Genomic DNA, 72089 nt, shown 5'->3' with positions numbered 1-72089 from the left:
TTGCAGCACATTCCATGCAGCCAGCTTTGACCAGAGTAAATCGCGGGGAACAGAGTCAACAACGTAAATGTATAGCCTTTGGCATTTGTGCATTGTCCTTTCCGAAAGAAGTGTAAGGGACAGTAAATTTGTAAATATTGACTGTCCTCTTCGGAATCCAGATTGATAAATTAGTATTATGTTTGATGATGTGGCCCACTCTTCAAGATCTTTAAGTAGGCATGCTGCAAAAACTTTCACTTCCACATCGCTCAGGGCTATTAGCCGATAGTTGGCCCGGTTATCTAATGGGTCACTCGTATATGTATTATGCTCCGTTGCAGGAATCTGGAACCAATTTGGTTGCTACCATGTCTTTACATAATGGAGTTAGAATTCTTGCCCACAGATCTGTATTAAAACGATTCATAAAGGGGGTGGTGATGGACAGAGTATCTGAATTAAGCAGAACACTCCTACCCAGTCAAAAGATCAGGGCTTGATCCATCACCGTTTTTTAGCTCACTGCACCATCCCAGCTCAGAACCTGGCTACATGCAAATTAGTCTGACCCTGGCCCAGTGCATTGTGGGAACAGGGCAGACCAAACTACCAAGCCAATTCTTTACTGGAAAGGAAACAAGCTTCCGGGGACCGGTTTCTGGCATTACAGCCGTCTTCGGCCCGGCTTGCTTGAATCCTGATGGTGCAGTGAGCAAGGGACTCATGTCTGAGCATACCCTTCCACTGCTATAGTGGCCAAAATGATTCATAAAGGGGGTGGTGATGGACAGAGTATCTGAATTAAGCAGAACACTCCTACCCAGTCAAAAGATCAGGGCTTGATCCATCACCGTTTTTTAGCTCACTGCACCATCCCAGCTCAGAACCTGGCTACATGCAAATTAGTCTGACCCTGGCCCAGTGCATCGTGGGAACAGGGCAGACCAAACTACCAAGCCAATTCTTTACTGGAAAGGAAACAAGCTTCCGGGGACCGGTTTCTGGCATTACAGCCGTCTTCGGCCCGGCTTGCTTGAATCCTGATGGTGCAGTGAGTAAGGGACTCATGTCTGAGCATACCCTTCCACTGCTATAGTGGCCAAAACGATTCATAAAGGGGGTGGTGATGGACAAAGTATCTGAATTAAGCAGAACACTCCTACCCAGTCAAAAGATCAGGGCTTGATCCATCACCGTTTTTTAGCTCACTGCACCATCCCAGCTCAGAACCTGGCTACATGCAAATTAGTCTGACCCTGGCCCAGTGCATCGTGGGAACAGGGCAGACCAAACTACCAAGCCAATTCTTTACTGGAAAGGAAACAAGCTTCCGGGGACCGGTTTCTGGCATTACAGCCGTCTTCGGCCCGGCTTGCTTGAATCCTGATGGTGCAGTGAGCAAGGGACTCATGTCTGAGCATACCCTTCCACTGCTATAGTGGCCAAAACGATTCATAAAGGGGGTGGTGATGGACAGAGTATCTGAATTAAGCAGAACACTCCTACCCAGTCAAAAGATCAGGGCTTGATCCATCACCGTTTTTTAGCTCACTGCACCATCCCAGCTCAGAACCTGGCTACATGCAAATTAGTCTGACCCTGGCCCAGTACATCGTGGGAACAGGGCAGACCAAACTACCAAGCCAATTCTTTACTGGAAAGGAAACAAGCTTCCGGGGACCGGTTTCTGGCATTACAGCCGTCTTCGGCCCGGCTTGCTTGAATCCTGATGGTGCACTGAGCAAGGGACTCATGTCTGAGCATACCCTTCCACTGCTATAGTGGCCAAAACGATTCATAAAGGGGGTGGTGATGGACAGAGTATCTGAATTAAGCAGAACACTCCTACCCAGTCATGCACTGGGACAGGAACAGACTAATTTGCATATAGCCAAGTTCTGAGCTGGGATGGTGCAGTGAGCTAAAAAACGGTGATGGATCAAGCCCTTATCTTTGGACTGGGTAAGAGTGGTCTGCTTAATTCAGGCACTCTGTTCATCACCACCCCCTTTTCTGAATCATTTTGTCCACCATAAGCGTGGAAGGGTATACTCAGATGTGAGTCCCTTGCTCATTGCACCATCAGGATTCAAGCAAGCCGGGCCGACGACGCCTGAAATGGCAGAAACCAGTCCCCGGAAGCTTGTTTCCTTCCCAGTATAAGAATTGACTTGGTAGTTTGGTTTGCCCTGTTCCCATCATGCACTGGGACAGGAACAGACTAATTTGCATATAGCCAAGTTCTGAGCTGGGATGGTGCAGTGAGCTAAAAAACGGTGATGGATCAAGCCCTGATCCTTGGACTGGGTAAGAGTGGTCTGCTTAATTCAGGCACTCTGTTCATCACCACCCCCTTTTCTGAATCATTTTGTCCACCATAAGCGTGGAAGGGTATACTCAGATGTGAGTCCCTTGCTCATTGCACCATCAGGATTCAAGCAAGCCGGGCCGACGACGCCTGAAATGGCAGAAACCGTTCCCCGGTAGCTTGTTTCCTTCCCAGTATAAGAATTGGCTTGGTAGTTTGGTTTGCCCTGTTCCCATCATGCACTGGGACAGGAACAGACTAATTTGCATATAGCCAAGTTCTGAGCTGGGATGGTGCAGTGAGCTAAAAAACGGTGATGGATCAAGCCCTGATCTTTGGACTGGGTAAGAGTGGTCTGCTTAATTCAGGCACTCTGTTCATCACCACCCCCTTTTCTGAATCATTTTGTCCACCATAAGCGTGGAAGGGTATACTCAGATGTGAGTCCCTTGCTCATTGCACCATCAGGATTCAAGCAAGCCGGGCCGACGACGCCTGAAATGGCAGAAACCGGTCCCCGGAAGCTTGTTTCCTTCCCAGTATAAGAATTGGCTTGGTAGTTTGGTTTGCCCTGTTCCCATCATGCACTGGGACAGGAACAGACTAATTTGCATATAGCCAAGTTCTGAGCTGGGATGGTGCAGTGAGCTAAAAAACGGTGATGGATCAAGCCCTGATCTTTGGACTGGGTAAGAGTGGTCTGCTTAATTCAGGCACTCTGTTCATCACCACCCCCTTTTCTGAATCACAGATCTGTATTAGCTTGAAAAGTAGCAGTGGAAATACCATTGGGCCCAGGTGCACCATTGGATTTGATCCCACCTATAGTTGTTATCATCATTTCCTCATTAATAGACTAAATTAATGATAGCTTTTCTTTGTCAGGGTTTGCATTCCCCTTAAAACAATAGTTTGTGCCAGTTAATGTGTCATGTAAGGTGGCGGAATGACCCGTTGGATGTTTTCTCCTATTTGAATTTCAGGAGGAGCCCCATACAACTTAGAGATAAAGGTGTCCCAGCCAGATTTGGAAATGTTGGTACTATTCCCACTCCTGCAACAATATTCCAAATTGTTGATCGTTCCCCAAATGGCTTTAATATTATTAGTTTACAAGCGTAATGTAGCTTTTTCCATATTCCTCATGATGTGCCCTTTTTGCTTTCCAAATCTCTTGGTATATATACTCTTCTCAAACATTTCAATGAACATATTTTGGAAAATTTTAAAACACAATTTGATTGCTGATATATTGCGCTTGTTGCTTTGTCGAGAGCCTTCTTTTGAAGATATAACGTGTGCGAATACCACCTGTTGTAAGTTGGCTTGATGAGGTATCCCCTGGCTGTTGTTTTAACTGAAATAAATACTATTAAGGAAAAACATAAACAAGACCAAATTTGAACCATAGATTTTCGGTTTAAAAATTTGATTTTTGATATTTGATTCTCTGCGAACGTCATTATTTCAGGTTGCTCAGTTGACTGCCATATCAGCCTTTTTAAATTAAAAGCGGTTGGCATTTGTTGTAGGTTTCTTGATTTCGACAGATTGTGAGCTACTAGAGCCAATGTTATTATTTGGGGATTATGGTCACTTTCTACTCGAGGAGCAACGTGATACCCACTAATTCCAGATGGTAAGTCCTTTGAGATAGTAATATAATCAATTATAGAATTTTGCCTTGAGGTTTTATATGGCGGCACACTTATTGTATTGTACTGAGGATCTTCTCGCAACATCATTATATCAATTTTTTGTGGTTGGGCACAGCATGCCTCGAATATGTCTGTACTTAATTTATCTGAAAAGTTCCTAGAGACCCTATGCATGTTTAAGTTGCCTGAAATAATTAGACTAGGTGCCGAATATTGATGTATCAAAGTTTTAATTATTTCCCAGAAGATGGTAAACTTGGTTATTTTAATCGATCTATTTGCGCCCAAGTAAAAGTTCAATAAAATAATTGGGGTTTGTAGGTGCATTTTAATACCTTGTAACCATATTATTTGAAAATCAATTTTCTGAGGCTTGGTATCTAGTTCCAATGAGACATAAATTGAAAGCCCACCTTTCGCTTGTCCATATGAAGATGAGTGAGTTGCAAAAATAGAGTGTTCTTGATAGCCAATGATGGCAGTATTTTCCACTTTCCAAGTTTCCTGGAATATTAAAATTTCTAAATTCTGTAAAAAGACTATTGTATCTCTTTCTTACAGCAGTCTGGAAAGACCATGGACATTCCAGGAGAAAATGTTGATATGCTATTGCGGTCTAACAGGACGGTTCAACCATCAGTCATTCCCCAAAGATCTACCCTTAATAAGGATTGTGGGTAACCAAGCCCAATCCTCGATTAGACCCGGCCTTTTTTAATTTGTTCACAAATATGTGTGCCTGAAATATAGCTTGTAATCATAATACCTGAGGTTAACATTGGATTTAATATTGGAACAATTGCTCCTTTTAGGACATTAGTGTTCACTACATGATTTCCAATGGTCGTAAAGCTTGACTGGTCACTCACCTTCGCAACTGGCCTAGGGAACAATAGGGTTGGATAGTTTATGTTGTTGCATTTCCTGATCTCTATCTCTCATTCTGAGAAGTATATGCCATTTTCCTTGATTTTATTGACAATATCTTCACTATGCCATGTACTACAGGTGATTTCTTGCGGTGAGATGGTGAGATCGTGTTTAAATTGAACAGAATCTAAAGAATCATGTGTTATATGAGCAAGCACCGGAATTGAGGCTATTAATTTTACCACAGTTAAGTAGATAATGTGGGTCCCTTAAATAGTACTGGGGGATGAAAAAGAGCTTTGCAGAAGAGGAAGGACACTTATCCAGATTTTAATTGTCATATTGTTATCGTACTTTGTGTCAACAAACGCCTAGAAGAATCTCCAGCTGAAGAAGATGCATTAAGAATGCAGTGATTTTCTAGGCTGTCTTTTTGCGATTATTTTAGACTTTTTGCTGATGGGAGAATGGAAGGCATTGTGGATTAGATATTTTATTTTGTTGATTAACCCCTTTCATGCTGATGATGGTCCCCGGCTGTCATGCGTCACGGTGGGCGTGTGCTGAGGACGGCTGGGGGCCATCATGATCCCGCCCACTCTCTAAATCGCCAGCACAGCGTGAAACTTCGCCACGCACGCAAGGGGTTAAATATTTTGCTTAACTTCTTTCCTTCCCAACAAGAGAGTCAACATATCTCAGCTAACTTGAAGGTGCCCTTGCTTATTATCTGAGCCGGGAGAATAGTTTGTTGATGCTCCACCACTGTGATCTCTAGAGGACTTTTCTATCTGATTTTCTAAAGTAATTGGCTCGACATGACTGCTTGATACGTCAATTGGATCTTTCTCCATAGCTTTTGCTTGTCGCATAACTGATAAGGTAGATATTAAGGTCGAGAGATTGGGTAGCTTTCCTTCTGTTTATCGGCCATACCTGATATAGCTAGTTTTTTTCTTTTGTTACGCACTTTTCTTTGCCATTTGCTTGCTCTTTTGGTAGCCTGGTTATTTTCGAAGTAGAGCATACATTTGTGATATTTACTGCTTGATTATCTTCACCATCTTGGGCTGATAATAGTTACATGGTTTCAATTCAATTTGTTTTCTCATGTACCGGAAGGTCCTGTATAATGCATGGTGATCCTGGTCCTACAATCGAGGTTTTGTTACTTGGAGCTTGCGGGATAAGTGGCATTTTTATTTGCTGCTGATCTTTATAGGGTTGATTCACGATGTGGTTAGGCCCCTCTTTTCCTGAACCAGCCGTAATTACGTTCTTCACTCTAAAACTTGTTGGAATATTCAGGCTGTTGATTATTTAGTGTCACAACATGTACATTGTCTATGGTCTGTTGTAATTGCAGGCTCTGTCTTTTGCTGCAAGGACATAAGTCTAACTTAGTCTCCTGGAGCCCTAACTATGCACTGGAGACTTTACATTTTATCAATTATGTGGGCACAGGTACCGGAAATCATTTGATAATCTCTGTCTGATTGGGCGTTCACAACTAAGTTAATCAATTTAATTACCTTAGAATCTATCCCGGTTACATAAAGAGCAAGTATATCGAGCTGCTCCACTTGAATGTTCAATTTATCAGAATGGTAATTTGGAGTCGTAGTTATCACATCCATGGTGTTAAGAAAGTTGCCCCATATTCCTGTCTTGGCCTGTATAGGGTCATTAGGGGAGTTGTCCTCCACAGAGGCATTTTCATACTATTTAGCCAAAAGAGAAAGATCTGCCGACTTGAGAGAATTATTCATAAAGTCTGCATTCTCTTCCTCACAGTGGCCTTGTGCCAGTGGTACACTCTCTATGACTATTTTCGAGTCGGTCGGTTTTAAGTCAACCTGGTCTCTTCCTGTTACTAGTATTCTGCTAAAAAGATCTCTTTCCTTACTACACTTTGGATGATTAAGGCTTGATTTGTCTTGAGCATTTTAGCCTATGATGTTTCCAATTGGATTACTTATGACCAGCTCTAATTCTGACTCAACAGTATCTGTTTAGGTGAGGATAGGAGTACCTCTTGGCTTATATTCAAAGCAATGCCAGATGATAGCTTGTTGTTCGGTTTTAAACTAAAATCAAGATCTATTACATCCGGGATAATAGGAGTGTTCTCATCTGTCAATGGTCCTTTCGGAGGTCCACCCAGGTTATATACAGCAGTTGGCTGGATTGTTGTTGGTAAAGTTCAGGAAGAATGCACTTGTGCTTTTACAGTCATTAAGTGGGAGCCCACCTTTGGGGTAGAGATTACACTGTTGTCTTCCTGTAATTTTCAAAAACATAGGGCCTTATTACGTTGTAGGCCGCTCGTGTGCTACTCAAAGGTGGACAACCTTGGAGCAACAATTTATACGCGGCCGTCTAGCCGCGGAGTATGCACCACCCCGTCATCCTTGGGGGTCACGGAAGCGAAACAGCAGCCGTACATGGGATCGAGGACGGGCCCACTTGCGGAGTCCATACAGGACTTGATTATGTGCTTTCCGCACCACACTTCCCAGAATGCACAGTCTCATTTGAACCTCCCATTGGTGGGTGTGTTATATGGAAAATGGAGAAGTGGGTTAGCAGTTGCGCACACCACTTCCGTTAAAGCCCCTGAAGAGAAGCATATGGAGCTTCGAAACGCGTCGGGCAGATCCATTACGGAGATGCATCTACAAGTGGATCCCCGTCCTTACCCATACATAAATCAAGCTGCTGCTCGTGTGCTACTCAAAGGTGGACAACCTTGGAGCGACAATTTATACGCGGCCGTCCAGCCGAGGAGTATGCACCACCCCGTCATCCTTGGGGGTCACGGAAGTGAAACAGCCGCCATACATAGGATCAAGGACGGGCCCACTTGCGGAGTCCATACAGGACTTGATTATGTGCTTTCCGCACCACACTTCCCAGAATGCACAGTCTCATTTGAGCCTCCCATTGGTGGGTGTGTTATATGGAAAATGGAGAAGTGGGTTAGCAGTTGCGCACACCACTTCCGTTAAAGCCCCTGAAGAGAAGCATATGGAGCTTCGAAACGCGTCGGGCAGATCCATTACGGAGATGCATCTACAAGTGGATCCCCGTCCTTACCCATACATAAATCAAGCTGCTGCTTGTGTGCTACTCAAAGGTGGACAACCTTGGAGCGACAATTTATACGCGGCCGTCCAGCCGCGGAGTATGCACCACCCCGTCATCCTTGGGGGTCACGGAAGTGAAACAGCAGCCATACATGGGATCGAGGACGGGCCCACTTGCGGAGTCCATACAGGACTTGATTATGTGCTTTCCGCACCACACTTCCCAGAATGCACAGTCTCATTTGAGCCTCCCATTGGTGGGTGTGTTATATGGAAAATGGAGAAGTGGGTTAGCGGTTGCGCACACCGCTTCCGTTAATGCCCCTGAAGAGAAGCATATGGAGCTTCGAAACGCGTCGGGCATATCTATTACGGAGCGGCATCTACAAGTGGATCCCCGTCCTTACCCATACATAAATCAAGCTGCTGCTCGTGTGCTACTCAAAGGTGGACAACCTTGGAGCGACAATTTATACGCGTCCGTCCAGCCGCGGAGTATGCACCACCCCGTCATCCTTCGGGGGTCACGGAAGTGAAACAGCAGCCGTACATGGGATCGAGGACGGGCCCACTTGCGGAGTCCATAGAGGACTTGATTATGTGCTTTCCGCACCATACTTCCCAGAATGCACAGTCTCATTTGAGCCTCCCATTGGTGGGTGTGTTATATGGAAAATGGAGAAGTGGGTTAGCGGTTGCGCACACCGCTTCCGTTAAAGCCCCTGAAGAGAAGCATATGGAGCTTCGAAATGCGTCAGGCAGATCCATTACGGAGCAGCATCTACAAGTGGATCCCCGTCCTTACCCATACATAAATGAAGCTGCTGCTCGTGTGCTACTCAAAGGTGGACAACCTTGGAGCGACAATTTATAGGCGGCCGTCCAGCTGCGGAGTATGCACCACCCCGTCATCCTTGGGGGTCATGGAAGTGAAACAGCAGCCGTACATGGGATCGAGGACGGGCCCACTTGCGGAGTCCATACAGGACTTGATTATGTGCTTTCCGCACCACACTTCCCAGAATGCACAGTCTCATTTGAACCTCCCATTGGTGGGTGTGTTATATGGAAAATGGAGATGTGGGTTAGCAGTTGCGCATACCGCTTCCGTTAAAGCCCCTGAAGAGAAGCATATGGAGCTTCGAAATGCGTCGGGCAGATCCATTATGGAGCGGCATCTACAAGTGGATCCCCGTCCTTACCCATACATAAATCAAGCTGCTGCTCGTGTGCTACTCAAAGGTGGACAACCTTGGAGCGACAATTTATACGCGGCCGTCCAGCCGCGGAGTATGCACCACCCCGTCATCCTTGGGGGTCACGGAAGTGAAACAGCAGCCATACATGGGATCGAGGACGGGCCCACTTGCGGAGTCCATACAGGACTTGATTATGTGCTTTCCGCACCACACTTCCCAGAATGCACAGTCTCATTTGAGCCTCCCATTGGTGGGTGTGTTATATGGAAAATGGAGAAGTGGGTTAGCGGTTGCGCACACCGCTTCCGTTAAAGCCCCTGAAGAGAAGCATATGGAGCTTCGAAACGCGTCGGGCATATCCATTACGGAGCGGCATCTACAAGTGGATCCCCGTCCTTACCCATACATAAATCAAGCTGCTGCTCGTGTGCTACTCAAAGGTGGACAACCTTGGAGCGACAATTTATACGCGTCCGTCCAGCCGCGGAGTATGCACCACCCCGTCATCCTTCGGGGGTCACGGAAGTGAAACAGCAGCCGTACATGGGATCGAGGACGGGCCCACTTGCGGAGTCCATAGAGGACTTGATTATGTGCTTTCCGCACCATACTTCCCAGAATGCACAGTCTCATTTGAGCCTCCCATTGGTGGGTGTGTTATATGGAAAATGGAGAAGTGGGTTAGCGGTTGCGCACACCGCTTCCGTTAAAGCCCCTGAAGAGAAGCATATGGAGCTTCGAAATGCGTCAGGCAGATCCATTACGGAGCAGCATCTACAAGTGGATCCCCGTCCTTACCCATACATAAATGAAGCTGCTGCTCGTGTGCTACTCAAAGGTGGACAACCTTGGAGCGACAATTTATACGCGGCCGTCCAGCCGAGGAGTATGCACCACCCCGTCATCCTTGGGGGTCACGGAAGTGAAACAGCCGCCATACATAGGATCAAGGACGGGCCCACTTGCGGAGTCCATACAGGACTTGATTATGTGCTTTCCGCACCACACTTCCCAGAATGCACAGTCTCATTTGAGCCTCCCATTGGTGGGTGTGTTATATGGAAAATGGAGAAGTGGGTTAGCAGTTGCGCACACCACTTCCGTTAAAGCCCCTGAAGAGAAGCATATGGAGCTTCGAAACGCGTCGGGCAGATCCATTACGGAGATGCATCTACAAGTGGATCCCCGTCCTTACCCATACATAAATCAAGCTGCTGCTTGTGTGCTACTCAAAGGTGGACAACCTTGGAGCGACAATTTATACGCGGCCGTCCAGCCGCGGAGTATGCACCACCCCGTCATCCTTGGGGGTCACGGAAGTGAAACAGCAGCCATACATGGGATCGAGGACGGGCCCACTTGCGGAGTCCATACAGGACTTGATTATGTGCTTTCCGCACCACACTTCCCAGAATGCACAGTCTCATTTGAGCCTCCCATTGGTGGGTGTGTTATATGGAAAATGGAGAAGTGGGTTAGCGGTTGCGCACACCGCTTCCGTTAATGCCCCTGAAGAGAAGCATATGGAGCTTCGAAACGCGTCGGGCATATCTATTACGGAGCGGCATCTACAAGTGGATCCCCGTCCTTACCCATACATAAATCAAGCTGCTGCTCGTGTGCTACTCAAAGGTGGACAACCTTGGAGCGACAATTTATACGCGTCCGTCCAGCCGCGGAGTATGCACCACCCCGTCATCCTTCGGGGGTCACGGAAGTGAAACAGCAGCCGTACATGGGATCGAGGACGGGCCCACTTGCGGAGTCCATAGAGGACTTGATTATGTGCTTTCCGCACCATACTTCCCAGAATGCACAGTCTCATTTGAGCCTCCCATTGGTGGGTGTGTTATATGGAAAATGGAGAAGTGGGTTAGCGGTTGCGCACACCGCTTCCGTTAAAGCCCCTGAAGAGAAGCATATGGAGCTTCGAAATGCGTCAGGCAGATCCATTACGGAGCAGCATCTACAAGTGGATCCCCGTCCTTACCCATACATAAATGAAGCTGCTGCTCGTGTGCTACTCAAAGGTGGACAACCTTGGAGCGACAATTTATAGGCGGCCGTCCAGCTGCGGAGTATGCACCACCCCGTCATCCTTGGGGGTCATGGAAGTGAAACAGCAGCCGTACATGGGATCGAGGACGGGCCCACTTGCGGAGTCCATACAGGACTTGATTATGTGCTTTCCGCACCACACTTCCCAGAATGCACAGTCTCATTTGAACCTCCCATTGGTGGGTGTGTTATATGGAAAATGGAGATGTGGGTTAGCAGTTGCGCATACCGCTTCCGTTAAAGCCCCTGAAGAGAAGCATATGGAGCTTCGAAATGCGTCGGGCAGATCCATTATGGAGCGGCATCTACAAGTGGATCCCCGTCCTTACCCATACATAAATCAAGCTGCTGCTCGTGTGCTACTCAAAGGTGGACAACCTTGGAGCGACAATTTATACGCGGCCGTCCAGCCGCGGAGTATGCACCACCCCGTCATCCTTGGGGGTCACGGAAGTGAAACAGCAGCCATACATGGGATCGAGGACGGGCCCACTTGCGGAGTCCATACAGGACTTGATTATGTGCTTTCCGCACCACACTTCCCAGAATGCACAGTCTCATTTGAGCCTCCCATTGGTGGGTGTGTTATATGGAAAATGGAGAAGTGGGTTAGCGGTTGCGCACACCGCTTCCGTTAAAGCCCCTGAAGAGAAGCATATGGAGCTTCGAAACGCGTCGGGCATATCCATTACGGAGCGGCATCTACAAGTGGATCCCCGTCCTTACCCATACATAAATCAAGCTGCTGCTCGTGTGCTACTCAAAGGTGGACAACCTTGGAGCGACAATTTATACGCGTCCGTCCAGCCGCGGAGTATGCACCACCCCGTCATCCTTCGGGGGTCACGGAAGTGAAACAGCAGCCGTACATGGGATCGAGGACGGGCCCACTTGCGGAGTCCATAGAGGACTTGATTATGTGCTTTCCGCACCATACTTCCCAGAATGCACAGTCTCATTTGAGCCTCCCATTGGTGGGTGTGTTATATGGAAAATGGAGAAGTGGGTTAGCGGTTGCGCACACCGCTTCCGTTAAAGCCCCTGAAGAGAAGCATATGGAGCTTCGAAATGCGTCAGGCAGATCCATTACGGAGCAGCATCTACAAGTGGATCCCCGTCCTTACCCATACATAAATGAAGCTGCTGCTCGTGTGCTACTCAAAGGTGGACAACCTTGGAGCGACAATTTATAGGCGGCCGTCCAGCTGCGGAGTATGCACCACCCCGTCATCCTTGGGGGTCATGGAAGTGAAACAGCAGCCGTACATGGGATCGAGGACGGGCCCACTTGCGGAGTCCATACAGGACTTGATTATGTGCTTTCCGCACCACACTTCCCAGAATGCACAGTCTCATTTGAACCTCCCATTGGTGGGTGTGTTATATGGAAAATGGAGATGTGGGTTAGCAGTTGCGCACACCGCTTCCGTTAAAGCCCCTGAAGAGAAGCATATGGAGCTTCGAAATGCGTCGGGCAGATCCATTATGGAGCGGCATCTACAAGTGGATCCCCGTCCTTACCCATACATAAATCAAGCTGCTGCTCGTGTGCTACTCAAAGGTGGACAACCTTGGAGCGACAATTTATACGCGGCCGTCCAGCCGAGGAGTATGCACCACCCCGTCATCCTTGGGGGTCACAGAAGTGAAACAGCCGCCATACATGGGATCGAGGACGGGCCCACTTGCGGAGTCCATACAGGACTTGATTATGTGCTTTCCGCACCACACTTCCCAGAATGCACAGTCTCATTTGAGCCTCCCATTGGTGGGTGTGTTATATGGAAAATGGAGAAGTGGGTTAGCGGTTGCGCACACCGCTTCCGTTAAAGCCCCTGAAGAGAAGCATATGGAGCTTCGAAACGCTTCGGGCAGATCCATTACGGAGCGGCATCTACAAGTGGATCCCCGTCCTTACCCATACATAAATCAAGCTGCTGCTCGTGTGCTACTCAAAGGTGGACAACCTTGGAGCGACAATTTATACGCGGCCGTCCAGCCTCGGAGTATGCACCACCCCGTCATTCTTGGGGATCACGGAAGTGAAACAGCAGCCTACATGGGATCGAGGACGGGCCCACTTGCGGAGTCCATACAGGACTTGATTATGTGCTTTCCGCACCACACTTCCCAGAATGCACAGTCTCATTTGAGCCTCCCATTGGTGGGTGTGTTATATGGAAAATGGAGAAGTGGGTTAGTGGTTGCACACACCGCTTCCGTTAAAGCCCCTGAAGAGAAACATATGGAGCTTCGAAACGCGTCGGGCAGATCCATTACGGAGCGGCATCTACAAGTAGATCCCGGTCCTTACCCATCCATAAATCAAGCTGCTGCTCGTGTGCTACTCAAAGGTGGACAACCTTGGAGCGACAATATATATATATATACATATATATATATATATATATATATATATATACATATATATATATATATACATACATATATATATATATATATATATATATATATATATATATATATATATATATATACACATATCAAAAACAGTCACCAATGCGTGTCACCTTCAATACAAGGATATAAACAACACCAGTACTACCAGTGTAATTGAGAAAAAGGAACCAATAAGGTTCATAACCAAATATAACACCCATGCATGGGAAATAAGAAAAAGTTTGAAGAAATTTTGGGAGGTGTTAAGAAATGATGACAACCTACGTGAGCATGTAGGGGAGTATCCATCCCTGACATTCCGTAAACCACGATCATAACAAGATTATATTTGCAGCAACATGATCCCTAGCCCCAAAAAAATCAATGAAATAAGGCTTTTGTTTACATGCAATCAATGTAAAGCATGTAAGTATAGTTGCAATCTCAAATCTATCGAAATTTGCAACAGTATGGCACCATTTACTATATAGAAACATGTGAATTGCAATACTGAATATGTAATTTATACCCTGAAATGCCCATGTGGTAAATACTATATAGGTAGTACCATTCATAAAGGGAAAAAGCGAGTCCTTGAACACCTTAGGGCCATCAACAAAAATGATAAAACTTATCTTGTTCCAAGACAGTTTCATGAGTTCCACAAAAGTAATCCTAATCTTGTGAGATTTGTTGTCATTGATTGTAGTCCACCGAGAGTCAGGGGTGGCAATAGAACAGCTGAGCTCAGGAGACTTGAATCCAGACTAATCTTCAGTTTTAACACAATGTCCCCAAATGGGCTTAATCTTGATGAAGAAATGTCTGTACATCTTTCAACTGTTTTATACTAATTGCTGCTATTTGCATCTCCCATGATTGAATTATGCGTATTGCTGTTTTTTAGATTTTTTTGTGTTTCATTAGATTTTATTTGTGCACCTTTTTGGGTTTTAATTACACCATCTCTATTTTCTGACTTTCTTTACAGATATCTATACAGGGAAGGGAAGCGTAGGTGTCAACAACATTACGTTTTTGAAAATACTGTCGTCTATGATGTACTTTCAGCATTATATACACCTGCCCACTGGGATGTAATACACATCTATGATAACACTACCATGATTGATAGAGAGATTGTAGGGCCCAATGGCCGAATGTTATTGGTTGCCATGTGAGCAGTAACAATGCATGTTATTTTTACCCACTTGGGTCTGTATGAGGGCTAGCTGCTAATAGAGTAATGGATTGTACTTTTTTCCACAACGTTATTATGCGATATTACTGTCGACCACTTGGTGTCTCGATGTTTAGAAATATGTAGGACCGTGTATACATCAACCCTGTTTATCAGAGCGACTGAACAGCTCAAAACGATCGTACTCGTACGTTTTTCTGTTACTGCCATTAAGAACATGATTTCGCATATCTATTGCCCGTGTGTTTAACTCTGAAACGCGTCAGACGCTAGTGTCAACTAAATAAATCGCACTTTGGATAGAGGCCACGGCTCCAGTGTTGTTTATATCCTTGGATTGAAGGTGACACGCATTGGTGACTATTTTTGAGGTTGTGGGGGTGGCTATCCCTGCTGTGAGCCCACCGTGCAAGAGGCTTGGGTTGAAGCCAATGTTGGTGTTTGGATATATATATATATATATATATATATATATGTATATATTGTTCGCTCTAAGTCCCACTGTATATGTATATATATATATATACAACACTCCGCAGGTGAGCAGAGGCAAGTCCTCGCCTCTTTCCCAGAATATACAGACATGAACCAGTTGAAATTAGAGCAATTTTTTTATTTTGTGCAGTTTTGCCGCCATAACGTTTCGGCTCACCAGAGCCTTGATCACATGACAACGTGAACCAATGAAACAACTCCTTATAAAGTACAAGTGCTAATTTTAAAACAGACCATGTGACTTCATTATGAATAGACATGAAAGAAATGTTTCGCCATGCATGTCGATGTAAACAGTATTTCAAATGAACATAACATGTATTTTAACCATTTCAATTCAAAAGGTTACTTAAAATTGCGCAAATAAACAAAAAATTTGCAAATACGCTATAGTTCAAATTTATGCTGTACACACCGTATTAGCCAAGAGGTACGATTGAATAAATGGATAAATGCCATTTCTATGTTTCGACCTCGTCAACAATCAAATAGTAAAGTGCAATAAATTCATGTATATGGATAAATCCAACAGTGCAATGAAATTTACAGATACATGCAATTATCACAAAAATTTGCAAATACGCTAAAGTGCACTCATTTGCTGTAAACATCATATTGGTTTCGAGGTACGATTAAATAAATGGATAAATGGCTTTACTATGTTATAACCGTCCTCAACAATCAATGTTAAAATGCAATAAATTCATATATATGAATAAATCCATCAGCGTAATAAAATGTACAGTGACACTATATACTACATACCATTACCCTGACAATGGTTGTTCTCCATCTAAGCCTAATTCGCAACAAATTATAATCGGATACATGTACCTACATCTGGATAGTGTCAGCATGATCACATGTGATCGCATGATGTAAAGCGCGGGCTTCTGTGCTTGTTTAAAAATTAGCTACCTGGGAGGGACAAATCCCGGGGTCTAAAATATTGCATTTGAAGCGGGGGCCGAGAAAAAAGGGGGTCCCAAAACGTGTTTTCCCCATGCAATTTTTCATAGGAACCATTCATCGCAGCTACAGTCCGAACGGCTGAACGGAATTACTCCAAATTTGGCAAAGAGGTAGTCCTCTGTTCCGACCCGTGCCTTTTGCTTAAATGGTGTAAATCCGTTCAGTAGTTCCTGAGAAAATTACAATTAAAAGAACATATATATCTATGGACTTGGTTGATCCGCGCATCTTGCGCGCACTCTAAGCGCACCGTCCCGATCATGCGCTGAATGCTAATTGGCTGTCAAGTGGTTGTCAACATTCGAAACCAGGAAGTATTGGCAGCCATTTTGTGCCTCGGTAGAAGCGAGGATCTAGAAATTAGTGGAACAAGTGTTCAAAACTTATAAAGGGGGCAGGTAAGAAATAGTTTGACCCTCTAGACCTGCTTAGGAGGTCCCACAAGGACCCTAGGGCCCCAAAAAATATATATATATATTTTAAAAACGGAGAAATGTGCGCTGGGTGCATGGATCCGCCGTTAAAAAAAAAAACGCGGGCTCCTGTGCTTGTTTAAAAATTAGCTACCTTGGAGGGACAAATCCCGGGGTGTAAAATATTACATTTGATGGGGGTTCAGAGGAGCCCTGTAGCCCTGGGATTGCCATTCCTTGGTGCTACAAAATAAATGGGTGAGGGAGCTCAAAGGTCCGTCTAAGCCCTTCGGGGCTTTTTATATTTTGGGAGGGGAGCCGCGTGGTCTCCATTCTGGAGCAGTCGAAAGTCCTGGGGAACGCCACCCTCCAGGAGCGACTCCTGCGGTGTCTTGGGGTGTCTACTCCCGGGACACTGCTGTTTGCTATGACAGGGCAGGAGTTGATGTTCCCGCTCCCTCATAGCAAACTTGAGGGCATATTAACAAGTGCCATTTCGCCGCAGTTTTTAAAAAAAGCCAAAAATGCGGTGAAGATTATATCGCCCTATTTACTAGGCGACGCTAAGATTCATTAACGCATGTTAGCAGTCGATTTGCTAATGGTTCGCTTCGTAATGAGTTGCAATGTAGGCATTCCCAGTGGCAAGGTAGGTGTTCCTATGACAACATAACATGGAAGAGGGAGGTATGACAACAGCGTTGTATTTACGAGGCGGCTATGGATTTGAGGATCAATAGCAAAACTCTTGGTAATTGCGGTTTATGTCGGATCGTAACATTTGTTCTGAAGTAAACTTGAGCATGTTTAATATGCGAGGTGGATTGATATGTTAATTCCACAGTCTTATATTAATAAGCTTTTCACTTGCAAACATGAATTTTATCGTTAAAAAAAATACACATACTACTAATTTTTATTCTTCCTCGGGATCCCATCCCATGGGCGTATTTTCAACGTTGGGGGCTGTGGGTGGAGGCCCAATGTCCCTACGGTGCTAGTCAGCTCCCTGCATCCTTCGGAAGCCGCCATTACTTTTCCACAATGGGACCTGCTGATATACAGCTCCCCGTGGGGAAAAGCATTCTGCTTTGCATTTTAAAAGAGAGAGTAGGTTTTCTTTTTCTCCCTTTCAAAATGCAAACAAGTTTCCTATGGCAGGGTGGGAGCCTCGGCTCTCACCCTGCCATAGCAAACAGCAGTGTTGAAAAAATCTTCTGGTAATACAACAAAGGATTTTGAAGTCCATTATTGCAGTTTTAGCTGTAGTTTGCTGCCGTTAAAGCGGCAATCATTTTAACGCCGTTCTTGTAAATATGCCCCTAAGTTTTGTAATGTCGACAATCCTGTCTCCCATTTAAATAGGCACAAGGTATTTAGTGAAGTGCACACTGTGAATCGTGAATGATAAAGAATTGCCCATTGTTGATTACAGAGTAGGTAAATTGTACATGGGGTTTTGTAACGTCAGTGGCTATTCCTCGAGCCCGCTCTTGAGGTTAATTCGAAGAGTTGTGTACTTCTTTTGCTCGTAATGTACATAGGGGCAGATTTGCAAGTCCTTTGCACCACTATTGCGTCACTTTTAACATGGGAAACGTGACGCGAAAGTGGCGCAAGGGGCTTGTAATTCTGCCCCACAGTGTTCTGTCATCACAGTTTGCTTTCCCCTCTGTCATGTAGAGGATCCTGGGTAAATATAACAGCTTCTGTACAGCCAGCACCTTTCAACCCTACCCCCAAGCTGCTTACTGCTTGTTACCATAGTAACAGTTCATGGAACACTTAAGTAAGCACACAGGTCACAAGTTCACCGCACATTGTTGCAGGGTGAGGACCTTCGCTGTGGCAGAGTCTTTTCTCTTTTTATTATTTATAGTCTTACGCTGGAGTTGCGTACGTTGGAGCTGCCCCCTCCACTTCTGCTTCAAGGGGGGGGACAACACAGCTACATGACCAAGATATTCCCCAATGTCTGAGATAATATGGTTGCGTCCACTGTGCAGTACCCTACACGTATCAATAGTATATCTACACACAGAAAAGTTTTTGGTGTGTATAGTGAGTTGTGTATAGCATGTCATCGGTAGTGTTAGCATTGTGTACATTATTGTTGAGGTGCGAGTTCCTTCCCTTATACATAGTTGATTGCCACATCTCTGAACATTGAGCTAGTGTGCTGTTGAGGTGATATATTATTTTGGGAAGGTATGTTGTCCTGTTTTGCGCTGCCTCTGAAGTAGTAGAGGGGGAGGGGTCAGTAGGGGTGGTTGTAGTGGTGGTGGCCCTAGGTGTTGTGATTTTGTTGGGTGTTGGAAGTGCATAATTAGTACCTCTATTACATATGTGTCTTTAGATATGGGTGCACGTTGTATGTAATTCACACAGTACATAGTCGACTTCCTTACACTAGTTAAATGTTGATATTAATTTGTTAGTGGTAAATGGAACTATCACCTGTTTTTTTAGGTAGCATTGTAGATTTGGTTTGCTGTTGAAAGTATGGGAAGTGGTGTTTGTTTTTGTTTTTTTCTACGAGAACGCCTAGTTTGTATATTAATAACGTTAGTTGTGGTTCTGGTTTGAGGCTATTTTCTTGGAGGAAGGAATACATTGAAGAGTGGTAATATTTGCAGTTTTTACTATGTTGACAACGGGATGATAGTTAAAAAAGATTTTAAAAAACAGATGTGCTTAATGAACATTATAATTAGAAATGAGCATTTAAAAAACCTTTGAAATTTACTGAAAAAAACATAGGTTTCAGGCCGTTTATAGTTAGGAATGATCATTTAAAAAACCCTAGAAATTCACAGAAAAAATGATAGGTTTCAGGCAGGTTATAGTTAGGAATTATTATTTTTAAAAAACATAGAAATTCATTGAAAAAACAGGTTTCAGGGATGTTCTAGTTAGCTGGACATTTCACTCATACAAAACCATTGAAATGCCTCCGTTATAGTTAGTTGTACTAACTGTATTTCTCGGGCCCGCAATGCACTGGTAATGATATCACATATTGCATCATTCATGACATGGTCAGTGACATCACTGATGACATCACTGATGACATCACTGATGACATCATCCAGTGAATGTGTCTGTGCAACACTAGGGAAGCGTTGGACTGAGGAGGGGTAACATTTACTATTCCCACTCCAGTTTGTGCAAAGTAGGGAAAGAGTTGGACCCAGTACGAGCAATCGTATGGAAAGCGCTAGACTCAAAAAGGGTCAAATTTACTATTACCACTCCAGTCTGTACAACTAAAGGGAAAGCGTTACTAAAGGGAAAGCGTTAAACTCAGGAGGGGTTACATTTACTATTCTCACTCCAGTCTGTGCAACACTAGAGAGAGAGAATAGTTCACTTTAATAAAACAACTTATTTTAACAAATCTATTAAATAACAGAAAATATTTAGATTGAAAAATTATGTTTACATTTCAACAAAAAAAACTAATTACGTAATTATTACATTTTATAAATAATTACTATCAATTAAAACTAATAACATTAAAAAGCATAACACAATTAGTATATTACAAAATAAATAAAAACATTTTAAATACATGAATACATAATTTGACATTTATCCCTCTACCTCTACTAACTAAACAATACACACCTAAAATATAACTTAACAAACAGGATAGTACCTCAATTTACATCATTATCAATTAAATAATGAACTACAAATTATACAATTAATTATAAAAAAATATTTCTTCATTAACTTCCCTTCAAATCCAAAAAATCCACTCCTAAATCATATATATTTTGACAATTATAATATTTACTCAATTTACATAATTAATTATCAACAATGTTTAATATTTAACTAGTAATTATATTAAACTTCCCTCCCTTACCCCTACAAACAATTTATATAAGTATCAATTAAATAATGATTATTAATTACCAATAATTAATTATAATTATTTTACTTCCCACCTTGTACCCCTACAAACCCCACAATGTGCACCTAAAACATAACTTAAAAAATAAATTAAATAATTCACATAATTAGTTATCAATTAAATAATGAATAATTAAAAAATGACCAATTATATTTAATTTACTTCCCACCCTGTAACCCTACAAACCCCACAACTTAACTTAAAAAATAAATTGATTACATAATCTACATTTTTATCAATTACATAATTAAATAATTGATTATTAATTGATTATAATTAATTTGCTTCCCACCCTGTATCATAACCAATTAAAACATATACTAAAATACATAAAAAATTATAAAAAAAACAATATTATTCGCAATATTTAGGTAACTAATAGTTAATTAATTATTTGATTTAACTTCCTTCCCTTACCCCTACAATTTATATAATTATTAATTACATCATTTTTTATTGACAATAATTAATAATTAATTATAATTATTTTACTTCCCACCCTGTACCTCTACAAACCACACAACCTGCACCTAAAACATAACTTAAAAAATAAATTAAGTAATTTACACAATTAATTATCAATTAAATAATTAAAAATTAAAATAATTAATTATATTTAATTTACTTCTCACCCTGCCCCCCTACAAACCCCACAACCTGTACCGAAAACTTAACTTAAAAAATACATTAATTACACAAGTGACATCATTATAATTAAATAATTAAATTATTGATTATTTATTAATTATAATTAATTTACTTCCCACCCTGTACGATAACCAATGAAAACATATAATAAAATACATAAAAACTATTAAAAAACGAGATTATTCGCTATGTTTTTGTAAACGATATTAACATAGATATTAACAACACAGATAGTATTGTAGTTTTGTAAATTATATTCATAACAGATAATTTTGTCATCGATATAACTTACCTTACAAAATCGATATTCTTGTCAATGATATTTCTGCATCATGATATTTGTGGGTCACAATTTTAAAAATTCAATATTTCTGCATCTCGATATTCTTCACTCGATATTTTGTGCGAAAACCTTTCCTTTATACAGGTCTGCACTATATTAAAACACACAATTATAAAATTGTACACACCTACTCACAGTTCTCATGAGACTGTCTGTTATAGTGTAAACATCCAAAACACTACAAGATGTTGATTGTCAGAGAGTAGGTGTATTGGCCACAGTCTCTAACAGCTTCAGGCATCAACTGCTGAGGTAAAATCTTTACTCATTAGTCCTTCACCCTACATTCCACATTCCTAAGCACTAGCACCCGGAATTTGGAATGCAGTATGAAGAGCACATCACCACAACATCTCCCTCCTTATAAACATAACAGAATACAAGTACATAATAAATACATAAATATGAAATTACTTTGGCATTTGTATACTATTCAAAAGTATTGATCTATCCATTTTACACATAATATCTTGCTGGTAACAGACCTTCACATCACTTAGGGTGACTTATGAATGAATGTTTTAGGACTTGCATGTCCGTCCTGCTTAGCAAAACCATCAACTGATGGGTCGGAGGATGAAACATCCACACCTTCATGCTTGCCCTCACCCAGCTTTACTACTGTGCTTTTGTTTAACCATTTACATGTTTTTGCATGGACAGCATTCGTGGAGACTGCATTTGCCTTCACTGGAGATCTAAACTTGGATTTACCTTTGACAACATGAGTAGGCTAACATCTATCTAGTCACCTACCTTAATTTCACTCCTGATCTCCTTAACCTTGTGTATAGCATCATATCCCTACTTCATTTTGTCTTGAACTGCTTATAATCTGAGCTGTATGATCTTGTTCACAGCATAAACAAAGTCAGAGATGTTACATCTGCAAGATATTGATTAGAGGCGAGGGTGCTCAGCCTAACTTGCAAAAGGGTAAAGGGCCAAGTGCAGAAAGTTCTATTTTGCAAGGATCTTACTGTAGGGTAGAAAACAATGCAATCATTGGAGATCGTTGGATACTGAATGCAAAGCTATATAAGAGTCTTGCAATAGAGTTAAAACAATGCATGCATTATAAGACATTGGGTATATGGGAAGGACAGATTGGTCAGCATGAAAGGGAATTGGAGAGGGCAGACTGCCTAGTTCAATTTCTTTAAAGTGCATGGTATGCCAGTCTTTGACATTACTAAAGTTCCCATTTAAGGCGGCAGCATAGGCAGTGTCTTATGAAGATTGGATCAAAGTACCATAGTCCGTTCAGCTGTGATGCAGTTTGCAAACTGGTTGGCCTTCCTTTTTATGGTCGTTTCGATGGTGGATAGATATTTTACCAGGCGGCAGCTTAGTTGGACAAAGTATGATGGGGGAAGGGCCATTGACAGGGAGGAAACTCATTCAGAGTAAGGGCATCAGTCTAAGGATCCTAATAGGGGTCTGCTATGTGAGAACTGGGGAGGGAGCTCAGAATGAATACAGCAGTCTGTTAAGCTCCCTTCATAGTGTGCATGTTTATAGTCTTCATCTGCTTGGGCCCTGAATGATTCCAATTAGGCATCAAATGTCAAAGTGATTAGATGATTCTTGAGCCCAAGTAGTCCTCCCTATGCAATGCATGCCTCTCTGCTCATGCCCAGTGAAAGATCTCCTCCCGCCAACTGGCTCACTGTGGGGTGTAAGCAGACTTCCAATGTCTAGAGATTTGTAGTTTGGCCAATAGAAGGGCCAAATCCATAAAATGGGATAAGGTTTATTCTGTTTAGGGCACAGGTGTAAGCCCAGTAGGCAGTGTTCTGCAGGTTTCCAGTGGCTGGTGCCTGCCAATCTTACCAAGGACTGGGGCAGGAACAGACTAATTTGCATATAGCCAGGTTCTGAACTGGGATGGTGCAGTGAGCTAAAAAACGGTGTTGGATCTAGCCCTGATCTCTTGACTGGGTGAGAGTATTCTGCTTAATTCAGAAACTCTGTCTATCACCACCCCTTGTTGTTAAATATTTTGTCCACCCTAAGCGTGGAAGGGTATACTCAGATGTGAGTCCCTTGCTCATTGCACCATCAGGATTCAAGCAAGCCGGGCCGACGACGGCTGAAATGCCAGAAACCGGTCCCCGGAAGCTTGTTTCCTTCCCAGTGCAAGAATTGGCTTGGTAGTTTGGTTTGCCCCGTTCCCATCATGCACTGGGGCAGGAACAGACTAATTTGCATATAGCCAGGTTCTGAACTGGGATGGTGCAGTGAGCTAAAAAACGGTGTTGGATCTAGCCCTGATCTCTTGACTGGGTGAGAGTATTCTGCTTAATTGAGAAACTCTGTCTATCACCACCCCTTGTTGTTAAATATTTTGTCCACCCTAAGCGTGGAAGGGTATACTCAGATGTGAGTCCCTTGCTCATTGCACCATCAGGATTCAAGCAAGCCGGGCCGACGACGGCTGAAATGCCAGAAACCGGTCCCCGGAAGCTTGTTTCCTTCCCAGTGTAAGAATTGGCTTGGTAGTTTGGTTTGCCCTGTTCCCATCATGCACTGGGGCAGGAACAGACTAATTTGCATATAGCCAGGTTCTGAACTGGGATGGTGCAGTGAGCTAAAAAACGGTGTTGGATCTAGCCCTGATCTCTTGACTGGGTGAGAGTATTCTGCTTTATTCAGAAACTCTGTCTATCACCACCCCTTGTTGTTAAATCTTACCAAGGAGGCATGCATTTCAGCCCAGTAGGCTTTGAGGGAGAGGCACACCCAGAGCATGTGCATAAAGTCTGCCTGGTCACGGTGACATCTGGACAGCTGGGGCACTGCAGGAAAAATCCTATGCAATATGTGTTGCGTGATATAAGGCCTGTGTAGTAATGAAAATTGTATAAACTTAAATCAGGAGTTTCAGGGGATCTTGGTGTGGTATGCTGTCACTCTTTATCATGTAGGTGGTAGGGAGATAGATAGGTGTGAACGCAGTCCTTTATGCAGCCATTTGACCAAGTGCCTCCCAGCCTCCATTTGGTACACTGCTTGGATCAAGGAGTGTTGTCAGGTTTGGCGCCTGAGGAGGCCATGTGTATAACGTGAAATGGAAACAGATTGAAACCGAAGCATTTGTATTCCAAATGTATCAATACCAATTTAGTGTTATTGAGGGAGCACTGTTTATGGTGTATATTATTTTCAATACCAATTTAGTACATGAGACATAAACAGGTCATGTTAGAGCGGAGTCATGCATTCATGTGGTAAATTATTCCTTTATTTTTCTCGGAAACCTTAAATCAGTCAGCCCATCCTATGTGTTTCATCCATAAGGACTTCATCGGGCTTATGGTAATATCTGTGCGCAGCCCTGAAAATCTAATCTGTCTGTTCACCCAGGTCGAAATAGTTGTCATCATTGTAGATGACAACTATTGTCGAGTATCACCATATAAATAAAGGAGTGTCCACTCAATCAGTACAGTTGAATGTGCAACATCCTGACAAAAGGATTTGTTTGATGGAATGTGGATAATTCTATCCAAGCCAATGTGCAAAATCATGAGAAGTGAAATGGTTGCATGTGTTAAGAAGAGGGAGGTGGGCAAGTCGTGGTTTTGGGTTAGTTCTTGATGGGACATTAGTACTTTATTGGCAAATAGATCTCCCAGAGTGTGGATGCAAGAAGACTCCCAAGGTTCTAGTTTAAGGTAGGTGAGTGGGCCCATAGGTGCCGGTAACATTCAAAGAGGTATATTTGGGGCATAATTCAAGGCGTTCTTTTTGTATTTTAGGGTCTGTCCCCAGTACGTTAGGGCAGTACTTAAGAGTAGTGTTAGGCACGGAGGAAGAAGCACACCAGGTAGCAGTAGGGCATGTAGTGTACCATGTCGCATCATTCGGGAAGTATAATCTCTTTCGGTGGGGTAAAAGCCTGCCAACCAGTACGTCAACCATTGCAGTTGAGCGGCATAACAGTACGCCTGAAAATCAGGGTGCCCATCCCACTCTTGTCTGGGAGTAGCTGTAATTGTGTCAGGCCCACTCTGTGCCTCCCTGTGTCCCATATGAGATCAGTGAGTGGAGTGTTAAGATGTCTAAAGTAAGTCATAGGGACCACTATAGGTAGGTTTACGAAAAAGTACAACAGTTGAGAGAAAGCATCACAATTTTAGAGAGTGCCAGTCGGTCCATTACTGCCAGAGGAAGTAAAAGACCCAGAACCAGACCTGTGATCGGAGAGAGTTGATTGGTTACCGTCTAGCTAGTCAGCTGGGGACCAGCAGATCTGCACTTCCGAGATAACAAAATGTATGGGAGGTAACTCTAATAGCAGAGGTGCCCAGTGGTAATGCATCGCCCAGGACCCCTTCTTTAACCCCTTCGGCGCTGATGACGAGCTGAGCTCGTCATGTAACGCGGCTTTTAGAAAAAAGCCGCATAGCGCGAAAATCGCCGCAGCGCGCATGCGGTTAAACGGAAGGGATAGGATCTGGTATGGTTCACTCGGAGACAGTCAAGATCTAGATCTAGATCTGAGCAGGCGGTGAGTTGTGTGAAGTTCATAGTCGAGTTACATAGATAAAGTATAATGTCATCTGCATACAGGGATATGGCATGTGTTAGAATTGGGGGACTCTAGTTGGCACAGGTTGGTACTTGTGACAAATAGGGACCCTCTCCTCTAGTCAGGGTAAGGGGGTACACTCCTTAAATAACCCCTGCTCACCCCCTTGGTAGCTTGGCACGAGCAGACAGGCTTATCTCAGAGGCAGTGTGTAAAGCATTTATGAACACATCCAGTAATCAAGTGACAACACTACAAATGAACACCACACAGGTTGTATATTTATAAAAATAAGTATCTTTTATATAGAATTACCATAAGACCATAAACGACAAAAATAATCCACAATACTATTAGAAATCCAGAGTTCTTGTTAAAAAAAAGGCTTAAATCAAAGTTCGGTGTGAGTCGGTAGCTCTGTCCGGCTACAGCGTTGCTGAAATAACACAGAGTCTAACAAATCCTGTGGACCACGTCAGTCCGGGCCCACTCAAGTGTTGACAGACTCGGCCACAGTACCTTTACTTGATGCGGCAGGCATGGGCGTGAGAGCCGGTTTCGGCGTTCGTCGCGTTTCAGAAAAGAAAGCGTTGCAGATGCGTTGTCCCTCAATGTGGAATCAGTGGGTTAAAGGAGTACGTTGCAGGGAGAGACGGTGCTTCATTGCGGTGCTTGCAGCTTGCGGTGTGGCAACAGAGCCGGAGTTCGGGAGCTGGCATTGATCAGTCCAGACAGCGGTACGAGTCGGGCGGTGCATCGCGAATCGTGCGAGCGGTGCCCAAATCCGATGTGTTCACAGGACTCGAAGTCAGCAGCTGTGACTGTGTCGGTCAGACCAGTGCGAGTTGGTGTAGCGAGGCATTGCACGTCGCGGTGTCCACAAGTCGCGGTGCAGGCAACGGCTCGGTGACGGCATCAGGATGGAGTCGGTGAGCTCAGAGCTTGCGTTGTTCGATGAGGTTGTTGTTCGATGCGGTGCCTACAGGGTACCGGGCAGGTTGTGAGAGTCAGTCACAGATCCCTGCCTCTGTAGCCACTGAAACAGCGTTTCCAGCAGCAATCCACAAAGGCTGGTGAAGTCTACTGGTCCTGAGACTTCGTCAGGGGGCAAGCTCTTTTCCAAGCCCTTGGAGATCCTTCACAAGTTGAAAATAATGTACACATAGTTCCTTTCTCCTTCCTTTGGCAGTCAGGCAACCACTGCAGGCCAATCCCTCAAGCAGCACTTCAGCTTAGGGATAGTCTCTCCTCAGTTTCTTCAGGTTCCTCTCCTCAGCAAAGGTTTCTTCTTGTAGTCCAAAAGTGATTTCATTTCTTGGGATCAGGGTCCCAATACTTATACCCCAAAATCCATTGTCCTCTGGGGACAGAGGGGCATTTGCCCAGTCCAAACCATTTCTGGAGCACTTTGTTTACATGACTCCTTCTTTCCTTTCACAGTGCAGGGCAGAGAGATCAGACGCACCACAGGGGTGGAGCCAGCACTGTGGGGGGCAGGCACAGTCCTATTCAGGTCCCTGGTGCAACTCCTCCCACCCATCTTGATGCAGGTCTCTCTATTCACCACTGGGCTGACTCATTCTGTCTCCTGGAATCCCCCAGCCCTGTCACTGAAACTCCAGACAAGGAATACACAACCTAGCAGAGGCAGGCTTTGGATAGTTAGACAAGAAAATACCTACTTTCTAAAAGTGGTATTTTCAAACTCCGAATATTAAAACCAACTTCACTAACAGATGCATTTTATCATTCTGAGTTCAGGCATACTAAACTCGAATTTCTACCATGTTCCTGAGTCAGTTACGATTATAAAATGTAATAATCTAACTGCCCATTCTGGCCTATGGACAACAGGTAGCCTTGTAATAGTGAAAAACGAAAATGCCTGTAATTCACTATTACGACATGCCACACACATCAGGGCTTGTCCTTCCTTATACTTACAATGCACCCTGCCCTTGGGCCTACCATAGGGGTGTCTGATATGAAGAAAAAAGAAGGTTTAGGGACTGGCAAGTGGGTGAACTTGCCCAGTCAGCATGACAGTACCAGACTGCACACAGGCTCTGCAATGGCAGGCCTTAGACACATTTTACAAAGCTGCTTCTGTGGGTGGCACAATCGGTGCTGCAAGCCCACCAGCAGCATTTGGATTTACATGCCCTGGGCACACTCAGTGCACTGTACTAGGGTCTGACAAGTAAACCAAACAAGCCAATCATGGAATCACTAATTCATCCATTAATTTATAATAGGGAGATCATATGCACTTTAGCACTGATCAGCAGTGGTAAAGTGCCCAGAGTCATAAAACCAACAAAAACAGGTCAGGACAAAATACAGGAGGAAGGCAAAAAGTTCAGGGATGACCCTGCAAAAAGGGCCAAGTCCAACAGCATGACACTGTGGCCCCTGCATTATACCCCAACTGTCGGCTATTTGTCTGAGATCCTGCACTAGGGATTCCAAAGTGAGTACAAATAATAGTGGAGACAAGGGGCACCCTTGTCTGATGCTTCTGTAGACTGAACGGTGGATGATATATAGGTTCCGGTTCGTGCCTGTGCAGTTGGGTCCATGTATAAAAGTTTGATCCATTTAATATTGTTGGGGGAATGCCAAGTATGGTCAAGGTGGCGAACAAATATCTCCAGATAAGGGTATTGAATGCTTGCTGGAGGTATATAGAGAGACATCCCACATTCGGGTAAGTAGATTTAGCAGCCTCCATGACACGATGGAAGTGTCTAATATTTAGGGAGGTGCTACGATGGGAAATTAATCCATTCTGATTAGCGTGGACTAAGTCTGGGAGTAAGGGAAACAGTCTGTTCACCGGGTTTTTGCTCAGTATTTTGCATTCTGTCAATATTAATGATAGTGGCCTACAGGAGGACATGTCCTCTGTGTCACTGCGGGTTTGGGTAGGGATGTCACTAGGGCTTGATGGGTTGTGGGCGGGAGGGTGCCCAGCTCTAAAGAGGTATTGGACAACTTGTCTAAATGAGTCACCAGGTGGGCAGCAAAAGTGGCATAGAATTCAGAGACAAACCATCTAGTCCAGGAGTCTTATTGTGGGTGAGTTCTGCTAGTGTACTATGGATTTCTGCCTGCGTCAAGGGGGCTGCAAGGTCCACACGGCATGACCATGGCACTTGAGACAGGTGCAGTCCATCCAAGAAAGTTTTCAAGTGCAGTAGGGGAGGGAGACGGGTGAGGTCCATAAAGATGGGCATAGTAGTCTCGGAAGCTGTTATTGATATCTAGTTGTGTCCTATGTTGGGTCCCAGTGGGCACGTGTTTGGATAGTGGGAGTGCAATTGTGGACAGATCATACTTGCTAAAAGTGCATGGGCTTTGTCCCTTTTGGTGTGCAACCTCTTAGTGTATGTATTGTGGTCAATATTTCTCAGGCGTTCCAACAGTTCTGCATAACAGATACAATGGAGGCATCATGTACGGCCTCCTGCTCTAGCAGTCTCAACTGTGTTTCAGTGGAAGTAAGCTCCCTCAGGACCGAGTGTTGTGCCCCGGCCGTTGTGGATAAAGACACCCCCACATGACCATCTTGAACGCTTCCCATTCAGTCAGAAGCAATGAAGAAGTGTTAGCATTTTCAGCAAAATAATTGGTGATGGCAGTAGTCAGAGAATCCTTAAACACTGCATCCTCCAGATTAAGGGACTATAACCGCCAGGAAGGGACCGGGGTGGGAATGCCCCAGGACATTATGATCTCCAGAGGGTTGTGGTCAGACAGGGTTTTTTCCAGATAAGTGGAATGGTGATGCCCGGGAGCATATGGGAGGGGCAAAAAATGTGATCAAGTTGGGAATGTAATTTGTGTGAGGGGGAGTAAAAGGAGTATTCAAACACACCTGTTTTCAGTTCTCTACACATGTCTGTTAGTGACCATGCTCGGGAGCATATGGGAAGGGCAGAAAATGCAATCAAGGCGGGAATGTAATTTGTGTGGGCAGGAGTAAAAGGAGAATTCACGCATGCCTGTGTTCAGTTCTCTCCACATGTCTGACAGTGGCCATGCGAGAGGCAGAAAATGCGGTCAAAGCGGGAATGTAATTTGTGGTGGGGGAGCAAAAGGAGTATTCACACATGTCTGATAGGCACCAGCCTGATGCCCAGTCTTTAAGTGCCTTCGCCTGCTGAACTAGAGTGGCACTTGGTAAGATGGGAGTGGTCCAGCTGTGTATCCATTACTGCAGTGAAGTCGCCCCCAATGACCCACAGCAATTGGGACCATTCGGACAACCTGAAAGAGAGCTGTGAGAGGAATATGTCTTGGGCATAGATAGTACTCAGCACTAAAGGTCGACTGTCTAGGGTCCCGTTTACAAACACATTTTGACCATTGAAATCTGTTCTGGTATCCGCTACATCAAACGGCATTCCAGCCTGTATCCAGATGCTGCGCCCCTCGCAAAGGCCGAAAAGGCAGTGGTGAACAGCTGCCCTCTCCATTTCATTTGACATATGGGACTCAGTAGAGGAAAGGCGAGTTTCCTGTAGATGAACTACGTGGGCCTTTCGTCTGTTAATTTGGGAATTAACATGGTGCTGCTTGTGGGCAGACCCCATCCCTCTGACGTTCCACGTCAATAGAGTAAAGGTATGTAATATTGTTGACATTTATGAATCAATTGAAACAGTGATAGAATCAGGATAAGCCCCCTAACCCCCACCTCAGACATGATGCAATCCTAAGCACATGACAGTTGTAAAACACCCACACACAACTCCCAAAAGTTGGGTCAATTGAGGAACGTCCATTCAACCAATAAAACCAGCATTTGTCAGGGGACCATAAAATGGAGCTACCACCCTGGGGGGGGGCAGGGGGTGGCCATGGAAATCAGGAGATCAGACATTAAAGCAAGCAAGTTTAGTCTATACAAGGGTGTCTTTGGATTTAAATCGAAAAAGAAAGAAGAACCACATTAGTGTATAGAATAAACATCAGATACCATACGTGGGTCCAGTGGAAGATGAGAATGATCTGGGTCAACAGTTGTGTCCTCCTAAAAGTGCAGGACACAAGTCTTGAACCAAGTGATGGCCACTGGAGCATCAAATCAAATTAGCCAATGTTTGCGGCATCACCAGAGGGAAGACAGCTCTACTCATGTTGGAATCAGAATCCGAGATAGCTGTACTGGATGAACTGGTCGGGGACTGTGGCTTTTCCCCCTTCCGCCCAAAGTCACAGTCTTGATCACTGCACAATGTCCCTGCAATGCCTGTTGAAGAGAGTGAACAGCCTGGAATACAGCCGTCTTGGGGCATCCATCCGGTGATGTCATTAGTTTTGGGACCTTGTGATGAGGCCTGGGATGGGGTGTGACGAGTGTTTGGGAATTGTGTTTCAAGTCAGTCCCAAACTGATTCTGAGGTGTCGAAGAATAAGGTGTGCTGATCATGGACCACTCTGGCAATGCAGAAACATAAGGGCATATGAGTTGCCACTTAGCAGCGAGAAACGAGGATCACCTATGTTGCACAGCCAGTGTATGGTTGGGGAAGAGAGACACCACAACATTGTCCACTTGTATCGGAGCAATTTCTCTGGCTTTTCGGATCACTGTGTCTCGGTCCCTGAAATTCAGGATGTGGGCCACAATGGGCCTGGAGGGCACCCTGGGAGCCGTTGACAGGTGGGCACCCTGTGCACCCTCTACACCGTAAAGACGTCTGACAGTCCCTCTGGGGCCCCTACAGTTTTCATCCAAGTTTCAATAAACAGCGCGGCATCAGGCACTTCAGTGTCCTCAGGAAGTCATATGATGTGCACATTGTTGTGTCAGGCTATACCTTCCGTATCTTCAGCCCTGTAGTGGAGAGGGTATATTTGGGAACGTAAGTCCTCCAGGTCATTAGCACGAGCCTTATGTTGAGGGACCAGGGTCACAAGGTTAGTCTCTGTGGCCATGACTTATTAGTAAGTTTGAGATGATCTCTTCAACAGGTCTCACAGGCAGGAAGTCGGGATTGGGTCAGGACCCCCAGGAGAGGGACGACTGAATATCATGCCAGTAGACAGGAGCTACAGGAGCCTTCACAATCTAGTAGGCTCAAGGGACCAACAGGAGGGACAGAGCTGGTGGTTAGAGTCAGTAGCAGGGCGCTGGGTGCTGGAGTCGCACATTGAACATACAATGGCAGCGAGATGAGTACACACAATATAATCAGCATAGCCCAAGTGGTTAGCCCCAGCACTCTGCAGGTGCCACTGCAACTCTGAAGCAGTTCCCCTGATTGTGTTCCCTCTCACTACCTTGATAAGCAGCACCTTCCGGGGGAAGGAACAGCGTAGCTTGCAACATGCAGGTATGGGGGCTCTGAATCCATCCCATCACACTACTTAACTTGAGCTACCCCCGAGGTTTCAGTGGCTACCGGGGCAAGGAAGGCTAGGTGCCCCACTGCAGAGCACTGATACAGGCAGCATGGAGCACAAGTGTCTGGGCCAAGGGTATCAGCAAACAGGAGCAGGCAGTAAAGTGTGGGACCCCAGACCGGTGTGAAAATTTGATAGGCACAGTGTGGAGTTCTCAGGGAATTGAGGCCTGCAGCAATAGATAAGCCCCCAGGGCCGAGGCCGTTGCGGGGTGTTGCCACCCACCTGAATCAGGAGTCCCATTGCAAAGCAAGTTAAATGGAACGCTGAGTGCCCAGATTCTTCCTCTCCCCACAGCAGAGACCCAAGCGTGGGATGTCGCGCCATCCACAGGCAAGCTCTCTTCAGTCATCTGCAATGTCATGGGCAGTGCGAGCCCACGTGTCAGCTTTCGACCCTTATCAGGATCAGTGGGCCAGGAGGAAGCTGAATGCCTGAGGCCGCACACGGGCAGTCCTGCACTTGATTCACCATTTGGGTAGGACTGACGGCACCACGCAAAGAGCGGGTACCACACCCTTGAGTGAGTCCATGGCCCCACTCAGCATCCAGAGGCGCCGCGCTATGTAGAGTCCGGCCGGGGTCCCACCACGACATGAAGCACCAGTTTCTGTTCCTGTCAGAGAAGGCGGGCAAGAGGACGTGGCTCCTAGGCCATCCCGTCCGGTGGCAGGGCTGGAATGGCTCAGCCATCATTCACTGCAGGCACCGGAGCAGATATTCAGGGGGGGTAAGCTGTATCATGTCACCAGAAGCATTTAGGTGGCTATGGTGCAAATGGCAACAGATATTTGGTGATTCCCAGTCACTTCTCAGGAGTTTCACTGAGTTCCATCTGCCATCTTAGGCAACTAGCCATGCTCCCTTCTTGGGCTGTCACTCTTTGATGTACTTCTTTACGCTTTGTAGCTCTTCATCAGCAGACAAATCAATAGTCCACTCATCCTCAGTAAATGAATTATCTTGACATACATCAATCATTGCTATCAGGCACTCTTCGTGCTCCTCCTAGTTAAAGGATTGTTCTTTACTAGTAACCGGGGAGCGTGACAAATAATTAGCTGTAATGTTTTTACCACCCAGAATGTACTCAATGTGGAAATTATATTGCAGGAGTTTGGAACTCTACCTGGCTAATCTGGGGGTGTGATCTTTGATTACTGTGCCTCCAAGCGTCAGGAGCTCCCTGTCCTGTCTGGTATGTTGGCACCCTCCGGGGACTCTGCATTGGTCACATTTCGGTGCACTAAGTTGTTTTGTTTTTTCCCACTGCCAATGTTTGTTTCTTTTATTGTATTTGTTGGTGCCAGTGCTTATTTGGCCAATGCTTGTTGTTTTTGGGTGCTTGCAACAGTGTCACGTTATTGGACAGGTGCTGTTGCTAAGCACCCGTGTCGTGTTGGCCCTTTAATGTTTTCCATAGAATTGTGCTCCTGTAACATTCTTTGTCGTCACAGGATTCTTCTCCAGTCTCTGTGCTGACAGTTGCAGGGGAAGAAGTTCTGTGTAGGTTGTACCCTACCTTGCTCCTGTGCTTTTCCTACAATAAATCCTTTTAATCCTTATTCTACTGTGTGGACTCTACACTACAATTTTGGCGACGAGGTCCAGGAAGCACCAGGAAACCCCCGAACCCTGATGACTACAATTTGAAGTATTTTCGAATTTTCCACCTATTTACAAGGAAGTAACTCCTCAATGTGGAACTGACTTCTCTGATGTTTTTGCAATTCCTTCTTGAAGAACGTCGTGTTTGACACCTGCCTTGGCCCTGCCGCTTTGACAGCACCGTTAAAGTAAAGGACGAATTTCCCAATACATCGTGTGAGTAAAGAACGTAATTTTTTTAGTGTGGTTAATTGACCCTTATGCTGCACATCGCTTTAAAGATTTTTTTATGCGCTGGGTCTAACTTTAACTATACTTTAACTAAAGATTAACTGATGCATCTTTCAAACGGCAGAGGCTTGGGAGGCGGTTACCAGCAGAGGCTTGAGAGGCGGTTACCTTGAGGGAGCGAGCTCTTTCGTTCTGAATCCTCCACTGCCTCGAAAACCTCCATTCTTCATTGTAGTGAGCGTTCTCATTCCTGCTCACTCACGAACACCCTGACTTCCTTCTTCGTGGCGGTCTCTCTTCGTGACGCATCACGCACGTCGCGTGATGACGATAGACGCCGGCAACCATTTTAGGAATCTCCATGGCAACACACTGTAACGCTACTAACGACTCGGCGTTCATCATTTGGAAATATCAATCGGCAATGTTATTTGAGCTAAATTCAACGGCGCTTAATATTTAATTAATAATCCACTTTCCTTTATTGTATTTCTTCATTTTCCACGGATTTCTTGCTGTTCCAACTCTTCAGAGACAGTCAGTAACATTTTAATTTTTCCTTCCTACATTGACTATTTATTACAATTGATAATTATCTTCATTGACTGTTTTAGGATCTCATAATTTAACTATGGCTAAGCAGAACTTTACTATTCAATCACCTCAAGCCTTTTGGCCTTCTGGTACAGAACCTTGCATGAAATGGCTCCAATGGAAGGCTTATTTTTAAAATTTTATTGATACCATCGACGAAGAAGGGAAAATGAAACCTGAAAGGAAAAAGAAATTATTCTTACATTCTCTTGGCGCTGGTGGTTTGAAAGTCTATGAGGAAATGTCAAAATGTACTGGTGGTGGGGAATCCAATGTTTTTGATGATGTATTGAAAGATTTCGATAGTCACTTTCCCCCTAAAGTGTGTATTGGTATAACCAGATATAAGTTTTTCCGCAGGAAACAGCAGCCTAGTGAAACTATAGATGTTTATGTTTCTGAGCTGAAGAAGATAGCGGATGACTGTAAGTTTGATCACCTTCAAGAGCAATTTATAAGGGATCAAGTTGTGATGCACGCTTCTGATCCATCAATCCAAGATAGACTTTGGATTAATGGCGATTCAGACCTTAAGGATGTTTTAGCTATCGTTAGAAAGGCTGAACTTTCTGGCCGTAGTGCTAAAGCTATCAAAGTTAATGATAAATCTACTAATTCTAATGTTGTTTCTGAACATACTATTTCTAAAGTTCAAAGCAAATCTAATTATAAACAGAAATACCAAATTAAAACGAAACCTAGTGAGGTCAAAAGTTCTGAAAAGCTCAAATGCTTCAGATGTGGTAGTAGTTCACACTTGGCTAACTTTAAATTGTGTCCGGCTATTAAAGAAAAATGTTCCAATTGTGGTCTAATTGGACATTATTCTAGAGCCTGTCATAGGTCTAAGAATAAAAAAGTAAAGGTGATTTGCAATTCCTCTTCTAGTGAAGACGAAGATATTGTTAGAAAAGTTCTACATTGTTCTGTCGAGGATGAATGCATCAAGAAAGTCACTCATTGTTCTATGGAAGATGAGTGTATTCAGAAACCACTTGAAAAAGTTTATATTTTCAATATTAATGACTCCCTTAAGAGGAATGTTCTTAAGAAACCTATTTGTAACATGTTAATTGGTGGTGTTCCAATTAATATCTATGCTGATTCCGGCTCTCCCTATACCATAGTTAATGAAAAAGTATGGAATTCGGAATTTGCACAACATTTAGGGAATGAGTTTTACCCTTCTGACATTTCTCCTGAAGGATTTATGGGGGGAAAGATTGAAATTATTGGTTTCAAACCTTTAAAATTTAGATTTAAAGATAGAGATTCTTTAGGGAAGCTCTATGTGTCCAAACGGGGTCCTTCTGTCCTGGGATGGAAGGATCAATGGGATTTAGACATTATTCTCAATCCTAATAGCCCTGAACCAGTTTTAGTAATTAATGATGGTGAAAAGATTGGTGTGTCCATGTTAAAAAAATTTCCCACTGTCTTCAGTGGCAAGATTGGAAATTTTCAGGGATTTTCTCATCGCATTGTCTTGAAGAGTGATGCGAAACCTAAAGTTTTTAAAGCTAGAAACATCCCTATTTTAGTGAGAAATAATGTTGAAAAGGAACTAGAGAAATTAGTTAGAAAAAACATAATTGAGGCAATAGAATCTTCTGAATGGATTTCTCCTGTTGTGATCGCCAGACGTTCTAATGGCGAAATTCGGCTATGTGTAGATCTTCGCCATTTGAACGAGAACATAGTAGTCGATAAATTTCCATTGCCTAAAATTTCTGAAATGCTATCTTCAGTTAAAGATGCCTCCTTTTTCTCGACCTTAGACCTCTCTGCTGCTTACCATCAGATTTCTTTAGACGATGACAGTAAACACCTCACAGCATTTATTACACCCATAGGTTGTTTTCAATTCAAGAGGATGCCTTTTGGTTTAGCCTCTGCTGCTGCCATTTTCCAACGTAATATGCACCAACTTTTTGGCAAACACCCCAAAATTAGATTTTTTCAGGACGACATATTAATTTATGGAAAAGATGAAGTTGAACACAATTCTATTCTTGAAGAGGTTCTTACCATTCTTGAAGAGAAAGGTTTAACTATTGAATTTTCAAAATGTCATTTCGGGGTGAAATCTGTAACTTACTTGGGTCATGTTTTATGTTCTGATGGTGTATCGACTAAACCCAAGCTAGTTGATGCTATTAAAGAAGCACCTTCTCCAACTAGTAAGGATGATGTTCGATCATTCCTGGGTATGGTTGAATTTTATTCTAAATTTGTTAAAGGATTCTCCAGTAAAGTGTTTAACATTAGACAACTTTTGAAAAGTAAAGTCAAATTTGAGTGGTCTCCTCTTTGCGAGAATGAATTTAATAGGATTAAATCCGACATCATTAATGCTCCGGTTTTATCTCCTTTCGATGTGGACCTTAATTCTGTTATTACTGTGGACGCCAGCAATAAGGGTCTGGGAGGCGTTCTTTCGCAAAACGACAATTCTGGTAAAGAACACATTGTTGCTTTTGCGTCTAGAGCCCTTTCCGTTCCTGAAAGTAAATTCTCAGTTATTGAGAAAGAAACTCTTGCTGTTGTTTGGTCATTAGAGCATTTTCGGAGTTTTATATGGGGAAAAAGGTGTGTAGTTAGAACTGATCACAAACCCCTTACCAAATTACTTTCCACTGAAGGTCTTTACAATGCCACTGCTAGAATTGCTAGGATGACTATGCGTTTACAAGACTTTATTGTTAAAATTGAATATTTTCCAGGAAAGAGTAATGTTATTGCGGATTTCTTGTCACGCATGCCCTCTGATTTACAAGAGTGTACGGTAAATGAGTGGGATTCCTTTCAAGTGGCCCTTATTCATGATGAAAATCCTTTTTGTATTGAAAAAAAAGTTTGGATGGAAGAGTATATGAAAGACAAACTGCTGACCTTGGTTGTTTCCTCTATTCGTGAAGGTTGGCCAGAGAAAAGTAAATTGGCTTCCGACCTTAAACCTTTTTGGGAGGTTAGGAATGAACTTACTGTCTTGGACAATACTATTTTTCGGGGTGACAAAGCTGTTCCTCCTTTATCTTTGAGAGACTCTATTTTAAGTTTATGTCACAAAGATCACTGTGGAATTGTTAAAACTAAGCAGAATATTAAGCTGTGGTACTGGTGGCCTGGTATTGATGTCATGACAGAGAGAATGGTACGTGATTGTGTAGTTTGTTCAAATTCAGATAAAGTTCTTAATACCTTAAAACCTGAAATGTGTGTACCTATAGTTCCTGATGGTCCTTGGCATACTGTTGCTATGGATATTATGGGACCTGTTGGGGACAGTCACAGATTTATCATTTCTGTCATTGATATTTTCTCTAGATGGCCTTGCATTACCGTAGTAGACAAAATCGACTCAACCACTGTCTTAGAATTTATTGATAAAGTTTTTATGGAGGAAGGCTTACCCACCCAAATCATTAGTGATAATGGTGTTCAATTTCTGTCTAAATTGGCTAAATCTTATTTTGATAGAACAGGTATCACTCACAGAACTACTTCACTATATAATCCTAGTGGTAATGGTTTATGTGAAAGGTTTAACAAGGTCCTAAAAAATGCTATCCAAATTGCCAAGTTAAAAAAAGAAGATTGGGAGGTTTGTGTACACAAAGCTGTTTGGTCCTACAGAACCAACATCCATGACGCTTTGAAAATGTCACCCTTCGAGATCATGAGGGGTCATGTCGCTAGGACTAAATACAATCCTAACTGGTTACATAAGAAGGATTGTGTTGACATCCGGATGAGTGAAATCAAAGACAATATAATAGAGAAACATCTCCAATATAAAAAGAGTTTTGACAAATAAATATGCTTCTGGTTCTATAAATGTTGAAGCTGGCATGTTAGTGAAAGTGAAATTACCATGGAAGGTTCGCAAAGGTGAATCTCAATTTTCTACACCTTTGATGGTAAAGAAAGTCTTGCGAAATGCTGTTCTTCTTAGTGATGGGAAAGTATGGAATTTAAAGAGAATTGCTATTTACAAAGGAAAGAAAGATCTATGTACTAATTCCTGTAATTCAGGGACATTTTCTAATGTTACTCCTGATTCTCAATTTATTCAAAATGAGGATCATGGTGGTTTTCTTTTTTCTGAAAATGTTTCTGCTCCTGTTGGTACCTCTAATGTTGTTATTTCTGATGGCATTAACAATGAGTCTAATTCAGGAATTGAAAACATATCTGTTCCTGATGGTGACATTCCTGGTTGTAAGGACAATGCAAGTGATACTCACATTGCAGGTGAAAGTTGTTCTTCAAATCAAAACTCCAACAACACTATTTTTAGGAATTCCAATTGTTCTGAGAATACCGTCATTGGGAAAAAACGTGTCTGTTCTAAACCTAATTGGTTACAAGATTTTATTTGTGATTGAATTAATTTTTTTTGTTTTATAAGGAAGAAGATGTGTCGTGTTGGTCCTTTAATGTTTTCCATAGAATTGTGCTCCTGTAACATTCTTTGTTGTCACAGGATTCTTCTCCAGTCTCTGTGCTGACAGTTGCTGGGGAAGAAGTCCTGTGTAGGTTGTACCCTACCTTGCTCCTGTGCTTTTCCTACAATAAATCCTTTTAATCCTTATTCTACTGTGTGGACTCTACACTACAACCCGGCATGCTTATGGACATGGCTAGCCTCATGTGCTAAGCACCTTCAAGCGTATCGGCATGGCTAGCCACTGAGTTGGCTATAAAAGCCCAAGCTGGGCACCTGTTGGTGCTTGGCTTAAGCTCCTGGTTTCCATTTTGCTGGAGACAGCTTCTGTCACTGCTTCAGGATTTCCTCCTTCACCGTCGGACAGAAGCGCGCGCTGGTCTGGGACTGCAGCAAGCATTAGACAGCTAAGTGCAGCTCGCTTTAAGGCTGCGTGTGAATGTGAAAGGCTGTGTGATTTTGACACTTTCTGTCGGTATTGGAAGGCTTGTCCTTGCATATTTGCCATGTGAATTGGACATCTGGTATTTGGAACAAGTGACTTTTGGTTCGAGACTATGACATTTACATATCTGTTTAGCGTTTGGAGTCATTTTATGTTTGAATTCATTTCATATTTGTTTTACGCTTATTGCTTTGTGTCATTTTATGTATGAACACATTACCAATTTCTGAGAGTTTTGTTTCTACACTATTTGCATAGAACTTGCTATTAAGACGAATGTTGTGAACTTGATACTGCGCTTTGCGCATGAAAGCATCCTGTTATCCCTCTGATTACTATATTGTATGGACACTGGCCTATGTAGCCCTTTGGGCTTGTTCCTAGATGTGAATATTTGTTTTGGGGTGTTTTGTGCAAAGGATACTAAGGGGCAGATTTACAAGCCCCTTGCACATCTTTGCACCACCATTGCGTTACTTTTTGTGATGCAACGGCGGCGCAAACAATGTGCCCTATTTACAACGTGACGCATCTAGAGAGATGCGTCACGTTGTAAAGCCCTGCTTCACATTATACCTACGCCAGGTATAATGTATGCAGAGGGGCCTTCCTACGCAGGAAAGCCTCATAAAAGTGACGCAGTGAAATCTACAAGATTTCACTGCGTCACTTTTAGGACGCCACTTTGTCAAAACTTTACACCTGCTTGAAGCAGGTGTAAAGAGTGACGCAGTGTAGTGGGAATAGGCCACAAAATGCATTCCTGGAGTTGCGTCATGCTTGCGACAAAACTCCAGCAATGCGTGACTTTTGCCCCAACAGATGCTTCAGAATTTCTTGTAAATCTGCCCCAATGTGTCCAGTTACTATGTTTTTACCTGGCTGTATATGACACATAATCATAGCTAGTAACTCCTTTTGGCAGCATTGTTTTCAGAAAACTATTATTTGGATGTTATGCTCTTGTAACCTACAGACAAGGGCTAAGAGAGTATCTCAGCTCCTCTTACGAACCAATTGATTAACATAACTTGCTTATTATGAATGTTCTGTGTTGAGTGCGCCAGGGTGGTCAGAAGTGTCTCCATACTCATCTGTTGCATCCCTTATTTTATAGAGAAACGCAAGTCCTGAAGAGAGCGACCCCTTTCTGCAAACAGATTGCCTCGAGAATGCTGGGCTGGACCAGGATGTGTAGAGTAGCAGTGTACTCTCTTTTTCTCCCCCATACCCCTTCCCTTTTGGGACATCTACTGGGACTCCTTTAGTGAGTTCAGTAGTGCCAAGAGGTGTTCAAGGAGGAGAGAGGAAAGTTAATCGCTCCTGCAGACAACCTGATCTTCAGGGGAGTGGCTGCGCCACAGTCTTACACCAAGTAGGTTCACCAATGACTTGTGATCCATTTTTAGAGTACATTTCAACCCCCATATGGAACATTTGAAACATTCAACTGCCCAGCAACACGCCAACAGTTCTTTTTCTATGACAAAAACTATATTATTTCATTACTTGCTTCCATAATAATAATATATTCCCTCGTGGGATCAAATGGTGGTAATACCTCAGCAGATACTATGTCATCTTTTAGTGACATAAACTCATCTCAACATATGTTACTCCAAAGAAACCCTTTTTTTCTTTTTGAGACGCTTCCTCAAATTTACAGTTTTTGCCCAAAAATGTTTTAAGAACTTAGCACAGAACTCACATAATCCTAAAAATGATGCAGCCTTTTCTTTCTTTTTGGCCTAGAGGTTTTTGTAATTGCTTCCACCAAATCTGGTCTAGGTTCTAATCCTTTTTCTGAGAAAACATGGCCTAAAGATTAAAGATACATTTTACAAACCTAAATTTTTTAACATTGACAATGTTTCCAAACTACTCTAACCTCTCCATACCACATGCATGAGGTCATCGTGACTCTGCGGTCTTCCTCTACAACCAGGATATCATCCTGGAACGTCACCACTCCTTTGACTCCATGAAGTACATTTTCCAACACTCGTTGTAAAACTAAAGCAACAGATTCCAATCCAAAGGGCATCCTTCTGAATTGAAGCAAGCATGCCAGTGATATAAAAGCAGTTGGCTGTTTAGAGAACCCATCTAGTTCAACTTGATGATAAGAAGACACCAAGTCGATTAAATTAAACACTTTGGCCCCTGCCAAATAACATCTATTCGAGGAAACAGATGAGCATTTGCGCTTATCGTCTTGTTTAGGTACCTCAGATCAACACAAACCCTTAATTTACCACTTTTCTTCCTCGCTATCACTGAAGGGTACAAACATAAAGATGAATCAATAGATTCAATTACCCCATCTGCACACAATTTCCTGAGTACCTCTGCCAGATCACCCCGAACACTAAAGGGCATGTTTCTTAATTTGTCTTTGACAGGGGGGACTCCATTTTTTACTGTGACTTTTTGTTTGAACCCCTTGACCCTCCCTAATCTGTCACTGATTGCCGCCTTATACATTCCTGTCCAATTGTTTTTTGGATCCTGCTCAATGGGAACTTACTCAATGAGTACTTGCCCTCTATCTGTAACCAATGACACTTGAACCTTTTTTCCTTGCCTTAGAATCATGCCAAATAAATGCTGATGGTACCATCCTAAATATGTTCAAGCCTTTTTTGATACATAAACATTTCCAAAGATCACTTTGGCTTTAAATTGATATGGCAATCAAAATATCCCACCAGATCAAGCATTCTCAAGGCATATGTTTCTGGGTTTCTGTCTGTGGGAGCAATTTTCAATCACCCCACGTTTGATTAAATAATTAATCAGTGATCATTGTCATCCTTGCTCTTGAATTTACCAAAAGGTTCAATACCTGTTCTACACTTTACATTCTTGGCAGAACAAAGGTGACCATATGACACATGATTAGGATACCCACACCTGAAAACAGATGTTCTTTTGACAAAAAAACCATCCTCAACTTCCTTCTTATTCTCCCCATTTTGTTTTGAACTCCAATTCTATTTTACAACAGCAACTCCATTGTGCTCATTTCGTGTTAATTCTTAACATGAATTCTGAGATAATTGTATGATTTTTACGATATCTAGGGTTTCTGCAAGTGTCGGATTTTTCAGAGTCAACAACTGTTCTTGGACCTTCTTGTCCTAACAACATGCTATTATCTGATCTTGGATGAGCAAAGAAGTGAAATTCTCAAACACATTATCTACTGCAAACATACGCAAAGCTGCCACATAGTAATCAATTGATTCGCCTTTATGTTGTTCCCTAGTAAAGAATTTATGTCTGTACACAATCAAGCTAGGTTGTACATCAAATTGCTTTTCTAATTTTCTCACAGCCAAATGATATTTGTCAATCTCTTCTTTGTGCTCAACTAATTCATATGATGATGAGTGTTTATAAATAGATTGTCCCTCAAAGCCTTATGTTCTAAAAATATCTTATCCTCTTGAGACAATACCTGTTGCTTCCAGTCACACCAAGATACTTAGTAAATGCTATGTACCAATTTCTCAATGGAATGGGTGGGTCACTCGGTGTCTGGTGAAATGGAGAAGTCGCACTAACAGTCTGCATAATGGTATCTTGACAAATACATTTCAATAAAACCTTACTGCAGCACTTACATCTGACTATTTCACCTAAAACAACAATGAATGCAACCATTAATCATTGCATTGAATAAAACAGATTCAACACTTTTGACTATGATTTGTACAACATGTGTACATACCATTGGATGAAATATGACACCAGCTATATAATTATTGCTCTGGGTGCTTAACAATGGTTACAACCCTAAAGTGCATATCATTAAACATAAATCACAACCTTCAGTAGGAATGTGCAAAATTACCTTTTGCATTTTGCCTCGCAGATGCTCCAATGGAGACTAAATCCTGAGGATTTAGTGTGTGTATCACACTACATAAATGCATGATAAATGCTGAGTCTGTTAATGTATACATACATGCAGATTAGTTATATTCCGTGCATGCGTGTCACAGACCATAACATGCGGTTTCAACTGTAGTGTGCTGTACTGTGCAACCGCCGTAACCTTGAGGCTCCGTGCACGAGAATAGTGTTTCTGTTCCTTTAATTTCATTTCTTTAAATGAGAGCTAAACTTTGTAACATCCATAACCTTTGAGTATGTGCAGGAGAACAGCGTTTCTGTTTCTTTAATTTAGTTTAATTTGTACGTATCAAAGTACGTGAGACGCTGAAAAAAAATCATTAAACATGGCTCCATTTTTGTGGCATGCCGTTTATAAGTGTGCGTGTCATGGATGTCTGTTCAGGACGCTCCCCAAATCAAATTGTCCGTCAACATGTAAGATGAAAAAAGTCTGCATCCACACACTATGTCACATGTGGCGTATCTTATCGCACCAAGAGACTAAAGCTCAAGATTGACGTGCCCACCTGCTGGGGTTCTCTTGAGTGCACTGACCATGCAGGATTCCAATGGGGCCACGCAGCAAAGAAAACTGCGCATTGTCAAGAGAACTCACTGATCCTTTGATGGTAAATGCAGGCGCTCGCAAGGGTATTCTGTAGGAGAGTAGGATCTACTTCTTATGTTTACCCCCACTTTTTGCTGATATCTCACTGTTTTTGACTTAGACTGGCTATCCAGGACCCCAGCCTAGCTGCTTTCTCCTCTAAATTGATTGTATGTACTTTAGGTACACTCCAGATTGGATACTGAGGTACCCTTATCAGTCTATAGCATATGGTACACTATGTACCCAGGGCATAGGCACTCCAGAGGCCTCTCGGGGGCTGGAGCATGTATATGCCACCCCTGAGAGACCATTAAAACTGACACCACAGGTCTGCTACTGCAGCCTGTGTAAAGTTGGTGTATGCACCCCTCACTTAGATATAGGTTCTCTATATCTATTCTAAATCACTACACATATGAACCTATCAGTCACCCCTATTGCAGGCCTTATCAATCCTGAAGGCAGGGTGCTGGGTTTTGTGTGAGAGGGTGCCCCTGCATGAGCAGAGCTCCTCTGCAGCCTTCCGAATCTATTCTCTGGGGTTGTCTGTGATGCAGCCAAATAAGTGCATTATAACCTCGATGTAAATGCTAACTTTAAAACGGCTGCTTAGAAACATGTTGTGTTTGGTGTCAAACACCTAGGATTCATACCTCCACACCAGTAACTGGGGTGGAGGTATGATTCCTCCCTTGTAGAATCACTAATGTGGGGCACCGGTTTACCAGGTACCAGCTTTCTCGACCGGGGCAGCACAAAATGAATGATGCCAGCCACAGACACAAGTCTGCCCTCCTGCTGCTGAGCTGAGCTCGAGCAGGGGAAGGCTTGACAATAGGTTTCCTGTCACAGGGAGGTGTGACCACCTCCCAGACAGCTTTAGTGTATTGGGGCTGGGTGGGTGCACTTTGAAAGTGCCCGAAGGTCTGCACTGGGGGCACATTTGGTGTCCCTGTGCATAGTCCAGCTCAAACTGGTTCCAGTTTGGACTACGTGTAGGTCTAACCCCGAGCAGTAATTGCACTGAAGATTTCCGGCGTACACTCCACGAGTGTTCCGTGGGCTGGTATTTCATGATTCAGCTTGAGATCCCTTTGCGATCCCTGGTTGTTTGGCCTGTGGGTCCCAAGGAAGGTAACTTTGATTTCTATTGAGCTTTCCTAGTTGCTCCAGATGTGCCCTGACTTCCCATAGCTTGGAGAGTCTCCAGGACCTTGCTGGTCCTCACAGTGACTGGTTTCCTTTGCCCATGTGGGCTGCATTAGCCATGGCTTGTTGGTGTTCAATCCGGACACTGACCCATCAGCACTCGACATCCTTCAAGGGACAGCTCACCTTTGGACTTTGGTCATCATCGACATCCCCTGGTACCCGTGGCTGCAGAGTCAAGCATCCCGTCATCTCACCTGAAGCAACCGACGTTGGCCAGCATTCGTCTACTGAGCCCCTGGTCCCCCAGAAGTGACCCAGGCTCTGTCCCCTCTGCTTTCAGGTTCTCTTTTCACCTCGAATCCAGGCTTGATTCCACCGGACACTTTTCATCTTCCCAGCAGCAGCACTTTTTTGAGTCACACGATTGAAAACTATGAAGGTTTCCGACACCACTTGACCCCTATGCACCCGGCTCCTCTGGGATAGGTAACACAGGTATCTCGGTACTCACCAGGGTGCTGGCCTTAGAACCTTCTATGTTCCAAAGGGTTTGCTTTAAGTCCTCTCCGAAGTGTCCTTAAACTATAATTTTATTTATTTTATTTATTTATATTCTTATAACGCGCCTGAATCAGCCCCGAAGGGATATCTCCGCGCGTTTTCCAACCTTGACTTTCCAATAGAGTTGTACGGAACTCGAGTCTGTGTTCACACGCTGCTGCCGCCCTCCGTGGACCCCATGTGTCACTACTTTGGGTGGTTCCTTGGGGTCCCAGCGATTCTACGTGCTCTAGGCACGGTGTCTAGTTAGGTCTTTGCTGTTATACTATTTTTTTAGTATAGGGTTCAGTCGCCCCTGGAGCAAACTGTTTATTGTGCTATTTACTGTTGTTCTATTGATAAAGTATTGTGTGCCATGTGCTCTAACCTCTTATAGAGGTTAGTAGAGAGTGTTTAGTAATACATACATATATTTTATATATCTCTTGTGTGGTTCTTTCATTTTGTTATTCAGGAGGTTACAATCTGGTAAAACAACCTGCTTTACATTCCTTCAAGACTTAGCCTGAAGGCTGCTCTCCATAGCTACCACTAGGATAGCTTTCATAAAGGTTATCTTTGACCTAATCATCAATAAGGGTAGTTTGGACTAGTACAGGGTGCCCATTTTAATTAGTGGACAGCATATACCAGGCCAACTTCTCACATATTCCAGTCATGGGGGTTAACAGGCCTCATGTTAGAGTTCAAGTGATCCCACAGTATATTTCATCCCACATATAAAAATCAGGATTCAAGCAAGCCGGGCCGACGACGCCTGAAATGGCAGAAACCGGTCCCCGGAAGCTTGTTTCCTTCCCAGTATAAGAATTGGCTTGGTAGTTTGGTTTGCCCTGTTCCCATCATGCACTGGGACAGGAACAGACTAATTTGCATATAGCCAAGTTCTGAGCTGGGATGGTGCAGTGAGCTAAAAAACGGTGATGGATCAAGCCCTGATCTTTGGACTGGGTAAGAGTGGTCTGCTTAATTCAGGCACTCTGTTCATCACCACCCCCTTTTCTGAATCACAGATCTGTATTAGCTTGAAAAGTAGCAGTGGAAATACCATTGGTCCCAGGTGCACCATTGGATTTGATCCCACCTATAGTTGTTATCATCATTTCCTCATTAATAGACTAAATTAATGATAGCTTTTCTTTGTCAGGGTTTGCATTCCCCTTAAAACAATAGTTTGTGCCAGTTAATGTGTCATGTAAGGTGGCGGAATGACCCGTTGGATGTTTTCTCCTATTTGAATTTCAGGAGGAGCCCCATACAACTTAGAGATAAAGGTGTCCCAGCCAGATTTGGAAATGTTGGTACTATTCCCACTCCTGCAACAATATTCCAAATTGTTGATCGTTCCTCAAATGGCTTTAATATTATTAGTTTACAAGCGTAATGTAGCTTTTTCCATATTCCTCATGATGTGCCCTTTTTGCTTTCCAAATCTCTTGGTATATATACTCTTCTCAAACATTTCAATGAACATATTTTGGAAAATTTTAAAACACAATTTGATTGCTGATATATTGCGCTTGTTGCTTTGTCGAGAGCCTTCTTTTGAAGATATAACGTGTGCGAATACCACCTGTTGTAAGTTGGCTTGATGAGGTATCCCCTGGCTGTTGTTTTAACTGAAATAAATACTATTAAGGAAAAACATAAACAAGACCAAATTTGAACCATAGATTTTCGGTTTAAAAATTTGATTTTTGATATTTGATTCTCTGCGAACGTCATTATTTCAGGTTGCTCAGTTGACTGCCATATCAGCCTTTTTAAATTAAAAGCGGTTGGCATTTGTTGTAGGTTTCTTGATTTCGACAGATTGTGAGCTACTAGAGCCAATGTTATTATTTGGGGATTATGGTCACTTTCTACTCGAGGAGCAACGTGATACCCACTAATTCCAGATGGTAAGTCCTTTGAGATAGTAATATAATCAATTATAGAATTTTGCCTTGAGGTTTTATATGGCGGCACACTTATTGTATTGTACTGAGGATCTTCTCGCAACATCATTATATCAATTTTTTGTGGTTGGGCACAGCATGCCTCGAATATGTCTGTACTTAATTTATCTGAAAAGTTCCTAGAGACCCTATGCATGTTTAAGTTGCCTGAAATAATTAGACTAGGTGCCGAATATTGATGTATCAAAGTTTTAATTATTTCCCAGAAGATGGTAAACTGGGTTATTTTAATCGATCTATTTGTTCCCAAGTAAAAGTTCAATAAAATAATTGGGGTTTGTAGGTGCATTTTAATACCTTGTAACCATATTATTTGAAAATCAATTTTCTGAGGCTTGGTATCTAGTTCCAATGAGACATAAATTGAAAGCCCACCTTTCGCTTGTCCATATGAAGATGAGTGAGTTGCAAAAATAGAGTGTTCTTGATAGCCAATAATGGCAGTATTTTCCACTTTCCAAGTTTCCTGGAATATTAAAATTTCTAAATTCTGTAAAAAGACTATTGTATCTCTTTCTTACAGCAGTCTGGAAAGACCATGGACATTCCAGGAGAAAATGTTGATATGCTATTGCGGTCTAACAGGACGGTTCAACCATCAGTCATTCCCCAAAGATCTACCCTTAATAAGGATTGTGGGTAACCAAGCCCAATCCTCGATTAGACCCGGCCTTTTTTAATTTGTTCACAAATATGTGTGCCTGAAATATAGCTTGTAATCATAATACCTGAGGTTAACATTGGGTTTAATATTGGAACAATTGCTCCTTTTAGGACATTAGTGTTCACTTCATGATTTCCAATGGTCGTAAAGCTTGACTGGTCACTCACCTTCGCAACTGGCCTAGGGAACAATAGGGTTGGATAGTTTATGTTGTTGCATTTCCTGATCTCTATCTTTCATTCTGAGAAGTATATGCCATTTTCCTTGATTTTATTGACAATATCTTCACTATGCCATGTACTACAGGTGATTTCTTGCGGTGAGATGGTGAGATCGTGTTTAAATTGAACAGAATCTAAAGAATCATGTGTTATATGAGCAAGCACCGGAATTGAGGCTATTAATTTTACCACAGTTAAGTAGATAATGTGGGTCCCTTAAATAGTACTGGGGGATGAAAAAGAGCTTTGCAGAAGAGGAAGGACACTTATCCAGATTTTAATTGTCATATTGTTATCGTACTTTGTGTCAACAAACGCCTAGAAGAATCTCCAGCTGAAGAAGATGCATTAAGAATGCAGTGATTTTCTAGGCTGTCTTTTTGCGATTATTTTAGACTTTTTGCTGATGGGAGAATGGAAGGCATTGTGGATTAGATATTTTATTTTGTTGATTAACCCCTTTCATGCTGATGATGGTCCCCGGCTGTCATGCGTCACGGTGGGCGTGTGCTGAGGACGGCTGGGGGCCATCATGATCCCGCCCACTCTCTAAATCGCCAGCACAGCGTGAAAATTCGCCACGCACGCAAGGGGTTAAATATTTTGCTTAACTTCTTTCCTTCCCAACAAGAGAGTCAACATATCTCAGCTAACTTGAAGGTGCCCTTGCTTATTATGTGAGCCGGGAGAATAGTTTGTTTATGCTCCACCACTGTGATCTCTAGAGGACTTTTCTATCTGATTTTCTAAAGTAATTGGCTCGACATGACTGCTTGATACGTCAATTGGATCTTTCTCCATAGCTTTTGCTTGTCGCATAACTGATAAGGTAGATATTAAGGTTTAGAGATTGGGTAGCTTTCCTTCTGTTTATCGGCCATACCTGATATAGCTAGTTTTTTTCTTTTGTTACGCACTTTTCTTTGCCATTTGCTTGCTCTTTTGGTAGCCTGGTTATTTTCGAAGTAGAGCATACATTTGTGATATTTACTGCTTGATTATCTTCACCATCTTGGGCTGATAATAGTTACATGGTTTCAATTCAATTTGTTTTCTCATGTACCGGAAGGTCCTGTATAATGCATGGTGATCCTGGTCCTACAATCGAGGTTTTGTTACTTGGAGCTTGCGGGATAAGTGGCATTTTTATTTGCTGCTGATCTTTATAGGGTTGATTCACGATGTGGTTAGGCCCCTCTTTTCCTGAACCAGCCGTAATTACGTTCTTCACTCTAAAACTTGTTGGAATATTCAGGCTGTTGATTATTTAGTGTCACAACATGTACATTGTCTATGGTCTGTTGTAATTGCAGGCTCTGTCTTTTGCTGCAAGGACATAAGTCTAACTTAGTCTCCTGGAGCCCTAACTATGCACTGGAGACTTTACATTTTATCAATTATGTGGGCACAGGTACCGGAAATCATTTGATAATCTCTGTCTGATTGGGCGTTCACAACTAAGTTAATCAATTTAATTACCTTAGAATCTATCCCGGTTACATAAAGAGCAAGTATATCGAGCAGCTCCACTTGAATGTTCAATTTATCAGAATGGTAATTTGGAGTCGTAGTTATCACATCCATGGTGTTAAGAAAGTTGCCCCATATTCCTGTCTTGGCCTGTATAGGGTCATTAGGGGAGTTGTCCTCCACAGAGGCATTTTCATACTATTTAGCCAAAAGAGAAAGATCTGCCGACTTGAGAGAATTATTCATAAAGTCTGCATTCTGTTCCTCACAGTGGCCTTGTGCCAGTGGTACACTCTCTATGACTATTTTCGAGTCGGTCGGTTTTAAGTCAACCTGGTCTCTTCCTGTTACTAGTATTCTGCTAAAAAGATCTCTTTCCTTACTACACTTTGGATGATTAAGGCTTGATTTGTCTTGAGCATTTTAGCCTATGATGTTTCCAATTGGATTACTTATGACCAGCTCTAATTCTGACTCAACAGTATCTGTTTAGGTGAGGATAGGAGTACCTCTTGGCTTATATTCAAAGCAATGCCAGATGATAGCTTGTTGTTCGGTTTTAAACTAAAATCAAGATCTATTACATCCGGGATAATAAGAGTGTTCTCATCTGTCAATGGTCCTTTCGGAGGTCCACCCAGGTTATATACAGCAGTTGGCTGGATTGTTGTTGGTAAAGTTCAGGAAGAATGCACTTGTGCTTTTACAGTCATTAAGTGGGAGCCCACCTTTGGGGTAGAGATTACACTGTTGTCTTCCTGTAATTTTCAAAAACATAGGGCCTTATTACGTTGTAGGCCGCTCGTGTGCTACTCAAAGGTGGACAACCTTGGAGCAACAATTTATACGCGGCCGTCTAGCCGCGGGGTATGCACCACCCCGTCATCCTTGGGGGTCACGGAAGCGAAACAGCAGCCGTACATGGGATCGAGGACGGGCCCACTTGCGGAGTCCATACAGGACTTGATTATGTGCTTTCCGCACCACACTTCCCAGAATGCACAGTCTCATTTGAACCTCCCATTGGTGGGTGTGTTATATGGAAAATGGAGAAGTGGGTTAGCAGTTGCGCACACCACTTCCGTTAAAGCCCCTGAAGAGAAGCATATGGAGCTTCGAAACGCGTCGGGCAGATCCATTACGGAGATGCATCTACAAGTGGATCCCCGTCCTTACCCATACATAAATCAAGCTGCTGCTTGTGTGCTACTCAAAGGTGGACAACCTTGGAGCGACAATATATACGCGGCCGTCCAGCCGCGGAGTATGCACCACCCCGTCATCCTTGGGGGTCACGGAAGTGAAACAGCAGCCATACATGGGATCGAGGACGAGCCCACTTGCGGAGTCCATACAGGACTTGATTATGTGCTTTCCGCACCACACTTCCCAGAATGCACAGTCTCATTCGAGCCTCCCATTGGTGGGTGTGTTATATGGAAAATGGAGAAGTGGGTTAGCGGTTGCGCACACCGCTTCCGTTAAAGCCCCTGAAGAGAAGCATATGGAGCTTCGAAATGCGTCAGGCAGATCCATTACGGAGCAGCATCTACAAGTGGATCCCCGTCCTTACCCATACATAAATGAAGCTGCTGCTCGTGTGCTACTCAAAGGTGGACAACCTTGGAGCGACAATTTATAGGCGGCCGTCCAGCTGCGGAGTATGCACCACCCCGTCATCCTTGGGGGTCATGGAAGTGAAACAGCAGCCGTACATGGGATCGAGGACGGGCCCACTTGCGGAGTCCATACAGGACTTGATTATGTGCTTTCCGCACCACACTTCCCAGAATGCACAGTCTCATTTGAACCTCCCATTGGTGGGTGTGTTATATGGAAAATGGAGATGTGGGTTAGCAGTTGTGCACACCGCTTCCGTTAAAGCCCCTGAAGAGAAGCATATGGAGCTTCGAAATGCGTCGGGCAGATCCATTATGGAGCGGCATCTACAAGTGGATCCCCGTCCTTACCCATACATAAATCAAGCTGCTGCTCGTGTGCTACTCAAAGGTGGACAACCTTGGAGCGACAATTTATACGCGGCCGTCCAGCCGAGGAGTATGCACCACCCCGTCATCCTTGGGGGTCACGGAAGTGAAACAGCCGCCATACATGTGATCGAGGACGGGCCCACTTGCGGAGTCCATACAGGACTTGATTATGTGCTTTCCGCACCACACTTCCCAGAATGCACAGTCTCATTTGAGCCTCCCATTGGTGGGTGTGTTATATGGAAAATGGAGAAGTGGGTTAGCGGTTGCGCACACCACTTCCGTTAAAGCCCCTGAAGAGAAGCATATGGAGCTTCGAAACGCTTCGGGCAGATCCATTACGGAGCGGCATCTACAAGTGGATCCCCGTCCTTACCCATACATAAATCAAGCTGCTGCTCGTGTGCTACTCAAAGGTGGACAACCTTGGAGCGACAATTTATACGCGGCCGTCCAGCCTCGGAGTATGCACCACCCCGTCATTCTTGGGGATCACGGAAGTGAAACAGCAGCCTACATGGGATCGAGGACGGGCCCACTTGCGGAGTCCATACAGGACTTGATTATGTGCTTTCCGCACCACACTTCCCAGAATGCACAGTCTCATTTGAGCCTCCCATTGGTGGGTGTGGTATATGGAAAATGGAGAAGTGGGTTAGTGGTTGCACACACCGCTTCCGTTAAAGCCCCTGAAGAGAAACATATGGAGCTTCGAAACGCGTCGGGCAGATCCATTACGGAGCGGCATCTACAAGTAGATCCCGGTCCTTACCCATCCATAAATCAAGCTGCTGCTCGTGTGCTACTCAAAGGTGGACAACCTTGGAGCGACAATATATATATATATACATATATATTACCTACTGGCGGTCGCCAGTAGGTATATATAGTTAGGATTTTTTCTCTATGGGTTTTTTGAAAATTCTATGTCTAATAACTTTGGCGTTTGTGGACGGAATCGGCTGAAATTTTCAGGAAAATGGCACATTTTGTTTCTGAGCAGCCCTTGAAAATTTGGGGGGGGTTCGTCCAGTGGGGGCCGAGAAAAAAGGGGGGTCCCAAAACGTGTTTTTAACATTGAGTTTTCCATAGGGCGGTTGGCCTCACTTTTAGCCCGAACGGCTGAATGGATTTGCACGAAACTTGGCAAAATTGTAGGGACTGGTAGCCCGATGTGCCTTTTGTAGGTCTCAATATATGTGCTCCAGTGGATTTTGAGAAATTAACGTTTAAAAAAAGATATATATCTGTAACAGCGGACCGGTTAGCGCTCTGGTTCGCGGACTTTTCGCGCAACGGAGCTTTGTGAAGCGAAGCTGATTGGTTCTCCGGCGTCTGTCAACATTCCAAACAGTCCGTAGCGGCCGCCATCTTGTCTCTCGGTAGGATCGAGAGACAAGAGGAGGTCAAAACAAAGGGGGAAATAACTATAAGGGGGCATAGTAGATCCTCGCTGACCCCCTAGGTTTGATGTGGAGGTTTTAAAAGGGCCCCGCGGGGCAAAAAAAAACCAAAATAATAATAATCGAACGGCTGAATGGATTTGCACGAAACTTGGCAAAATATTAGGGACTGGTAGCCCGATGTGCCTTTGCTAGGTCTCAATATATGTGCTCCAGTGGATTTTGAGAAATTAACGTTGAAAAAAAGATATATATCTGTAACAGCGCTCCGCTTCGCGTACTTTTCGCGTTACGGAGCTTTGCGAAGCTGATTGGTTCTCCGGCGTCTGTCAACATTCCAAACAGTCCGTAGCGGCCGCCATCTTGTCCCTCGGTAGGATTGAGAGACAAGAGGAGGCCAAAGCGAAGGGGGAAATGACCATAAGGGGGCATAGTAGATCCTTCCTGACCTCTTAGGTTTGATGTACCATTTTGCCAAGTTTGGTGTAATTCCGTTCAGCCATTCAGGCTGTAGACGTATGTAAATGTCCTATGGAAAATTGCATGGGGAAAACACATTTGAAAGTGTTGAAATTTAGAACCAATTAAAATGTTACTTTGGTTTTGTATTTGTGTGTGATGAAAGTTAATTGGTTATGTATATATGTCAAATGAGAGGAAACCACAGCCATTTTGTGATACTACTGTCTGAGGTACATTTGTGAGGAATTTTTGGTGGTGAATTTCTGGTGTTTGATTTACACAGTACTAACACTTCTGCTACTTTTAAAAAGGTGAGTTGTTAATTTGTAAGGGGAACTATGTTGTACACTTGAAGATAATTTGAAAAATGTTTTCTGTTATTTATTTGCTGTCCTTCTGTTATACTAAATACTTGATGAAGTTAGTTTTATATTATGTATTACTAAAAACGATAAATGAAAGTGATTATTTTTTTCTGCAATTTACAGCAAGCAATTTCAAAATAAAATGGCTCACAATGAAGAGACCGTGGCAATTTCTTTTGAATTGTCCACTACATTGATTGAAATTGAGAGCACCAATAATGAAATATTGTCACAAGGAGGACATGACTTGTATGATTCCATTAGATTGATTGAAATGGACAGCACCAAGAATGAAATATTGTCACAAGGAGATGACTTGAATGATTCCACTACATTGATTGAAATTGAGAGCACCAATAATGAAATATTGTCACAAGGAGGAGATGGCTTGTATGATTCCATTAGATTGATTGAAATGGACAGCACCAATAATGAAATATTGTCACAAGGAGGAGATGACTTGAATGATTCCACTACATTGATTGAAATTGAGAGCACCAATAATGAAATATTGTCACGAGGAGATGACTTGAATGATTCCACTACATTGATTGAAATTGACAGCACCAATAATGAAATATTGTCAGAAGGAGGAGATGACTTGAATGATTTTTTTGATCAATCTCTTGATGGCGAATTTATCGAGTGTTTGGAGACCATAGAGTTACAAGAATCATCATTGCAGACTTTTAATGAGGAGATTCCAGATGAGATGATTGAAGAGGAAATTACTGATGAGGACATGTTAGTAGTTGTTTCAAATTTAGAAAATTCTGAAGAATAAATTTATATTTAGAAATCAAAAATTGTTTGAGACATTATTTATTTTTATTTTTAATTTATGAGGTTGTAGCGAAGTGATTGTAGTATAAAATGAGACTTATAGTATAGAGTGCAACATTTTTATGTTACATGGTAAGTTTACTCATATTTACTTCCCTTCTGCCACTATATTATCTCCAATGTGTATTTGACATGTCTTCTTCATCTCCGGCCTCCTTTCTCTCACTGTGTGTCTCCGATGCATCTTATCGCTGGTATTTTGTGTAATTACAGAAGAGAGTAAAATAAAATAGTTCGGAACGTGAAAAGGGGGCAAAGTAGAGTACTCCTCACCCCCTAGGCCTTTTTAGGCGGTCCCAAAAGGATCAGTTTCTGCTTTCCTGAGAGATTATGGTATGAGTTCCATATACCACAATAACTTGCATTACAACATGCAAGATATCTATCTCCTATTACCAACTTTTGGAGATATTCGCGCTAAGCGCGAATATCTCCAAAAAGTAACACCTGCCCTGAGCAGTTCTTAGCCATGTTATCCAATGGGAGGTGGATAACATGGCTAAGAGCATTAGCTCGGTAATGCATGAATATCGCTGAGTTTTTAGCGATATTCATGCATTGCGGCCGTTTATTATCGCATTTGCGATAAACCTTGATAATAGTAAGGTTTATCTTCGATAATTTCTGACGATGCTTAGTGGTAAAAAATTGGTTGGTAAGCATCGTTAGCGATAAATATCGCTTAACTTTGGTAATATGCCCCAACGTCTGTTAACGTTCGATTCGAAGGAAATGAGGAAGTGTTGAAAAACATTGTCTGCGCCATCTTGCCTTTTTTGAAATGCCACACTTTTGTCGTGCACGGCAGCCATTTTAGATGTCTTGACCAGACCCACTCTCTGCACGCTGTCGATTCGTAGCATGGCTCCTCACCCTCGTAAGCATCTCCCCCAGGCACTGGTCACCACCGCTCTCTGTCTTATGCATGGGCAATAAACCTTCCCCCATCTGCGCTGCTCTTCCCTGAGAATCACACTCTGTGCCCGCCCGACACCTCCCTTTCGCCCTATTCACTACCGCACCCTCTGACACTCCTCTTCCTCTGTGTCCGAATGTCCAGGCCGGTCCTAGGCTATCAGCTAGCCCTGCAGATGTAGTTTATGGCCCCAGCTGTAAAGAATCACCCCTCTTCAAAGGAGTTATAGTAGATCAAGGCCCACACCCGATGTGATCCGTCACAGCACACGCGTTCCTACTATCTGAAAACCATCCTGTATTGTGATTGGGGAGAGGACCGAGCCTGAAGCGGAAGATTCCAGGAATGACTCTTTGTACATCAAAGTTTTTACAATTATGTGTCACATTAAAAATATATAGCACTCCAACAAAGTAGTAGGAATATAAAACTTTAATAACATATAAATATATACAACAAAACAAAAACAGTAAAAACATTTAAACAACGAAGAGACCGTGGCAATTTCTTTTTAATTATCCAATAGATTTATTGAAATTGACAGCACCAATAATGAAATATTCTTGTCAGTAGCGGTCTGTTGTGCGAATAGTTCCAAGGCAGCAGAACGCGCTGAAATCTAGATGGCACGAAAGTGATGTCTAGCAAGTTGCCGCCCAGCAAATAACGGCGTGGGGCGCCGCGGGGGTGAGTGAGTCCAGTAGGCACCACAGCTATTCTTACCGGCATTGCAGAATTACTGCTGGGGACAATGCCTGTGCTGTAGCAGGGTCACAGCAGAAACAAAAAGGATTCTGTTGAAGATGTTGTTGGTTTTCAATTTGAAAACAGTTCTGGTGTCAACTGCTATGCTAATGTAGTGGTTAATGTTTTGTTTTCTCTAGAAAATGTAAAAGAGGGGGAGGCAGTCCAAAGTTCCGTTAAAAGGGCAAAGGAAAGGATCGGTGGTTTGAACTATCAGTCAAAAAGGGGAGGGGGTGCAATAATTTTTCCTACCGGGTCACACTGTGCTTTCACCGGAAGTGAGGTCTGCAGGATTGTAGTAATTCAAAGTGAGGCTGGCGCCAGCATGGGAGCGCCGACGTCCCGCGGATACAGTTTCGTCACTCCACGGGCGATCATGGCAGTCATTCCCCATCGGGGGTCGGAGACTCCCGCGGCTCCTCTAGAATCTTCAAGGTCGTGGAGGACTACGGTGGTGGAGTCAACCAGTGACCGGGCCATTTCTTTATGTTGGGCCCGCTCTTGCCAGGTCGACCGCCATTTTGAGAGTTCGGCAGCTACCGGCGATCGCGGGGTCACATGAGCGGACGGGCTCCACCCTGCCGGGCGAGACGTTGCAGCATGGCCACAGTGGAAGAACCGTTATCTAGGTCGTTCCGAAACTGTGCAGCACTGGAGTTGTTAGGATGCCACCGCCTGGAGCGCTGAGGGTGCAGCTGGGAAGCCTCCACCTGGGGAGGCGGGAGAGGCCTGTTCGCACCGTCTCTCCCTCCCAGTGCACCCCACGGCGTCTCGCTTGAGATTTGTTATGGCCGGACCAGGCGATGAGGACGAGGGGGGGTCGGAGGCATGTGCAAGACATCCCCCTCCAGTGTTGTCGCAGCCATTATAAAAGAAAGAAGTGTCCCGTCCGTCTTCGGGCCGGGCTTCCGGTGGATGTCGGCCGGACGCCCCTGGCTCTGGCCCCATGAACGGGTTTCTTGGTTTATCGGCTGCAGCCGGATCCCGTCGGCCTCGGCCCCCCGACCGTTGGTGGTCGGACCGGAAGAGCATGTGGCGGGACTACCTGCAACTCTCAAGGGCCACCGCGGCCGGACTGGGAGAGAGAGGGGAGGGTCGAGGAGACATTCCCCCCCCCTGCAACTGTTCAGCGTTGTAAAGGCAATCCCCTGGCCGGGTCCCGCTGGTCTCGGCCTCTCCTCCGGCTACACCCTACGTTAGGATCTCCTGGCCGAGGCGTGGCAGCAGAACCTGCCTTATATGGGCTGCTCCCGGCTGGGCGTAGCCGGAACCCTGCCCCACCTTGGAAGTTTCCAGAGTGGGGGTGGATGTTCTACTGACTTGCATTTTCCCTAGTCTATCGATTTTTTTGGCGTGGCAGGCGGTGGGACAGCGAGGGGTGATTTGGTTTCTCTTACTGTTTTTCTGGTCTCTCACCACTGGCATATTTTAACGTTTTCTTGTTTCTAGGACATTAATAGGTTTTATCATTACGTTATGTTATCGTTTCTTTGTTCGTTGTTTAATAAAAGTTCATGTTCATCAGTGGCCTACTGATTTTCGTTTTCCTATTTTTTTCTTTCCAGGTTGTTTCATGGTAAAGTTTCTGTTAACAGGATACAGTGATCACTTCGTTATTATTGCATATGTCCTTTTCACTAGGGGTGCTCTCTGGTCGGGCCAGATGACGTATCTCTAGTAAATGGTCCGGGTGAAAAAGGTGCATCAATCAGTGGGGAGTAGATAGGCATGACAGATTACAACGGGGGAGAACGGTCCGCATTACGTACCCTTTCACTACTTGCAAAGATTTTCCTACGTTTATTTGCAAACAGGGAATACCTCCAAAAAGAACTAATTCCCAAACAGTCAATGTTCGGACAATCAATCAATCAATGAGGAATGAAATAGGTACGACGTGTTAAAGGCTTGCGTTACCTACCCTTCACTATCTGCAAAGGGAGATAGAATATTCCTATTCTTCCTCGTTTGCAGGTAGAGAAGATCGTTAAGAGAATTAACTTCGAACAATTCAATGCTCGATTGAAACAATCAACAAGGGGTACTGTGAACACAAATGAACGCCGCTTATATACATACGCATTGCTATTTTCAACAGGTTGTTCCTAATGTTTCTATTTTAGCGAGGTCAAAAGAGATCCCATTAGTGGCCTACTGATTTTGCTCGATTCCTTTTGTTTTTTTACACGATTTTTCGCTATCTGCAAAGACTAAACAGAGTATTGCGACTCTGTGCTTGTTTGTAAATAGAGAATGAACCAAAGAGAACAATCAATCAAATGGAGAGAGAAGCAGGCACGACGGATTACAAAGGGGGAAAGGGCTGCATTAACTACCCTTCACTATCTGCAAAGAGAGAGTACTCCTAATAGAAATGAGGGGTGGGGGGCAGCAATCAAAGCAGATCAGTGTGCATAAACACGAAAAAAAAAATTCTTACCACGTACTTGACATTCGACAGCTTATGATATTTGCTATTAAAAAACCATTGAAATTCACTGAAAAAACCATAGGTTATAGACCATATATAGTTAGGAATTAGCATTTACAAAACCTTGAAAATTCACTGAAAAAACCATAGGTTATAGACCATATATAGTTAGGAATTAGCATTTAAAAAACCTTATTTTACTCACACAAAACCATTGAAATTCCATATATAGTTAGTTGCACTAACTATATATCGCGCACCCGCAATCCACTGCTGATGATGTCACATATTACATCATTCATGACATGGTCAGTGACATCACTGATGACATCACTGATGACATCTCAAATGACATCACTGATGACATCACTGATGACATCATCCAGTGACTGTGTGTTTCTGTAAAGTTTAAATATGTTTTACATATTGAAGAATGAGTAGATGTATAACTGTCTGGACGAAGGATTTAGTAGGTGCATGACTGAATGTATGAGTGAGTGATTAAATGTGTCTCACTGAGTGCATGGGTTAGTGACTAAACTGCCTTAATTTGTGCATCATTATGTCTGTTGTTCTGTAAACTGCTGCATGTGTTGATCAGTAGCTATATGATTAACTATATGGGTTATTGATTGATTGTCCAAGTATTTGTATGGGAGACTGAGTGTGTGTGTGGCTGGCTGGGAGGTGTGTGACTCTGTGCAGATCAATGTGTACTTGTATCAATGATTGTATAAGAAAGTAAGTATGTGTTAGTATATGTTTGAAAATGTAAGGTGCTCTATGTTTAACTGTATAGACAAGAAAATGGAAGTGTGATTGATTCTTTACAGGACTGGCTAGGTGTGTGAGTAACTCCATGGATGAGTGGCAGAGTGTGAGTGTCTGTATAGGTGTATGAGTGCATATGATAGTGTTGTAAAGATGAGTGATTGTATGTATGAATGATTGTATGGGTGAATGAGTGAATGTGTGTGTAGACGTAGGAATCAGTGAGTACGTATGTAGTAACTAGTATTGGTGTGTCAATGGTTTCAAAAATTATACTCTGTATTTAACACTGGGTGAAACAGAGGTTATATTAAAATGTGAGGAGATGCATTGTATTGTCACATGAATGATATCATCAGTGATGTGGTCATTGATGTCAAATGAGATGTCATCAGTGATGTCATCAGTGATGTCATTTGAGATGTCATCAGTGATGTCATCAGTGATGTCACTGACCATGTCATGAATGATGTAATATGTGACATCATCAGCAGTGGATTGCGGGTGCGCGATATATAGTTAGTGCAACTAACTATATATGGAATTTCAATGGTTTTGTGTGAGTAAAATAAGGTTTTTTAAATGCTAATTCCTAACTATATATGGTCTATAACCTATGGTTTTTTCAGTGAATTTTCAAGGTTTTGTAAATGCTAATTCCTAACTATATATGGTCTATAACCTATGGTTTTTTCAGTGAATATATATATATATATATATATATATATATATATATATATACATATATATATATACATACATATATATATATATATATATATATATATATATATATATATATACATATCAAAAACAGTCACCAATGCGTGTCACCTTCAATACAAGGATATAACAACACCAGTACTACCAGTGTAATTGAGAAAAAAGGAACCAATAAGGTTCATAACCAAATATAACACCCATGCATGGGAAATAAGAAAAAGTTTGAAGAAATTTTGGGAGGTGTTAAGAAATGATGACAACCTACGTGAGCATGTAGGGGAGTATCCATCCCTGACATTCCGTAAACCACGATCATTACAAGATTATATTTGCAGCAACATGATCCCTAGCCCCAAAAAAATCAATGAAATAAGGCTTTTGTTTACATGCAATCAATGTAAAGCATGTAAGTATAGTTGCAATCTCAATTCTATCGAAATTTGCAACAGTATGGCACCATTTACTATATAGAAACATGTGAATTGCAATACTGAATATGTAATTTATACCCTGAAATGCCCATGTGGTAAATACTATATAGGTAGTACCATTCATAAAGGGAAAAAGCGAGTCCTTGAACACCTTAGGGCCATCAACAAAAATGATAAAACTTATCTTGTTCCAAGACAGTTTCATGAGTTCCACAAAAGTAATCCTAATCTTGTGAGATTTGTTGTCATTGATTGTAGTCCACCGAGAGTCAGGGGTGGCAATAGAACAGCTGAGCTCAGGAGACTTGAATCCAGACTAATCTTCAGATTTAACACAATGTCCCCAAATGGGCTTAATCTTGATGAAGAAATGTCTGTACATCTTTCAACTGTTTTTATACTAATTGCTGCTATTTGCATCTCCCATGATTGAATTATGCGTATTGCTGTTTTTTAGATTTTTTTGTGTTTCATTAGATTTTATTTGTGCACCTTTTTGGGTTTTAATTACACCATCTCTATTTTCTGACTTTCTTTACAGATATCTATACAGGGAAGGGAAGCGTAGGTGTCAACAACATTACTTTTTTGAAAATACTGTCGTCTATGATGTACTTTCAGCATTATATACACCTGCCCACTGGGATGTAATACACATCTATGATAACACTACCATGATTGATAGAGAGATTGTAGGGCCCAATGGCCGAATGTTATTGGTTGCCATGTGAGCAGTAACAATGCATGTTATTTTTACCCACTTGGGTCTGTATGAGGGCTAGCTGCTAATAGAGTAATGGATTGTACTTTTTTCCACAACGTTATTATGCGATATTACTGTCGACCACTTGGTGTCTCGATGTTTAGAAATATGTAGGACCGTGTATACATCAACCCTGTTTATCAGAGCGACTGAACAGCTCAAAACGATCGTACTCGTACGTTTTTCTGTTACTGCCATTAAGAACATGATTTCGCATATCTATTGCCCGTGTGTTTAACTCTGAAACGCGTCAGACGCTAGTGTCAACTAAATAAATCGCACTTTGGATAGAGGCCACGGCTCCAGTGTTGTTTATATCCTTGGATTGAAGGTGACACGCATTGGTGACTATTTTTGAGGTTGTGGGGGTGGCTATCCCTGCTGTGAGCCCACCGTGCAAGAGGCTTGGGTTGAAGCCAATGTTGGTGTTTGGATATATATATATATATATATATATATGTATATATTGTTCGCTCTAAGTCCCACTGTATATGTATATATATATATATACAACACTCCGCAGGTGAGCAGAGGCAAGTCCTCGCCTCTTTCCCAGAATATACAGACATGAACCAGTTGAAATTAGAGCAATTTTTTTATTTTGTGCAGTTTTGCCGCCATAACGTTTCGGCTCACCAGAGCCTTGATCACATGACAACGTGAACCAATGAAACAACTCCTTATAAAGTACAAGTGCTAATTTTAAAACAGACCATGTGACTTCATTATGAATAGACATGAAAGAAATGTTGCGCCATGCATGTCGATGTAAACAGTATTTCAAATGAACATAACATGTATTTTCACCATTTCAATTCAAAAGGTTACTTAAAATTGCGCAAATAAACAAAAAATTTGCAAATACGCTATAGTTCAAATTTATGCTGTACACACCGTATTAGCCAAGAGGTACGATTGAATAAATGGATAAATGCCATTTCTATGTTTCGACCTCGTCAACAATCAAATAGTAAAGTGCAATAAATTCATGTATATGGATAAATCCAACAGTGCAATGAAATTTACAGATACATGCAATTATCACAAAAATGTGCAAATACGCTAAAGTGCACTCATTTGCTGTAAACATCATATTGGTTTCGAGGTACGATTAAATAAATGGATAAATGGCTTTACTATGTTATAACCGTCCTCAACAATCAATGTTAAAATGCAATAAATTCATATATATGAATAAATCCATCAGCGTAATAAAATGTACAGTGACACTATATACTACATACCATTACCCTGACAATGGTTGTCCTCCATCTAAGCCTAATTCGCAACAAATTATAATCGGATACATGTACCTACATCTGGATAGTGTCAGCATGATCACATGTGATCGCATGATGTAAAGCGCGGGCTTCTGTGCTTGTTTAAAAATTAGCTACCTGGGAGGGACAAATCCCGGGGTCTAAAACATTGCATTTGAAGCGGGGGCCGAGAAAAAAGGGGGTCCCAAAACGTGTTTTCCCCATGCAATTTTTCATAGGAACCATTCATCGCAGCTACAGTCCGAACGGCTGAACGGAATTACTCCAAATTTGGCAAAGAGGTAGTCCTCTGTTCCGACCCGTGCCTTTTGCTTAAATGGTGTAAATCCGTTCAGTAGTTCCTGAGAAAATTACAATTAAAAGAACATATATATCTATGGCCTTGGTTGATCCGCGCATCTTGCGCGCACTCTAAGCGCACCGTCCCGATCATGCGCTGAATGCTAATTGGCTGTCAAGTGGTTGTCAACATTCGAAACCAGGAAGTATTGGCAGCCATTTTGTGCCTCGGTAGAAGCGAGGATCTAGAAATTAGTGGAACAAGTGTTCAAAACTTATAAAGGGGGCAGGTAAGAAATAGTTTGACCCTCTAGACCTGCTTAGGAGGTCCCACAAGGACCCTAGGGCCCCAAAAAATATATATATATATTTTAAAAACGGAGAAATGTGCGCTGGGTGCATGGATCCGCCGTTAAAAAAAAAAACGCGGGCTCCTGTGCTTGTTTAAAAATTAGCTACCTTGGAGGGACAAATCCCGGGGTGTAAAATATTACATTTGATGGGGGTTCAGAGGAGCCCTGTAGCCCTGGGATTGCCATTCCTTGGTGCTACAAAATAAATGGGTGAGGGAGCTCAAAGGTCCGTCTAAGCCCTTCGGGGCTTTTTATATTTTGGGAGGGGAGCCGCGTGGTCTCCATTCTGGAGCAGTCGAAAGTCCTGGGGAACGCCACCCTCCAGGAGCGACTCCTGCTGTGTCTTGGGGTGTCTACTCCCGGGACACTGCTGTTTGCTATGACAGGGCAGGAGTTGATGTTCCCGCTCCCTCATAGCAAACTTGAGGGCATATTAACAAGTGCCATTTCGCCGCAGTTTTAAAAAAAAAGCCAAAAATGCGGTGAAGATTATATCGCCCTATTTACTAGGCGACGCTAAGATTCATTAAAGCATTCCCAGTGGCAAGGTAGGTGTTCCTATGACAATATAACATGGAAGAGGGAGGTATGACAACAGCGTTGTATTTACGAGGCGGCTATGGATTTGAGGATCAATAGCAAAACTCTTGGTAATTGCGGTTTATGTCGGATCGTAACATTTGTTCTGAAGTAAACTTGAGCATGTTTAATATGCGAGGTGGATTGATATGTTAATTCCACAGTCTTATATTAATAAGCTTTTCACTTGCAAACATGAATTTTATCGTTAAAAAAAATACACATACTACTAATTTTTATTCTTCCTCGGGATCCCATCCCATGGGCGTATTTTCAACGTTGGGGGCTGTGGGTGGAGGCCCAATGTCCCTACGGTGCTAGTCAGCTCCCTGCATCCTTCGGAAGCCGCCATTACTTTTCCACAATGGGACCTGCTGATATACAGCTCCCCGTGGGGAAAAGCATTCTGCTTTGCATTTTAAAAGAGAGAGTAGGTTTTCTTTTTCTCCCTTTCAAAATGCAAACAAGTTTCCTATGGCAGGGTGGGAGCCTCGGCTCTCACCCTGCCATAGCAAACAGCAGTGTTGAAAAAATCTTCTGGTAATACAACAAAGGATTTTGAAGTCCATTATTGCAGTTTTAGCTGTAGTTTGCTGCCGTTAAAGCGGCAATCATTTTAACGCCGTTCTTGTAAATATGCCCCTAAGTTTTGTAATGTCGACAATCCTGTCTCCCATTTAAATAGGCACAAGGTATTTAGTGAAGTGCACACTGTGAATCGTGAATGATAAAGAATTGCCCATTGTTGAGTACCGAGTAGGTAAATTGTACATGGGGTTTTGTAACGTCAGTGGCTATTCCTCGAGCCCGCTCTTGAGGTTAATTCGAAGAGTTGTGTACTTCTTTTGCTCGTAATGTACATAGGGGCAGATTTGCAAGTCCTTTGCACCACTATTGCGTCACTTTTAACATGGGAAACATGACGCGAAAGTGTCGCAAGGGGCTTGTAATTCTGCCCCACAGTGTTCTGTCATCACAGTTTGCTTTCCCCTCTGTCATGTAGAGGATCCTGGGTAAATATAACAGCTTCTGTACAGCCAGCACCTTTCAACCCTACCCCCAAGCTGCTTACTGCTTGTTACCATAGTAACAGTTCATGGAACACTTAAGTAAGCACACAGGTCACAAGTTCACCGCACATTGTTGCAGGGTGAGGACCTTCGCTGTGGCAGAGTCTTTTCTCTTTTTATTATTTATAGTCTTACGCTGGAGTTGCGTACGTTGGAGCTGCCCCCTCCACTTCTGCTTCAAGGGGGGGGACAACACAGCTACATGACCAAGATATTCCCCAATGTCTGAGATAATATGGTTGCGTCCACTGTGCAGTACCCTACACGTATCAATAGTATATCTACACACAGAAAAGTTTTTGATGTGTATAGTGAGTTGTGTATAGCATGTCATCGGTAGTGTTAGCATTGTGTACATTATTGTTGAGGTGCGAGTTCCTTCCCTTATACATAGTTGATTGCCACATCTCTGAACATTGAGCTAGTGTGCTGTTGAGGTGATATATTATTTTGGGAAGGTATGTTGTCCTGTTTTGCGCTGCCTCTGAAGTAGTAGAGGGGGAGGGGTCAGTAGGGGTGGTTGTAGTGGTGGTGGCCCTAGGTGTTGTGATTTTGTTGGGTGTTGGAAGTGCATAATTAGTACCTCTATTACATATGTGTCTTTAGATATGGGTGCACGTTGTATGTAATTCACACAGTACATAGTCGACTTCCTTACACTAGTTAAATGTTGATATTAATTTGTTAGTGGTAAATGGAACTATCACCTGTTTTTTTAGGTAGCATTGTAGATTTGGTTTGTTGTTGAAAGTATGGGAAGTGGTGTTTGTTTTTGTTTTTTTCTACGAGAACGCCTAGTTTGTATATTAATAACGTTAGTTGTGGTTCTGGTTTGAGGCTATTTTCTTGGAGGAAGGAATACATTGAAGAGTGGTAATATTTGCAGTTTTTACTATGTTGACAACGGGATGATAGTTAAAAAAGATTTTAAAAAACAGATGTGCTTAATGAACATTATAATTAGAAATGAGCATTTAAAAAACCTTTGAAATTTACTGAAAAAAACATAGGTTTCAGGCCGTTTATAGTTAGGAATTATCATTTAAAAAACCCTAGAAATTCACAGAAAAAACGATAGGTTTCAGGCAGGTTATAGTTAGGAATTATTATTTTTAAAAAACATAGAAATTCATTGAAAAAAACAGGTTTCAGGGATGTTCTAGTTAGCTGGACATTTCACTCATACAAAACCATTGAAATGCCTCCGTTATAGTTAGTTGTACTAACTGTATTTCTCGGGCCCGCAATGCACTGGTAATGATATCACATATTACATCATTCATGACATGGTCAGTGACATCACTGATGACATCACTGATGACATCACTGATGACATCATCCAGTGAATGTGTCTGTGCAACACTAGGGAAGCGTTGGACTGAGGAGGGGTAACATTTACTATTCCCACTCCAGTTTGTGCAAAGTAGGGAAAGAGTTGGACCCAGTACGAGCAATCGTATGGAAAGCGCTAGACTCAAAAAGGGTCAAATTTACTATTACCACTCCAGTCTGTACAACTAAAGGGAAAGCGTTACTAAAGGGAAAGCGTTAAACTCAGGAGGGGTTACATTTACTATTCTCACTCCAGTCTGTGCAACACTAGAGAGAGAGAATAGTTCACTTTAATAAAACAACTTATTTTAACAAATCTATTAAATAACAGAAAATATTTAGATTGAAAAATTATGTTTACATTTCAACAAAAAAAACTAATTACGTAATTATTACATTTTATAAATAATTACTATCAATTAAAACTAATAACATTAAAAAGCATAACACAATTAGTATATTACAAAATAAATAAAAACATTTTAAATAAATGAATACATAATTTGACATTTATCCCTCTACCTCTACTAACTAAACAATACACACCTAAAATATAACTTAACAAACAGGATAGTACCTCAATTTACATAATTATCAATTAAATAATGAACTACAAATTATACAATTAATTATTAAAAAATATTTCTTCATTAACTTCCCTTCAAATCCAAAAAATCCACTCCTAAACCATATATATTTTGACAATTATAATATTTACTCAATTTACATAATTAATTATCAACAATGTTTAATATTTAACTAGTAATTATATTAAACTTCCCTCCCTTACCCCTACAAACAATTTATATAAGTATCAATTAAATAATGATTATTAATTACCAATAATTAATTATAATTATTTTACTTCCCACCTTGTACCCCTACAAACCCCACAATGTGCACCTAAAACATAACTTAAAAAATAAATTAAATAATTCACATAATTAGTTATCAATTAAATAATGAATAATTAAAAAATGACCAATTATATTTAATTTACTTCCCACCCTGTAACCCTACAAACCCCACAACTTAACTTAAAAAATAAATTGATTACATAATCTACATTTTTATCAATTACATAATTAAATAATTGATTATTAATTGATTATAATTAATTTGCTTCCCACCCTGTATCATAACCAATTAAAACATATACTAAAATACATAAAAAATTATAAAAAAAACAATATTATTCGCAATATTTAGGTAACTAATAGTTAATTAATTATTTGATTTAACTTCCTTCCCTTACCCCTACAATTTATATAATTATTAATTACATCATTTTTTATTGACAATAATTAATAATTAATTATAATTATTTTACTTCCCACCCTGTACCTCTACAAACCACACACCTGCACCGAAAACTTAACTTAAAAAATACATTAATTACACAAGTGACATCATTATAATTAAATAATTAAATTATTGATTATTTATTAATTATAATTAATTTACTTCCCACCCTGTACGATAACCAATGAAAACATATAATAAAATACATAAAAACTATTAAAAAACGAGATTATTCGCTATGTTTTTGTAAACGATATTAACATAGATATTAACAACACAGATAGTATTGTAGTTTTGTAAATTATATTCATAACAGATAATTTTGTCATCGATATAACTTACCTTACAAAATCGATATTCTTGTCAATGATATTTCTGCATCATGATATTTGTGGGTCACAATTTTAAAAATTCAATATTTCTGCATCTCGATATTCTTCACTCGATATTTTGTGCGAAAACCTTTCCTTTATACAGGTCTGCACTATATTAAAACACACAATTATAAAATTGTACACACCTACTCACAGTTCTCATGAGACTGTCTGTTATAGTGTAAACATCCAAAACACTACAAGATGTTGATTGTCAGAGAGTAGGTGTATTGGCCACAGTCTCTAACAGCTTCAGGCATCAACTGCTGAGGTAAAATCTTTACTCATTAGTCCTTCACCCTACATTCCACATTCCTAAGCACTAGCACCCGGAATTTGGAATGCAGTATGAAGAGCACATCACCACAACATCTCCCTCCTTATAAACATAACAGAATACAAGTACATAATAAATACATAAATATGAAATTACTTTGGCATTTGTATACTATTCAAAAGTATTGATCTATCCATTTTACACATAATATCTTGCTGGTAACAGACCTTCACATCACTTAGGGTGACTTATGAATGAATGTTTTAGGACTTGCATGTCCGTCCTGCTTAGCAAAACCATCAACTGATGGGTCGGAGGATGAAACATCCACACCTTCATGCTTGCCCTCACCCAGCTTTACTACTGTGCTTTTGTTTAACCATTTACATGTTTTTGCATGGACAGCATTCGTGGAGACTGCATTTGCCTTCACTGGAGATCTAAACTTGGATTTACCTTTGACAACATGAGTAGGCTAACATCTATCTAGTCACCTACCTTAATTTCACTCCTGATCTCCTTAACCTTGTGTATAGCATCATATCCCTACTTCATTTTGTCTTGAACTGCTTATAATCTGAGCTGTATGATCTTGTTCACAGCATAAACAAAGTCAGAGATGTTACATCTGCAAGATATTGATTAGAGGCGAGGGTGCTCAGCCTAACTTGCAAAAGGGTAAAGGGCCAAGTGCAGAAAGTTCTGTTTTGCAAGGATCTTACTGTAGGGTAGAAAACAATGCAATCATTGGAGATCGTTGGATACTGAATGCAAAGCTATATAAGAGTCTTGCAATAGAGTTAAAACAATGCATGCATTATAAGACATTGGGTATATGGGAAGGACAGATTGGTCAGCATGAAAGGGAATTGGAGAGGCAGACTGCCTAGTTCAATTTCTTTAAAGTGCATGGTATGCCAGTCTTTGACATTACTAAAGTTCCCATTTAAGGCGGCAGCATAGGCAGTGTCTTATGAAGATTGGATCAAAGTACCATAGTCCGTTCAGCTGTGATGCAGTTTGCAAACTGGTTGGCCTTCCTTTTTATGGTCGTTTCGATGGTGGATAGATATTTTACCAGGCGGCAGCTTAGTTGGACAAAGTATGATGGGGGAAGGGCCATTGACAGGGAGGAAACTCATTCAGAGTAAGGGCATCAGTCTAAGGATCCTAATAGGGGTCTGCTATGTGAGAACTGGGGAGGGAGCTCAGAATGAATACAGCAGTCTGTTAAGCTCCCTTCATAGTGTGCATGTTTATAGTATTCATCTGCTTGGGCCCTGAATGATTCCAATTAGGCATCAAATGTCAAAGTGATTAGATGATTCTTGAGCCCAAGTAGTCCTCCCTATGCAATGCATGCCTCTCTGCTCATGCCCAGTGAAAGATCTCCTCCCGCCAACTGGCCCACTGTGGGGTGTAAGCAGACTTCCAATGTCTAGAGATTTGTAGTTTGGCCAATAGAAGGGCCAAATTCATAAAATGGGATAAGGTTTATTCTGTTTAGGGCACAGGTGTAAGCCCAGTAGGCAGTGTTCTGCAGGTTTCCAGTGGCTGGTGCCTGCCAATCTTACCAAGGACTGGGGCAGGAACAGACTAATTTGCATATAGCCAGGTTCTGAACTGGGATGGTGCAGTGAGCTAAAAAACGGTGTTGGATCTAGCCCTGATCTCTTGACTGGGTGAGAGTATTCTGCTTAATTCAGAAACTCTGTCTATCACCACCCCTTGTTGTTAAATATTTTGTCCACCCTAAGCGTGGAAGGGTATACTCAGATGTGAGTCCCTTGCTCATTGCACCATCAGGATTCAAGCAAGCCGGGCCGACGACGGCTGAAATGCCAGAAACCGGTCCCCGGAAGCTTGTTTCCTTCCCAGTGTAAGAATTGGCTTGGTAGTTTGGTTTGCCCTGTTCCCATCATGCACTGGGGCAGGAACAGACTAATTTGCATATAGCCAGGTTCTGAACAGGGATGGTGCAGTGAGCTAAAAAACGGTGTTGGATCTAGCCCTGATCTCTTGACTGGGTGAGAGTATTCTGCTTAATTGAGAAACTCTGTCTATCACCACCCCTTGTTGTTAAATATTTTGTCCACCCTAAGCGTGGAAGGGTATACTCAGATGTGAGTCCCTTGCTCATTGCACCATCAGGATTCAAGCAAGCCGGGCCGACGACGGCTGAAATGCCAGAAACCGGTCCCCGGAAGCTTGTTTCCTTCCCAGTGTAAGAATTGGCTTGGTAGTTTGGTTTGCCCTGTTCCCATCATGCACTGGGGCAGGAACAGACTAATTTGCATATAGCCAGGTTCTGAACTGGGATGGTGCAGTGAGCTAAAAAACGGTGTTGGATCTAGCCCTGATCTAAAGACTGGGTGAGAGTATTCTGCTTAATTCAGAAACTCTGTCTATCACCACCCCTTGTTGTTAAATCTTACCAAGGAGGTATGCATTTCAGCCCAGTAGGCTTTGAGGGAGAGGCACACCCAGAGCATGTGCATAAAGTCTGCCTGGTCACGGTGACATCTGGACAGCTGGGGCACTGCAGGAAAAATCCTATGCAATATGTGTTGTGTGATATAAGGCCTGTGTAGTAATGAAAATTGTATAAACTTAAATCAGGAGTTTCAGGGGATCTTGGTGTGGTATGCTGTCACTCTTTATCATGTAGGTGGTAGGGAGATAGATAGGTGTGAACGCAGTCCTTTATGCAGCCATTTGACCAAGTGCCTCCCAGCCTCCATTTGGTACACTGCTTGGATCAAGGAGTGTTGTCAGGTTTGGCGCCTGAGGAGGCCATGTGTATAACGTGAAATGGAAACAGATTGAAACAGAAGCATTTGTATTCCAAATGTATCAATACCAATTTAGTGTTATTGAGGGAGCACTGTTTATGGTGTATATTATTTTCAATACCAATTTAGTACATGAGACATACACAGGTCATGTTAGAGCGGAGTCATGCATTCATGTGGTAAATTATTCCTTTATTTTTCTTGGAAACCTTAAATCAGTCAGCCCATCCTATGTGTTTCATCCATAAGG

This window comes from Lissotriton helveticus, chromosome 5_1 (genome assembly GCF_964261635.1).
Source record: "Lissotriton helveticus chromosome 5_1, aLisHel1.1, whole genome shotgun sequence".
NCBI lineage: Eukaryota > Metazoa > Chordata > Amphibia > Caudata > Salamandridae > Lissotriton > Lissotriton helveticus.
The sequence above is the reverse complement of the archived record's forward strand: the minus strand, read 5'-3'. Positions refer to the sequence as shown.